Source organism: Camelus bactrianus, chromosome 1 (genome assembly GCF_048773025.1).
Source record: "Camelus bactrianus isolate YW-2024 breed Bactrian camel chromosome 1, ASM4877302v1, whole genome shotgun sequence".
In the NCBI taxonomy this organism is placed as follows: Eukaryota; Metazoa; Chordata; class Mammalia; order Artiodactyla; family Camelidae; genus Camelus; species Camelus bactrianus.
This window is the reverse complement of record NC_133539.1, coordinates 3,577,355-3,645,802: the sequence shown is the minus strand read 5'-3', so window position 1 is coordinate 3,645,802 and position 68,448 is coordinate 3,577,355. Positions and strand designations below refer to the sequence as shown.

Here is a 68,448-nt window from a genome sequence, read left to right as displayed (position 1 = left end):
TTCTTTGTTAGTGCAATTGAGGGTTTTTTTAAAGTAGTTTATTGAAAAATTTAATTTATATAGCATAGTGCTTTGGGCTTCAGAGTCCAAGATAGGCTCAAATCCTGGCTCTGTCAATTAGAACCTGGAGACTTAGGGGCAATTCCATAGCCCCTCTAAGCCTCCATGTTTATCAGTAAACAGGCTCAAATAAAGACACGTATGTAAATAGCTCAGCTTTGCCTCTGGAACCCAAATGCTCCGTGAACATCACCCTTACCAGGTCTTAGACCTTAATATTCTAGGCTGAAATTGCATGCTTTTTGACTGTTTTTCTAGTGGACTACATTTTTCATATTAACTTATAAAAAGCTTTTCTGTATGTGAAGGAGCTCAACACTTTGCCCATATTTATGCTGTATTTTTGCGACATTAACCATTCATTTTTGCTCACATTGCTCATCCCAGGAGATTTTTATCTTAGACAAACATGCTGATGTCTTCATTTATGATTCCTTCCATTAATTTTAAGCCAACCATTCCTTTCCAGAACTGAGGTCAATTAAACATTTTTCTCTCCAACTTAAAAAAAAAAAACCATTTTGATACTTTTGTTTATCTCTTACATCCACAGACAATTTTGGTTCACATTGTCAGAGGGGATCTCATCTACCCCTTTTACAACATCATTTGGAGAATAATTCTTTGTGGATTTAAAAGCAGAAGGTGACATGATTTGATTTTTTTTGTTTTTACAGTCCTTAAAAAATTTTTTTTTGATATGTTTTTAAATAGCTTATTGGCTCCAGTGTGGTAGGAAAGACAAGGGCAGTAGCCAAAACAGCCAGTGTGTGTTTAGTGCTCTCTGTGTACAGAGCTCACTCAGAACCTCCCAGTGAGTAAACCGGGATGGAAGCTTGAAGATCTGAGCCCGGGATGGAGCCGGGATGAAGGAGGGGTCAGAGCTGAGGGGATCAGTTCATCCAAAGCAAAGGTCCAGATAGAGATGGTGGGGCCCACCTGGACAGGAGCAAGGAGAGGACAGGAGTGGAGGGGAGAGGGCGGATTGGCGATGTATTTAAGAGACAAGTCTGGGATTTGACAACCAACCACCTATTGGGGTCCCATAGGGCTGGGGGAGGGAGGGACGGAGCCCCATCTCTGCGCGCAGCAAGCCAGGCCCTCGGAGAAGACTGCGCATTTCCACAGAAGCACCCCTTCCTCCCGCCTCCCCGAGCCCCTGTGCTGGGGCTGTGCAGCAAGAACCGTGTGGTCTGCATTCTGTCCACGGGGCTCAGACTCGGTTGGCCTCGATGTCCGCCAGGAAGAGCCCTCCTTTCTCTTTCATCAAAACCCCTCCGACCTCTCCCTTCCTCTTCTCTCCAGGGGAAGCCTCGCTCTGGCCTTGGACTCCTGCAGAGGGAGGGGTGGCACGCCTGGTCCTACCGGGGCCTTCCCTTCACTTCCCAGGTAGCCCGGGTTCCCCAAGCACGAAGGCCCCTGTCTGGGCTTCCTTCGAGGTGGCCTGAGGGGGACCTAGAGCTCCTGTAGCCGACCAGCCCCTCGAGCAGGGGTGAGCCATGGCCAGGCCAGTCATGCACGGGTGTGACCTCAGGCCGCACCCTGAAGCCTCTCAGCAGACAGTGAGTCCACGGTTCTGAGACTTGCAGCAGCTCTTGGGCTGAGGACGAACCTCCAAGACGTGGCACAGTCGTGACCGCTGTCACCCCACCTTTCAGCCAGAGCCGGGTCTCAGGACCCAAAGGCAAATCAGAAATCTCCCACATTCGGGGGGGCCGTGGGGAGGGTACAGCTCAGCTGTAGAGCGCATGCCTAGCAGGAATGCGGTCCTGGGTTCACCCCCCAGTGCCTCCTCTATAAACAAATAAACCTAATTACCTGCCCCCCGAAGAAAAGAAGTCGCCCATATTTCAACTTCTCCAAACACAGAGCAACTTCGGAGTCACACAGAGCCCATGCAAGGTCACCTCTCTACCTCGAAATGCCCACGTGAACAAATGTCTCCTCAGTCCTCTGTGTCCTCTTCTCTCAATGGAGCCACTGACGCCCCGGGCTTGGGGTGATGGGGGCAGATGGGCTGAGATAACTAACGCACCTGTGGGACTGAGTCAATGCTGGACCCATAGGCCAGGCCAGGAAACACCAGTTTTTTTTAAAAACAAAACAAAACGAAACAAAAAAGCAGGTTCTTTCCTAGCTTTCCAAGTTACCAATTTGCAAGGTATGTTGTGTCCTCCAGGGCGAATTTAGCTGGAAACTCATTTGAGGGTGGGGCTGTGTGACCTAGCCAGCCAGCCCTTTTTTTACTCCATGGCTCCCCGGCCGCTTGACTTTTCCCACAAATTCTTGCGTGTTTAGAATTCCTCATCTGCAAAAGGATCGGAATGACCATCTTACTTGCTTAACCAGGGGGCCGAGGGGAGAGGCTGAGGTTTCCATGCGTTGGTTGGTACGTGGCCTGAGCATGATGATGCTACAAGCGTGATGGTGGTTCTCTCCTTTTCCGCCTCTGTTGGAAGGGACAGGGACGGGTTCTCCAAACCACACAGATCGGCCTCTGACTCCCATCCTCTGACGCCCTGGGAACCCAGGAGCTGTCCTGTTAGGCGGTCTTAGCGGATTGCTTGCCTGTAATTGTTCTTGAACTTCAAGTATGTCACCCGACCTGCATTTCCTGCTGGAGGAGACACCTGTTCCATGACATCAGTTCACTTATCTGTCAACAAAGCCACGCATACCTGCCCTCCACCGCCCTCTTTCCGGGCCACCTCCCCTTCCACCCTCCCCTGCCTCCAAGCCCGGCTGCCTTTGTTTGTGCTGGGAGCGTGACGGCAAGGAGAGAACCATCAAAAATGAACACAGGCTGTGTGAAAAAAATCAGGCCAGCACATCCGTGAGGCTGAGTCAGCCCCAGAGGCCAAGATGAGAGGCCCTGAAGATTCAGAGATCTCATTGTCTTTGGGCTTGACATCTAAGCCTTCTGTCCCCGGGGAAGCCGTCTTCAGAGGCAGGAGAAGGATCTTCTGCAAGTCAGAGCACGCAGTCCTCCAGGTTTTCTGCTGCGGGGTATGTGAGCCAAGCCTGTGTCCGCAGCTTGAGGTCAAGCGCCCCCTCCCCCCAGCCCCCGCTGCCACGGGCCTTGCCCTGAGGACCACTGGCTGCATCCTGGGTTCTCTCAGGGGAGATGGTCTGTCTTCCTGCCTCCTCTCCAGAAGGTCAGTGATTCTAATGCCCCCTTCCTTATGTGCATCTTCAATTCACCCACTCTCTGCACAGCAGAAGGCCCCACGGCATACCATCTCAAGGTCAATTTCTGGAAAAGTGATGTAGTAACCATGAGCTTGAGGGAGGCATTTCGGCTCCAAGAACCTCAGTGCCTTCCTCTGTAAAATGGGACGATGCCTTCCCGTAGGTTATCACCGGGGTCACATGAGAGAGCGGAGCAGGGACACTTGTCAAGCTGGCAGAGCTGGGTGGCTGCAGGGGCTGGCTTCAGTTCCCTAAAGACATTGCAGCAAACAGGACCTGTCATTTCGCTCAAGAAGGTGTGGCGACCCGTCTGGCAGGTCCCCAGGGAGCTGACCATGTTTGCCTTGGATGACAGAGCTGGTCTGCAGCCCTGCTGGCACCACACCCCAGGTGCTCCGGGAAGCACCTGGCCTTTTCCAGTGTGCTTCTGCTATTTTATCCACCAAGCTGTGCTGGGCAGAGGCGGCACCGGACGGGGACGCAACCCCAAGCACCTGCACTGTAGGAAGAGCCCCCAGCATATCCGGGGCTGCCAGCTGGGGCTGACTCCACCCTGGGCCCTCACCTGTCTCAGCACCATCTCAATGTCTTTCATGTGCTAACTCATTCCCTTCTCATATCTCCCTCTGGGGTCTGAACTATCTCCACAAATATCTACTGCAAAGGGAAGAGAGCCAGCAGCAAACAAAGCGTCTCCACATCCCTGCCCGTGAGCCTTCCATCCTAGCTGGGGAGGCAGACCACACAGAAAGCAGGAGACGAGAGATGCAGAACATGCTGGAAGGGGCAAGGCCTGGCCGTGTGCAGCAGAGACTTGTCGGAGCTTAGACAACGAGCCTCAGGCATTGTTACCCCACTCTACAGATGAGGAGGCCGAGGGTCAGACGGACAGAGGGACTTGGTCAAGGTTACGTGACTTAGTCCTTGTCCTCTGATGTCAGAGCCCCTCCCCTAAACAAAGCATCACAAGCTTTTCCCTAAAATGGCCTGGAGAGCAAGTGCACGGGGCTCCGCAGGCCACGTGCAGACTTTGTCACTTGTTCTTTTGCTTTTTTTTTTTTTTTTCACAACTCTTAAAAAACGTGAAAACTATCCTGGCTCTTAGGCAGCACAAAAACAGGTGCAGGACGTGGCTTCCTGACCGTGGCTCTAAGCCACTAGCATTTCCGCCTTTCCTAATCAAGTTAAAATTTCTCAAAAGCCCACGTGACCTGAGGTGGATGGGATCACTCCCATTTTACAGATGAGGAAATTGAGGCTCAGGAAAGTGAAGTGATTTGGCTGTGATTATGGAGAGTCAGCATTCCCACCCCAGTCAGTCTGGGCTGGCAGGACCCGGGCCCTTTTTCCATTCTTCCCGACGTGTCTTACTTTTGACACTGCATATTTAAACCCCTGCTACAGAATGCAACATTCACGAGTCCTCAGAAACTTAAGCATGGAATTACCGTGTGACCTAGCAACTCTGCTTTTGGGCATGTCCTCAGAAGAACTGAAAACAGGAACTCACACAGCACGCCTCGTGTTCACAGCAGCGTCACTCACACTAGCCAAAGGTGGAAGCCCCTCAGGTGCCCACAGGTGGATAAATGAAAAAGCAAAACTCGGTCCAGCCACGCAATGCAACGGCACTCAGCCATTCTGACACCTGCTACAACGTGGACAAGCCTTGAGGGCATGATGCTCAAAAGCTAGGCATAAGAGGACAAATGCTGTATGATTCCACTTACATGAGGTCCCTAGAGGAGCTGGATTCACACAAACCGAAAGTAGAATGCTGGGTTTCAGGGGCTGGGACAGAGGGATGCGAAGTGAAAGTTTAATGGGGCAGAATTTCAGGTTGGAAAGATAAAAAGGTTCTGGAAACGAACGGTGGTGGTGGTTGCACAACAATGTGAACAGACTTAAAGCCCCTGACACTTAAAAATGGTTAAAATTGTACATTTTATGTTATATGTACTTTCCCAGAGTTAAACCAAGAAAGCAGTTACAGCAGGAATGATGCACCAAACAGTGACCCCCCCACCCCTCCCACCCCCGCCGAGTGAATGTCCAGCCACGTGTCTTCAGGAGCAGAGAGCACGTGGGTGGGAGGTGACAGAGGTGGAGCTCAGCGGGGCTCCCTCCGGGCACAACCCTAAGTGTGGGAGGGGGAGGAGGGCAGAGTAGGCCCGTGGTGTCACCTGGCTGCCCCCTCGCTGCCCAGCCCAGGCCCTCCAGTTCCAAGTTCTAAGCTTTCAGTCGACCTGACCCCACGGCCGAAGCCCCTTGTCCTGGGAGCTGTGGGTGGCCCACGTCCTGCCAACTGCCCGGCTCCCCACAGGCCCCCCCAGAAAGCCCTGGTGGAGCCTGGCTGACAGTGTCAACCTGTTTGTCTTCACTGTCCCCGGGAAGCCCGTTGTCACAGTCCAGGGAGGAGCTGCCCGGCCCCGGAATAGCCCCTGCGGGAGGTGAGTCACGCAGGTGTGCTAGTCAGCTCGCACGCTGACCCGGCCCGCACGCAGGGGCGCCCCGGGAGGCCGCCGCTTGTGGGACAACTGCATTCAGTGAGTAACTGCAGTCACCGTGCACGGAGCTCCTATTATAGGCCGTGCACTCGGCCTGAGAATTCTGCTTGTGTGTTTCATTTAACTCCCACCGTCACCCCGTGAGGAAACCCCACCACCCCCACTTTCCAGAATAGAAAGCTGAGCTTTCAAAAGGTCAGGTGGCTCGCCCAGCATCAGTCCTTCTGTCAGGAAGCCCCTCCCGGTCTCTAGCGCATCGGCTTGACCTCTGGAGGGTGCGTGGACTTTGGAAGGAGACAAAAGCTGTTTGGAACCGAAGGAAGTGGGTGAACCTGCGAGATGGTCTCTCTGCGAGTTAAGACAAAGGTGGAGCTCTTTGGCAGTGAGCGCGGTGGGCGCCTGTGTAGGGCTCGAGCTGGTTCTGGAAGCAAAGCTCCGATGCAGAGCCTCCAGGCCTTCTCTGGAGAATGGCGGTGACAGCTGGCCCAGTGCGAACCCCCACCCCAAACAGCGACTCTGGAAGAACCCGTCTGCACTGGGTGACTTAAGTCAGGTGCTTGGCGGCCTGTTCCACCCCCGGGTGAGCCCCGCAGAGGTCACTGCCCCCAAGGAGAGAGCCATCCACAGGAGGGCTGGGCCGCCGAGTGAGGGCTGGGTGGATGGTGCCGATGGGAAAGCAGATGGAAAGAACGTTTTCAAGAAGTCTGGTGACAAGGGAAGAGGGATAATGATAGGAGTGTAGCTTCCAGGGTCAGCATGTTGAAGAAGGGGTTTTTCAGGGTCCTGAGCAGCCGTGACGGTGGAGCCAGCCACGAGGGTGTAGAATTGTGCCCCCTTAAAATATACGTCTGGCTCCTAACCCCCAGAACCCAGGACTGTGACGTTATTTGGAAGTGGGGTCTTTGCAGATGTCATCAAGTTAAGATGAGGTCACACTGGATTCGGATGGGCCCTCAGCCCAGCATGACTGGTGTTCTTATAGGGAAAAAGAAACTTGGACACAGACAGAGGGAGGGCCACGTGATGAGACACAAGAGGAGGACAGCACGTGAAGACGGAGGCAGAGCCCGCAGTGAGCGGTCTACACACCAAGGAAGATCACCAGCGCCCAAAGCCGGGGGGCAGGCCTGGAAGGACCCTCCTCAGGAGCCACGCGGTGAAACCAGCCCTACAGACACCTTGATTTCTAACTTCTGGCCTCCAGCCCTGTGAAAACACACACTTCTTCTGTGTAAACCACCCAGTTTGTGTAATTTGTTACGACAGCCACAGGAGCCTAATACACAAGTTAGAGAGCTCAGCTCTGATTTCTCGGCATTGGACACAAAATCAGATGTGACTCTCTCAGATGTGACCTTGTCAGAGAGGCCTGCCACCCCTCCCCTCCACGCTCTCCCCTGGGGCAGCAGGGACCCGAGGAATCTCCCCGGGGGCCCGGCTGCAGGAGACTCCCTCACCCACACCCAAAGGAGGCTCGTTGGAGTGTCAGGACAGGACTGGAAACCGCGGTCTGGCTGGAGAAGCTCCCGAGCTCCCTTTGCTGCTTACACACCAGCATCTGGGTTCCACTGGGAAGGAAAACAAAAAGACTCTGACGAGGACAGCAGGGGAAGGAGAGGACTTAGGTGCACAGTTCCCATCTTCCCTGCCGTGTTGCCAGTTCGGCGTGTCGGAAGCCCTCCTTTGCTAATGGGCGGCTGGCTGCACAGCAGTAAATCCGCCTGCACTAACCCGTAAACCTGCCAGACGCAGGGGTGGCTCGGGGCTTGGTCACGGCTGCCTGTGCTCAGACTCCAGCCGGCTCGGCGGCCAGGGCCCCTGGAGGAGCCGCCGGAGACTCTCCGGCGACCGAGGGTGCCTGTCTTGAGGCGCACACCTCTGGGTTTGGGTTACTAAAACCAGCGCAGACAGAGTGTCTGGGTGTGCTTGTTCTGATTGTTTCCTGAGAGGAGAGTCTGTCATTTTTATTAAGATTATTATTTCTTCCTTTTTAATTAATTTTATAACATTGCTTAAAAGGCAAATAGTGTTGCAAGGCTCGCACCACACCCCTTCCCGCCTTCAATCCCCTTCCCCTTGAGTTAATTTCAAGTCTCTGGTTTTTTTTACCTTTACCTCCACATTTTTAATGAACATGATTACTATATTGTTTCTTGTTTTCCAGTTTTAGCTCACGGACACCGCCACCCACCCCGCACACTCTCAGCTTCTCCCATCCTACCCACCACCTTCACAGTTTTCTTATATCACAACCAAAACAACGTTTGGCCAATACAATGTTCAGGGTTGGCATTATTATGACTCCACAAATGTCACAACTAAGCCACTTAGGGCATTAGGATTACGTTTTCTTTTCTTGTGCAACTTTGGTTTTTCCTGGAGTTAACTATTGTGTCATTTCTTCATATACTTAATTTTCTATATACTAGTAACCATTTACTCCCCAGAGTTATCGAGCAATGCTGAAAAACTCCTCTCAGCAAAGTCACACGCATCAGGTAACCATTCTTTTTTTCATTTTGTCTTGATGTTTGCTTTTCCAGGGGAGCTGTCCTTTCTGGAGCTCTCTGCCCTCCCGTTTGTGTCTGGACTGGCTGACCCCTTGGCTTGTGGCACAGCTGCCCTCCTGAGAGCTCCCTTCAACTTTAGTGAGACTCTCTGCATTTTTTCTGTGCTACATAGTGTGTCCTATGTCCCACATGTTTCTCTTCCTGGGTTTACTTTCTTGTTCAGATGAAGCACACCCTCCAGTAGCTTTCTGAGAAAGGATGCATGTGAGGGACAATTTTTAAATCTTACAGATCTTATATATTTTCAAACACCTTTATTCTACCTTTTGACTGATGGTTTGTATAAAGAATCCTAGATAAAAACTTTCTTCTTAGGATTTTGAAGGCATTGCTCCATTATTTTCTGCTTTACAAGATTACTCTTGAGAAATACTGATCTTCGAATTCATCCCACTGTTTTTCTTACACAAATATTTAGGATTTTTAAATCCCCTATGTTTTGGAATTTCAAGATGATGTGCCTTTTTTTCATGTTTTGTTTGGCATCTCGATTCACTCGTTCAACCGGGAAGTCACGTCTTACAGTTCCAGTAAAATTTTTTTGTATTATTTGTTAGATAACTTTCTCTTCTTCCTGCTCTTCCCCGAGTCACCAAGTCCGAGGCTGTCTGGTGTAACTTCTCTGCAGTGTACACATCCTCACTTCTCTTCGGCGGGGGCAAGAGAGTGTCTGCCTCAGTGGGATGAGGGGAGAGACCCTAGGGTCTAAGGGTTTCTTCTGACTTCGTCCACCGTTTCACCGCTACCCTGTTCAACCAACCCCTCACTCCAGCCTTCAGAGATCTTTGGTGCCTCCAGTCCTTCAGCCGTTCTGGGGTTTTGAAATGTGAGTTGCTTGCGTAGGTTGGGGGTCATTTTGGCAAGAGATTTTGATTCACTTTTCACTGGTCTGTGGTGCCAATACCTCACGTACAGCTTGCATTTGGCTGCACGTAGCAGACCCCCGTTCAATGGCACAACCAAACAGCACTTCAGTTTTCTCACCAAGAGCAAGCAACCCCAGGCTGGTACGGCAGCCCCACGGCGCTATCGCCATCCCGGCGTCCTCCTGTCCTTCTCTTCTGCCATCCTCACCATGCAGCTTTCATCCTCGTGGTTCCCTCATGGTCACGAGAGCATCGCTCCTCTCCAGCATCACGTCTACATTCCAAGGAGGGATGAAAGAAAAGACGATGGAGAAGCAGTGGCTCCAAGGTCAGGAAGGAGACGCCCCAGGATCTCCAGCAGACTTCCTCTTCCCCAGGGTCACACGGACCTCCCCAGGGCCAGGGGCTCCGGGAAACGAGTTCATTGGGAGCATGCCTGCTCCAGCCAAAACTGGGGCTCTGTCAGCCAAAAAGAAGGGTGAAGGGACACTTTCATGGACACCTGCTGCTGCCCCCACTCCCCTTGTTCTTGTGAGCTGGCCCCTTACGTTTGCCGTGCCGGTGTTCTACAAGCTTTTCTAAAGGAGCTGATAAATGTGTCTATTCCATCTACCATGCTTAACGTGAAGTCACACAAGGAGCTCCCACAGGAGATCAAGGGCCACTCCCCGAGCTAGCTTTTTTCCTTATGAATCAGGGTACTTCATTTTTGAGTTGAGCAGGGAGAGAAAACTGAGCCACTTTGGGTTTTCTTCCCCTCTGCACCCTGCAAGGGAGGGAGCCACGTGCGAGTTCTTGTCCCAGCCTTGCTGCTGCTGAGCACCTTCAGGCTCAGCGCACACCCTCTCTGGTGCACACTTTCCTCTTCATCTTTAACATGAAGAGATTGGGTCAGGAAAGCATTTCCCATGAAATAGCCCAGCAGGGGAAAAAAAAGTGTTCAAACAAGATGAATGAATAGCAAAGAAGCTCAGAAGCCCTCGTAAAGACATCTGGTCATTAATTATTAGAGGAATGCAAATTACCTCCGATAATTACTGGGCTACAACTACACATCCACTAGAAAGGCTGTAACAACAGTCAGCAAGAGACGACACCCAACCCCGAGGGCTGATAAGCCTGCGGAACAAATGAAGTCTGCATGAACCACTGGTAAGAATGCATAGTGCCATTTGCAGCCACATAGATGGACCTAGAGATGATCCTATAAGTGAAGCAAGTCAGACAGAGAAAGACAAACAGCGTATGTTATCACTTAAATGTGGAATCTAAAAAAAAAAAAAAAAAAGACACAAATGAAATTATTTACAAAACAGAAACAGACTCACAGACATAGGAAACAAACTATGGTTACCAAAGGGGAGAGGGTGGGGGAGGGGTAAATTAGGAGTTTGGGATTAATATATACACACTACTATCTATCAGATAAACAATAAGGACTGACTGTGTGGCACTGGGAACTACATTCAATATTTTATAATAACCTATTATGAAAAAAAATATATATATAACTGAATCACTTTGCCGTACACCAGAAATTAACACAACATTGTAAATCAACTATACTTCAGTTAAAAAAAAAAAGAATTCATAATGGTATAGCCACTTTAGAAAACAGTTGGCAATTTTCTTACAAAGTTAAACATAAATTTACCAAATGACCCAGCAATTCTAACCCTAGGTATATACCCGCGAAATGAAAACTAGTGTTTACATTGAAACTTGTGTGCAAATGTTTCTGCCAGCTTTATTCACAATCGCCCCAAACTGTAGACAACCCAAAGGTCCATCACCTGGTAGACGGATAAACAACCTATAGTCATTCAGCAGAGACTGAATCCATCCCTGGTTGCAGGCGCTGGGGTGGAAGGAGGAGACTGACTGCAAAGGGGTGGGGGGCTGGGGGGTGGACATGTTCCACTCTGGGTTCCCTTAGTGGTAACACAGTGTGTACATTTTTCAAAACTCGTAGAACTACTCCCTAAGAAGGAGTTTTGCTCTGTGTCAGTTGCACCCTAATAAACCTGACTTTTAGTTGAAGTCAGATACACCTGGGAAGGGCTGCAGCCACACCCCTGTTTATCACATTCCCTGAGCAGCTGAGCAGTCAAGGCCCTGAAAAGTCCTGCAGTGCATTCAACCAAGAGGATTCATCCTCCACGCCTTTTGCCAAATGACATCCTCGGCGATGTCTAGCTAGATGATCTCAAGCCCCTTTCGCACAGACAGCCTGTGGTCCTAGGGAGCTTGGGCCGTGCCCTCCCTGGAGGCGACTCGTCCCGCTTGGTGTTTACGTCTCTTTGCGGAAGGCGGCCTCCTCTGCCGCTTCCACGACTGACTCAGGTCCCCTCCAGCCCAGGAAGTGAGAAAGGAGGGCAAGGCCCACGTGGGTCCACACCCGCTGCGAAAGGGAAGGGATGCCAAGATCCCCCCTGGGGACGGTACGGCCCCACCCTCAGAGCCTGATGCCAGCCAGCAGACCACCCCACCCTCAGGAAGGTGAACACTGGTGGGCCACTTACTCGAGGGCTAAGACTGTGTCCACTTCACAAGACCCTTGAAGGATGTGTGGCGTGGTCCTCATGTGCGGTGAGGGGTGGCAAAGCCAGGGCTTCAGCCTGCTTCCTTCAGCCCCTCGCCCTGACCGTCAGGCCTCCTGGGGGTCAGAGCCCAGGACCAGACAGGACAGAAGCATCCTTCCCAAGGTGTGGGCCACCCGCCGTGTGGGATCAGAGCAGGGCAGGGTCCAAACCCCCTTGTTCACTTGCCAGTTCATCAGCCTCCAGGGGGCTCCCAAGCACAGCTAGGGAGGCGACCCCGCCCACGCAGGGGGCGCTCACGGAGAACTCAGGCTGCGAAGGAAGGTGTGAGCACATGCGGGCATCTCCCTTCCCCGCCTTCCTTGGATGGCTTCCAGGGGAGGCCCTGCCTCCCACCCAAAGCAGGGGCTGCCCCCGGGGCCTCCTGCTGGCCAGCCAGCTGCTAAAAATTGCCCTAACCTGCAGCCAGAATCAATAAATACCATCATATTTTCCACTCCGGGCATCAGCACAGGCTGTGACTTCCACAGTCTCCCCCAGGCAGCCAGCCCCATGCAGAGGGAAGCTTTCAAAACCGGGTGGTAAGCCCTGGACCGCCCACCACAGCTCCGAATGGCTTCCGTGGGCAGGTGGGGCAGGACCACGGTTGCAACTAAGTCCTGGGAGAGGAGATAAGCTGATCCTTGTTTCCAAATGCCGTGACACTTACATTCATACAGTTTTTATTTCTGAGAAAACTAAATCAGGGATGATATGGAGAAAACAGGTCTATGAATTTGGTCGGCACAGGGGTTCTTTATATTGCAAGACAAGCTTTTAGCCAGTAAACCTTTTGAGTTTCGAAAATATCCTGTTTCTCAAAGTCCTGAGTGACCCGCAACAACTTCGTAGACAGAACAGACAGAACGGACAGCCAGGCGTGACAGCTCCCTCGTTCAAGGGGGTATTTGGCAGGCTTATGTCCCCACGCTTGCTGAGTTCACTCCCTGCGCTGTTTTCCAGGGCTGCCTCAGTACAGGGCCACAGACTGGGGCCTAAACAACAGAAACGTATTCTCTCACAGTTCTGGAGACCAGAACTCCAAAGTCAAGGGCCACGCTCTCTCTGAAGGCTCTAGAAAACAAACTATGGACCCAGGACCTCGGTGTGCTAAGCACGTGCTCTACTGCGGAGGGGCCTGCTTGCCTCCTCCAGCTTCTGGTGTTCGCCAGCATCCTTGGTGTCGTCGGCTTGGGGCCGCATCACCCAGCCACGTGGCCGCCTTCTCCCGGTGTCTCCACGTGGTCGTCCTCTGCATGGGTCTGTCTCTGCCCAAACTTCCCCTTTTTATAAGGACGCCAATCCTGTCGGGTCAGGGCCTCACATTAACGATCTCATTTTCGTTTGGTCACCTCTGTAAAGACCCCGTACCTCAGTAAGGCCACATTCTGAGGTACGGGGTGTGGTACAGAACCCTGACACATAAATGGGGGCACAATTGGGGGCACATAATCCAACCCCTAGCACAGCCCGTTTCCTGCTGGAGGAGCAGAGGGAGGAGAGGGAGGAGGGGGAAGTGGGAAGACGCTGCGGGGAGGAGGGGAGGCCCCGCCTGCTCCAGGCACGCTGGCCCCGTTTTTGTGGTTTGTAGCAATAAAATAGGCTGGGCAGACAAAACAAAGACATTAAAATGCAAAGCCAGGGCACAAAATCCAGGCGGAGCCAAAGCTGAAGTGGTGAGACTGTTAAGACAGGGAAGGGCCGACACCTTTTTTATGGTTTGTCTGGAAAGCGATGGGGGTCCCACCTGCATCCAGTCTGGGTCAAGTTCCAGGTGGGACAGCAGGTCACTGACCCTGAAGTAGCACCTGGCTCCCTGGGCACAGGCCTGGGGAGACCCTGCAGGTGGAAAGCAGGTGACCTTCCCCAGGGACGGGCAGTGTCCATTCAAGGTTAGAGGTAGCGAGTCCCTGGCTCTGAGTGCGCCGTTTACCGTTTGTGATGGCACCGGTGGGTTCAGCTGTGCCCACGTTTTATGGTCCAAGAGGCTGCCGGTGACTCTGGAGAAAACGTGTACTGGCAAGGCCCGGTGGGGCCCGGCTGTCCTTCCAGAACTTTCTATTTAAGACTTTTATGTATTTATATTTATATATATTATGGGATGGGAGGTAATTAGGTTTATTTATCTTTAACGGAGGTCCTGGGGATTGAACCCAGGACCTTGGTGTGCTAAGCACGTGCTCTACCGCGGAGCTCCACCCTTCCTAATGTATTTTCATCCTTCCTGAACTGATGTAACTCAGAAATCATGGCTATGCTTTGAATGATATTTGTTCAGGAGCTGCCTTGAGTTGGCGGAGGTCTCAGCCTGCTGGACACTTGGCCACGTTAGAAATGGGTGGCATCTGAGTGTCAAAGCCACATCGTCTACTCCCAAAACTGAGCTCTGTGGGATCACGGCTGACCCAGCCTCGCAGACGATCCGCCACTCTGGTCAACTATCTCCTCCGTTTTCAGCAGTTCCAGGCTCCTCATTGGCATCCTGTGTCCTCCAGAAGGAGCCCGTGCAGGCTGGCCAGGAGCAGTGGCCCATGCCTGGTCCCCCGTGCAGGGCGTGGAGGAGGACTACGTGCAGGTGTTCAGTTAGGCAGGGGCCCCAGGGAGCCTGAGCAGGGGGTCGAGGAGGGAACAGGAGACAGAAAGCCAATTCAAGACATGGGGGAGAGGGTCCTGGAAAGTGTGGTCCCCCAGGGCCTCTGAGAAGAAAGGGGGCCTCGGAGTTGTCAGGGGAGGCTGGACAGGGGGCAGCCCTGCCCATCCATCCCTGTTTCCCACCGTGAGGGGGGGACTCCCACGCCTCCCGGGGACTCCTGGACGCCAGGTGGGCTTCAAGAGGGGAAGCGGGGGCAGAAAGTGAGCGGGGGGCTGCACCGAAGGGAGGTGGGTCCCCCAGACCCAGCTGCACCTGGGAGCCGGGGCAGAGCACAGGAGGCACCGGGCGCACCCATCACCCACGACAGCTCTTCCCCGCACACGTACGCAACTCACCTTTCAAGTGGCCCGCAAAGCAGCAGCCCCCAACAACTGTGTGGAGAGGCGGCCTGGGGTCTGGGGTGCAGGGCGGGGGTCAGCGAAAATAGTAAACAATCGTAATAAGAATAGAGAAGAGTTTTATTTGAGCCAAACTGAGGACCAGCCCGGAAGCCTGCTTCCCAGCCTCCTCCGAGAAACTGCTCCGGAGAAGCAGGGCTCCCAGCACAGCTTTGCGTCTTGTCAGAACAAAGCACATTCGGCAAGTCAGGGATGTGTCCCTTCAAGGTTTCAACACACACACACACACACACACACGTCAGCACAGACACACACACACACGTCAGCACAGACACACACACACACACACGTCAGCACAGACACACACACACACACGTCAGCACAGACACACACACACACACACGTCAGCACAGACACACACATGTCAGCACAGACACACACACACACACACGTCAGCACACACACACACGTCAGCACAGACACACACACACACACGTCAGCACAGACACACACACACACAGATCAGCACAGACACACACACACACACACAGATCAGCACAGACACACACACACACACAAAGAGATCAGCACAGACACACACACACACACACAGATCAGCACAGACACACACACACACACACACGTCAGCACAGACACACACACACGTCAGCACAGACACACACACACACACACACGTCAGCACACACACACACACATCAGCACAGACACACACACACAGATCAGCACAGACACACACACAGATCAGCACAGACACACACACACACACAGATCAGCACACACACACACACACACAGATCAGCACAGACACACACACACACACACACACACACACACACAGCGAGTCAGTGTGGCCACCTGGGAAGGGGGTCTTACCAGCAAAGGAGGACCAGCTCAGGCTTCCTCAGAAGAGCGGCATTTCATCTTTATTTTTAACATGGGCCTTCTTTACTTCTGGTCAATGTGGCTTTTCCTTTAATAATTAAAGAAGATGGACAGTGCATGTTCGATGGGCCATAAACAGGCTGTTTCAGTCAACATCAAATTCATGTGAACTCCTGTATAAGCCAGGATGCCTTCCCTATGTCTCAGCATGTGAACATTCCTTTTATCAGGGCTCAGAGGGGCTGGAGGCAGCCAGGAGCGGGGCTGGCCGGCCCTCTGCAGCGGGGCCTGTGTCCCGGGCACCAGCCTCAGCCCGCAGGGGAGGCCGTGGGGAGCAGGGGGGTTACACTCAGGGGTGAAAACCTGGGCAGAAATACACTAACTTCTTCACAGAGCTCATCTCTGGTTAGTGGGCTCACAGGCGGTGTTTCTTTCCTAGTTCATACTTTTCTGTGTTTTCTAATTTGTTTCAACCAACATCGATTTCACAGAAAATACTTTAATGATTCCAGTAACAATTGCTCTCTCCCCCTCGGCGCCTGAGTCCAAAAGGGCACCTTCTGCAGGCAGCGGGGAGGGGAGGGGTGGACGGCGGCAGCCCTGGGTCCTGGGCCGTGTGAATAATTAACCTCTTGACGGAGCCTCGGAGGGTCTGCTCCGGCTGCTGGGCTCCCAGGCCTGTGCGCTGCCTGGGTCCTAGGAACGGTCTTCGGGCCGGGAAGGATCTGGAGCCACCACCGGCCACCCTGGCCCTGGTTCTGTCCGCACACCCACCTCCCAGGGTGTCCGGCCCCCTCCCAACCCGAGGGGCTGCTCCCTGTCACAGAATCAAGTTCCTCCAGGACAGCTGGAAACCTGGCACCCGACTGTTTCCATTGCCAGGGGCCCCCACAGCCAGAACTGAGTCTTGGCATCTGAGGCTCATCTCCTCCAGGACCTCCCACAGGGACGGGGGACCCACCCCCTCCCCCTCGGGAGTTGCTGTCCCTGGAGCCTGAGCTCCTGGCTGACCCCGTGTGGGAGGCAGCCTAGAAGGTGGAGTCTGTCTGGCGAGCAGGTGCGTGCCAGGGGCGAGAGCCAAGCCTCTGATGTTTTGCACCCTCCCCTCCAGGGGTCCCCGGAGAGGAAGGTCCCTGTGTCTCCTTCACAAACCAGGCAGTTTGGCCCCCGGGCCCGTGGGGCTGGGGGGAGAGGAGGCCCCCTGGCATCCTTGCACCAGGGCTCTCTGAGGAAAAAGGTCCAGAGAAGCTAACAGACTTCCAGGGTCATGGAGCTGCAGGGTTCACACAAGCCCCTGTCCTCCACTGTGGTCACTCCCTGTCCCCTCCTCCATCCCCTGTCCCCTTCTCCCTCCCGTCCCCTCTCTGCCTGCCCTGTCCCCTTCCACCCTATAGTGACCTGTCCCCTCTCCTGGGCAGACAGATCAAGTCAGTCTCAGTGCTGTGTGAGTTCCTGAGCCGGGGAGAGACATCAGGCTGGAGCCGGGGTCTGGGACATCTGGTGGGAGGGGGCGAGAGGTGACAGGGTTGATGTGAGGTGGGGGAGAAGGAGGGAGGGGGAGCAGGAGGAGGGGAGGGGGAGGGGGCGAGGATGGGGGGACCCCAGCAGCTCGTAAGTTAACTCAGAAGTGCCTGTGTCCCTTCAAAGGATGCTGCAACAGGGAAGAACAGATCTGACTCCATATTAGACCTTTGTGTTCTATTGCTTTTGCTTAAGAATGTGGCCTAGAGCCTGAAATATGTAGCCCATTCTCAAGGCTCTGACCTTCAACGGTAGAACACTTTTCCATTCATACAGAGATAAAAAGTTGCAGAACAGAGAATGACATTTGTCATGTAAGTTCACGGGAACATTGTGACCAGACCTACATGGACAACTGCAAACCAAAGCATTATCATGTCCCCGCCAGTCTGGTGGGCACCAACGAGTTTGCAACCACCAGCCACACCCCTTCCCCATTTCAGTATAAAAGGAGCCTGAATTCTAACTCAGGGAAGATGGTTCTCCAGGACATTAGTCCCCCATCTTCTCAGTCTGCTGCCTTTCCAAATAAAGTCATTATTCCTTGCCCCAATGCGTCGTCTCCTGATTTACTAGCCTGTCGGGCAGCAAGAAGACAGAGTCTGGACCTGATAACAGCACGATTTCTGGTGAGAGCAGCTGTGATGGGAACAGTGATTGAGAAAAGCAGTTTGAGAGCCAGTTCCCGGGCAGGCACTTTTGTGTGAGAGGACTGTGTGGGTGGCAGCCCTGCCACGTGCCCCCATAACTCAAGCAAAGGCTGCCGCCCACGAGGAAATGAGGAAGGCCCAGGGTGAGCACAACCAGCCGAGGCATGTGTGTGCGGCGGGGACACAGCCACCGTCAGTTGCAGAAGCATGCCCCCTGGCAGAGTGTTCACATCATCCCAAAAGGAAAACGGAGACCACAAGGCAGTGTGTGGATTACAAACCCTTTCTTTTTGGAAATGTAAAGGATATGTACCCATCTGCTAAGAAGAGCGTCTGCAAGGTTGTTAACAAAATGTGACGTTGTCCTCTCTGGGCACTTCCGCAGACTGGCTGCAGGAAACGCAGGGCTCAGCAGCCCCAAACTCAAGCCCCCAGGATGGAGAGGGGCCCATCTAGGGGGCTGTGTTCATGAGGAAGAGCAGGTGTCCTGAAGCTCTTGCTAGGTCCTGACCACTGACTCTGGTGGGCACCTCTTTCCAGAATGTTCCAGGAAAAGTGCAGGGGCAGGATCTCAGAGCCCACTCCTCCCTCATTCCCCAGGGCCTGGGGGGCAGCCTCGCTCGTGTGTCTACTCTTGCGAAGGGCTCAGTCCTGCCTCACGGGAACTGCGCGGACCAAATGTGGGTGTAGAAGCATGTGTGTGTGAGAGTCAATGTGTAGTGTATGTACACGTGTGTGAGTGTGTGCATGTGTGTGAGTTGGAGGGGTGGAAAGGGACATAGGTCATCAGCTGCAGAGACTGGACATTTCAGGTCCAGACACCCTGCCCCCTGCTTCATTTGTTTTTATGTGCTTGAATGTCCGGCAGTGGCTGGGTGACTCTGTCTGGCCAATGATCAGGAAGGTGAAGTCACGGAGGGCTTCTGGATGAGGTGATAAAAGAGCTGTGAGAATAGCCCTTTGCCACCTGCCCCTCCCTGCACTGGGTGTTGTCCTAGGAGGATGTGATGCCTGGAGCCCCTGCAGCCATCTTGCCACTGTGGGGAAAGCCAAGAAAACCTCACCAACTCAGTGCCCTCCCAACACAGTTTATAAGACAACAGAAAGCATTGCTTTAGCTTCTGAGAGTTAGAAATTCTACTATTCATGGCCAAAAGCATCCTAACCACAGCACTGTCAATGACAAGAGCCATTCTACTGACGGTTAAATAAAGGACCAGGAGGCCAGCTTCATCGTTTTGGGTAGAAGTTGGCTGAGACCTGGCCTGACACCTTCATACCAAGGTGCTATAAATGAAAACTTTGCCCCTTGACCTGCCCGCAGCTCCCAGTTCCCACAGGGCCATTCTATTTGTGAACTGATTCCCGGTTCCTATGGAGACGGGACACCTGCAGTGGAGGCGGACCTTCCAGTGGGGTTGAAAGTTCAGCCCTGGGGGTGGGGTGTGGGAAGGAGCATTCATCTGGCCCTTCCCTCTAATGGCCTGTTTGTTATTGTTTGCACACCTTGGTCTCCTCACTAACTCTTTCCCCAAGGGTGGGGCCACGGCCCTGCCCGGGGCCACTTTCCTTGTCTTCACACTCCCTTTCCTTCTGACTCCTGGGTGACCCTCTGCAGGGGCCGGGCAGCCTCCAGGGCAGAGATGGACGCTGGCTCAGCACCCCTGGGATGAGCGAGGAGGGGTCAAGGGGAAGCCTGCCCCCGATTTCGCCCTCGCAGGAGTGGACCTGGGCAGCAGGGCTGGAGGTGTAAAGGTTCTCCTTCTGGAACTCTCCGACCTTAAAGGCCTACCTCTAAGCCACTCAGCAGGTGCGCGGGCACGCGGAAACACTCGGGAGGCACGCACTGAATACGCCGTCCACCCTGCTGCTCCGCACGCAGGAGAAGCCCTCAGAGCATCTTATGGGCCAACGATCAGGTCTCGACTTGGCCTCATCTAATCACTTGTTCTTTCTCTCCTCCTTTTCCTCCTCGCTGCCCCAACCTTCCACCATGTCCTCCGTCCATCTGCCCAGCACCTGCCACAGGGGACAAGACCCTTCTCTTGATGGCAGGGCAGGGGAGGGTACCGCCTGTTACGAGATTCTTTGGTAATTTGGGGAGAGGTGTCTGGAGACATCGTCACTGGTTCCTTCAGAGCAGACGCACAGGGAAGTACAGAATCAAGCCCGTCAGGCCCTGAGGCTAACAGTGAGGAAGGGCCTCCTCCTACGGGGTCTGGGGGGGCCCGTCACACCTGGACGCGGGGCTGGGAGGCTTCCTGGAGAAAGTTGCCCTGACTGGGTGGAGGAGGAGGAGGGCGGGGCAGCCAGCCTGGCAGGAAGGCCCAGGAGGAGGGGAACAGATGTGCAAGTGGGGCCACTGGACCCTCAGGGGCTGGCAGTGACGTCCAGGGTGGTGACCAGATACGGGGCCAGAAACAGGCCAGAGGGAGCGGCCTTCCCGGGGGTCAGATGGGCCAACAAAGGGTCTGCGGGGGCTTCAGGCCTGGGAGTGAGAGTCACAGTCCTTTAGAGGCTGCTGATTGCTGACAGAGGGCGAGATGGAAGGAGGCCTGGAGCCCCTGAGCCTCTCAGAGGGACACTCCCGGCTGGCGTCCTGAATTAACCCCATGAGCTAATTCGCGCCAAGAGCAAGGAAGAGGCCAAAGTCCCTGCCGCTGGGCAGGAAACAGGTGCCCTTGGCCGAGGGAGGAGCTGAATGCTCATGGCCAGCCTGGCCGCGCCCTTCATACGGTCCGCCAGGAACCTAGGGGGCTCCGGCCAACGCCCTCGTGTGGCCCGCACTCTCCTGACTCCCTCCTTGAGCTCTCCCGGGGTCTGACTCCACTCCCGGGGGCTTTGTCCCTGTCCCAGTGCTCTTGGGGGGCTGGCATCCTCTGCAGACGGGGCCATGTCTCCTGGGACTCTGTCACCTTGCACCTCCCCTAAAGTCCTTGGCTCCAGAATGGTGGCCAAAGAAAAAAACAAGCAACTTACCAAGAAACAAGCAACTTACCAAGAAACAAGCAACTCACCAAGAAACAAGCAACTTACCAAGAAACAAGCAACTCACCAAGAAACAAGCAACTCACCAAGAAACAAGCAACTCACCAAGAAACAAGCAACTCACCAAGAAACAAGCAACTTACCAAGAAAGAAACAAGCAACTTACCAAGAAACAAGCAACTTACTTACCAAGAAACAAGCAACTTACCAAGAAACAAGCAACTTACCAAGAAACAAGCAACTCACCAAGAAACAAGCAACTTACCAAGAAACAAGCAACTCACCAAGAAACAAGCAACTCACCAAGAAACAAGCAACTTACCAAGAAACAAGCAACTCACCAAGAAACAAGCAACTTACCAAGAAAGAAACAAGCAACTTACCAAGAAACAAGCAACTTACTTACCAAGAAACAAGCAACTTACTTACCAAGAAACAAGCAACTTACCAAGAAACAAGCAACTTACCAAGAAACAAGCAACTCACCAAGAAACAAGCAACTCACCAAGAAACAAGCAACTCACCAAGAAACAAGCAACTCACCAAGAAACAAGCAACTCACCAAGAAACAAGCAACTTACCAAGAAACAAGCAACTCACCAAGAAACAAGCAACTCACCAAGAAACAAGCAACTTACCAAGAAAGAAACAAGCAACTTACCAAGAAACAAGCAACTTACTTACCAAGAAACAAGCAACTTACCAAGAAACAAGCAACTTACCAAGAAACAAGCAACTTACCAAGAAACAAGCAACTCACCAAGAAACAAGCAACTTACCAAGAAACAAGCAACTCACCAAGAAACAAGCAACTCACCAAGAAACAAGCAACTCACCAAGAAACAAGCAACTTACCAAGAAAGAAACAAGCAACTTACCAAGAAACAAGCAACTTACTTACCAAGAAACAAGCAACTTACCAAGAAACAAGCAACTCACCAAGAAACAAGCAACTTACCAAGAAACAAGCAACTCACCAAGAAACAAGCAACTCACCAAGAAACAAGCAACTTACCAAGAAACAAGCAACTCACCAAGAAACAAGCAACTCACCAAGAAACAAGCAACTTACCAAGAAAGAAACAAGCAACTTACCAAGAAACAAGCAACTTACTTACCAAGAAACAAGCAACTTACTTACCAAGAAACAAGCAACTTACCAAGAAACAAGCAACTTACCAAGAAACAAGCAACTCACCAAGAAACAAGCAACTCACCAAGAAACAAGCAACTTACCAAGAAAGAAACAAGCAACTTACCAAGAAACAAGCAACTCACCAAGAAACAAGCAACTTACCAAGAAAGAAACAAGCAACTTACCAAGAAACAAGCAACTCACCAAGAAACAAGCAACTTACCAAGAAACAAGCAACTTACCAAGAAACAAGCAACTTACCAAGAAACAAGCAACTCACCAAGAAACAAGCAACTTACCAAGAAAGAAACAAGCAACTTACCAAGAAACAAGCAACTCACCAAGAAACAAGCAACTCACCAAGAAACAAGCAACTTACCAAGAAACAAGCAACTTACCAAGAAACAAGCAACTTACCAAGAAACAAGCAACTTACCAAGAAACAAGCAACTTACCAAGAAACAAGCAACTCACCAAGAAACAAGCAACTCACCAAGAAACAAGCAACTCACCAAGAAACAAGCAACTTACCAAGAAACAAGCAACTTACCAAGAAACAAGCAACTTACCAAGAAACAAGCAACTCACCAAGAAACAAGCAACTTACCAAGAAACAAGCAACTCACCAAGAAACAAGCAACTCACCAAGAAACAAGCAACTTACCAAGAAAGAAACAAGCAACTTACCAAGAAACAAGCAACTTACTTACCAAGAAACAAGCAACTTACTTACCAAGAAACAAGCAACTTACCAAGAAACAAGCAACTTACCAAGAAACAAGCAACTCACCAAGAAACAAGCAACTCACCAAGAAACAAGCAACTTACCAAGAAAGAAACAAGCAACTTACCAAGAAACAAGCAACTCACCAAGAAACAAGCAACTTACCAAGAAAGAAACAAGCAACTTACCAAGAAACAAGCAACTCACCAAGAAACAAGCAACTTACCAAGAAACAAGCAACTTACCAAGAAACAAGCAACTTACCAAGAAACAAGCAACTCACCAAGAAACAAGCAACTTACCAAGAAAGAAACAAGCAACTTACCAAGAAACAAGCAACTCACCAAGAAACAAGCAACTCACCAAGAAACAAGCAACTCACCAAGAAACAAGCAACTTACCAAGAAACAAGCAACTCACCAAGAAACAAGCAACTCACCAAGAAACAAGCAACTCACCAAGAAACAAGCAACTCACCAAGAAACAAGCAACTTACCAAGAAACAAGCAACTTACCAAGAAACAAGCAACTCACCAAGAAACAAGCAACTCACCAAGAAACAAGCAACTCACCAAGAAACAAGCAACTCACCAAGAAACAAGCAACTTACCAAGAAAGAAACAAGCAACTTACCAAGAAACAAGCAACTTACCAAGAAACAAGCAACTCACCAAGAAACAAGCAACTCACCAAGAAACAAGCAACTCACCAAGAAACAAGCAACTTACCAAGAAACAAGCAACTCACCAAGAAACAAGCAACTCACCAAGAAACAAGCAACTTACCAAGAAAGAAACAAGCAACTCACCAAGAAACAAGCAACTTACCAAGAAACAAGCAACTCACCAAGAAACAAGCAACTTACCAAGAAACAAGCAACTCACCAAGAAAGAAACAAGCAACTCACCAAGAAACAAGCAACTCACCAAGAAACAAGCAACTCACCAAGAAACAAGCAACTCACCAAGAAACAAGCAACTCACCAAGAAACAAGCAACTTACCAAGAAACAAGCAACTTACCAAGAAAGAAACAAGCAACTCACCAAGAAACAAGCAACTCACCAAGAAACAAGCAACTCACCAAGAAACAAGCAACTTACCAAGAAACAAGCAACTTACCAAGAAAGAAACAAGCAACTCACCAAGAAACAAGCAACTCACCAAGAAACAAGCAACTCACCAAGAAACAAGCAACTTACCAAGAAACAAGCAACTCACCAAGAAACAAGCAACTCACCAAGAAACAAGCAACTTACCAAGAAAGAAACAAGCAACTTACCAAGAAACAAGCAACTCACCAAGAAACAAGCAACTTACCAAGAAACAAGCAACTTACCAAGAAACAAGCAACTTACCAAGAAACAAGCAACTCACCAAGAAACAAGCAACTCACCAAGAAACAAGCAACTCACCAAGAAACAAGCAACTCACCAAGAAACAAGCAACTCACCAAGAAACAAGCAACTCACCAAGAAACAAGCAACTTACCAAGAAAGAAACAAGCAACTCACCAAGAAACAAGCAACTTACCAAGAAACAAGCAACTCACCAAGAAACAAGCAACTTACCAAGAAACAAGCAACTCACCAAGAAACAAGCAACTTACCAAGAAACAAGCAACTCACCAAGAAACAAGCAACTCACCAAGAAACAAGCAACTCACCAAGAAACAAGCAACTTACCAAGAAACAAGCAACTTACCAAGAAACAAGCAACTTACCAAGAAAGAAACAAGCAACTCACCAAGAAACAAGCAACTCACCAAGAAACAAGCAACTTACCAAGAAACAAGCAACTCACCAAGAAACAAGCAACTCACCAAGAAACAAGCAACTCACCAAGAAACAAGCAACTCACCAAGAAACAAGCAACTCACCAAGAAACAAGCAACTCACCAAGAAACAAGCAACTTACCAAGAAACAAGCAACTCACCAAGAAACAAGCAACTCACCAAGAAACAAGCAACTCACCAAGAAACAAGCAACTCACCAAGAAACAAGCAACTTACTCACCAAGCTGAAGAGAATCCTGTTCCCCTTGTTTTATGTCTAGTTTTGCAAATGGCGAAGCACGGTGTCTTTGTACCGCAAGAAATGTTAATGTCTTTGCTAGTAGAGTCACGGCACCTGTGGGCTGCAGTAACACCTGTGGAATAAACGAGAGAAATCCAAATTCTGAAGTGCTTAAAAACAAAGTTTAAGGGCGAGGAGAGATAAATTAGGAGTTGGGGATTAACAGGTACACGCTACTATCATATATAAAATAGACAAACAGCAAGGATCTACTGTACAGCACAGGGAACGATATTCAGCATCTTGTAACAATCCATTACGGAAAAGAATACGAAAAGGAATATATATACACATGTATAACTGAATCACTTTGCTGTGCACCTGAAACTAACACAACATTGTAAATCAACTATATATACTTAAATAAAACCAAAAAACCCCAAAATATTAAAAATTAAAAAACAAAAAGTTTTATACTTGTCAAACAAGTATAACAATTGCTAAGGAAGGTGTTGTATAAGTGGGGTTGCCAGATGACATTCAAAGGCACCCAACTAAATGTGAATTTCAGATAAACAACCATTTTTCAGTGTAAGTAGTCATAAAGTACAAATGATAAATATTTGTAAATCGTTCGTCAATTGGTGTAAGCCCCATGCAATATTTGGGGTATATTTATGTTAGAAATGATGACTCCTTTTTTCAATAAAAATTTCAAATGAAATGTTAGTGAAGTTGAGAATTGTAAATCTTAACAAAAAATTTAATAAACTGAGCTATGGATAACTTTTTAGTGTTAGTGTGTTTCATGCAATATTTGTCATATATTTACATGAAAAAATGATCTTGGGCAGTAACTTTGCCTCCCTGGGGCCTCAGTCTTTTCATCTATGAAAGGCCAGCACTGGCACCCACCTCCCATCCCCATTTAGTCGGGACCAACAGGGTGCCCATCTCCTCCTCATCCCCTGGGAGCAGTGACACTGGCCCCGGTTTTAACCAACAAGGTCAGGACAGTCGGCCCCTGGCTGCAATGCCCTGACTCAGAAAGACCCTGAAAGCCTCCTCCAAGGGGCACTGGGAGCTCTTCCCCTGGGCTGAAAGCGGAGTAAGAGCCAGGATGTGAGCGGGGACAATGGGGAGGCCACCAGGAAGGTGGAGCCACCCCAGGAAGGCTGTGCTCAGGTAGGTCGAGGAGATAGTTTCCTGTGGCAGGTCCCAACAGGCATCGCTGGCTATGATAAATGAAGGGGAAATGTGCTCAGATAGGCAGAAGCTGTTTCCTGTGACTTGGCGTCCCCAGCGGCCATGTGCTTGTCTGTATTAACTTCTTCCCTTCTGATGTTCCATCTCCAGAGAGGAAGCCTGGCCAGGCCCCTGGTGGGGTGCCAGAACAGCCTGCACCCCTGGGGAAGCCAGCACCCTAGGTCCCCTGAGCTTGAGCCTGGCGATGCTGGGTGGCCCTTAGCACCCAGTGCTGCTGGGAAGAGGAAGGGAATGTGATGGGCTGATTTTATGTGTCAGCTTGGCCGGGCTGTGGTGCCCAGACATCTGGTCCAACATTATTCTGAATGTTACTTTGAGGGTGTTTTCAGATGAGAGTGCCATTTAAATTGGTGGACTTGGAGTAAAGCAGACTGCCCTCCATAATGTGGGTGGGTCTCGTCCAATCAGTTGATGGATTTAATAGAACAAAAGGCTGTCTTCTCCCAAATAAGAGGGCTACTGCAGCAGGTCACCCTCAGACTTGAACTGGGCCTCCAGCCACCTGGCCCGCCCTGAGGGACTGGGACTTGCCAGCTTCTATAGTCGCACATGCCAGTTCCTTACAATCAATCTCCTACTTTGTATCTCTCCACATCCTATTGTTGCTTTCTCTGGAGAGCCCTGACGGACACGGAGCATCAGGCCTGCCCCCGCCCCTGCCCGTTCACCCAGGACTGGGAGGAGCAGACAAGCATCATACACACAGCTCCCCAGGCTCGGCTGGAACTGGGAGAAGCCCTCTGGAGGGGTCAAATTTGGGCCAAACAACTCAGCAGAGCCCACAGAGCCCCCACCCGCTCCTGCGTGTGCCAGCCCCGCCCCTCCACCTCGGCTCGCCGTGGCCAGGGCGTGAAGATCGTTCCTGCCACAACCAGTCATAGCCAGGAAACTCCAGCCAGCCTCTCGCACCCACAATGCTTCACACCGCCCTGACCTCCTGTGATTTCTTGGAAGTGTCTTTGTTCTGCTGTTTGGAAGCACTCCTGCAGAAATGTGGTTCCCAGGGCCCACGGCCTGAGCTGTCCCCTTCCCAGGAAGATGTGTCCTCTGCATGGAGAGTCACCTGGGGAGGGAGCCCTGCCAGCCAGGATGGAAATGGCAGAGGGCAGGGTCGGGGTGGGGACACCGGCTCAAGTCCTCAGGTGAGCTGCTCCACTGCCCACATTGTTAGCAGGTTCTGGTGGCCGTGGGGCTTGCTTCTCTTGAGGAATCAATTTCTTTTCCATTTATTGAAGTGACGAATGCAACATTAAACGAGCCACTTCAGAGTCAGCGGTCAGGAGCATCTAGGACATTCACTATGTTGTGTGGCCATGGCGTTTCCCTCCCTCCAAAGCAAAACCTGGACCCCCTAGGCAGTTTCTCCCCAGCCCCGCCCCTCAGTCCTGACTCTCATTGGTCTGTCACTGCATTTGCCTGGATGGGACCTTTCATATCCATGAATCACTGGAATATTGATTTCAGATCAGTGGAATTTCGAAATGGAATTTCATATCAATATTGATTTCACAGCAATGGAAAATCAGCAGAACTTTCATGTCCGTCGTCTTTCCCAAAGCACAGTGACTTAGAGGCTCATCCCCGTGGTAGCAGGCACCCATGCTTCCTTCCTTTTATGTCTGGGTAATATCCGCTGTGTGTAGACACTACAGCGTGTTCATCCAGTCACCTGCTGATGGGCTTGGGGTTGCTTCCTGTGCTGATTGTGGACGTGCAGCTCTGAGCACGGGTGTGCTTACACTTACCTGAGTCCCTGTTTGCAGCTCTTTGGGTAAATGCCACCAGCAGGTCTTCAGAGCTCATGGAACTTTGGACCCTCAGCTTTTAGGCCTCACAGCTTGACCCAGGGCACATGGTCGGGAGCAGCAGGCCAGGCCTGGGACCAAGGTCTCCGGACGGGGCGCCGTGCTTTCTCCCTGCAGGGGCCGCCATGACGGTAAAGGTCTCCAGGAAGGGAATGGAAAGTGGTCCACTCGCCCGAGGAGCTGGGGCAATGCCCACTAGGCCAGGCTGCAGGCTGTGCGGTCGGAGGTGGGGCCCAGTTGCTTGCCACGGCGCAGCAAGGCCACACGAAGTAACCAGGCTGTCCACGTGCCGGGGCAGCTAGAGGGAACCCGGTTAGGGCCTCTGAGGGAGATCAAGGCTCCAGCCGCCCACAGACAGAGGCAAAGCCCAAGTCTGGGTGGAGGGAGGGAGGGAGGGCAGCAGGAGAAACAGGCTCACTGGGGAAGCCCCACCCAGTTACTCAGCGCCAGGTAAACATCGATTATTCCATTATTCCTACTCGGGGCTAAAGGGACGAGAAGGAAAGTTCCCCAGTCACGCCACCTTCCCCAGAAGCTGCCACGAGCCTTTGAGGGGTTGTTTGCCTGCAAAGGAAAATCTATGGGGTTAATTACAGTCAGTCGACCAGGTCTCATTCAGTGGACGGTTGATGGGCTGGGACATCACTCCTGGGCATCTTCTATTCTCCCTTGTGATAGCTGGGAGGTTCTCAATACCAGCTCAGACACTGGTATTTAGGAGATGCTGAAGAGTGCCTCTTTTTGTTTTGTTTTGGGTTCTTTTTAGGGGGTGGGGAACGGGAGGGGAGATACTTACGTTTATTTATTTTTTTAAGTGGAAGTACTGGGGGTCGAACCCAGGACCTTGTGCATGCTGAGCATGCGCTCTGCCACTGAGCTACACCCTCCCCCCTGCCCCCACGAGAGAGCTTGTTGAATTGATGCTGAAACTCAGGGCAGCTGCCCTGAAAGGTGGAAGCAGACCCCCTGGGTTCCTGCAGTTTGGGATTCCTCAGAGAGGTCTCCCAGGGCGACTTTTGGCTCATCCCCAAGCCCCCTGGGGCCTCCCCTCAGCAAACAAACCCGTGTAGACAGTGTTTTCAGACTCTTTCATGTGAGTTTGTGTGTTTTTTAAAAGTCAAATCGGTAAAAATCCACAGGGTGAAAAAGTAAAACACTCAAGACAAGGAAACGGCGTACAGCTGTCCCCTGCCCTCCTCGTTGCCCACCGCCCAGATGCAGTTCTCACTGCGGGGCGGCCACGTTCAAATCTCTCAGCTCTCTCTTTTGTGTTCACCCCATCACATGCTTACACTGTGGTGTCTTTGTCTTTTCTGTTTGATGTTTAATGTTCATTGCTGACTGGTAGAAGATGGAGATTTAGCTCTTTCTCAACAACTCCACCCACACCCACATCCACCCGGTGTAGTTATGTCCTCACCCACAATGAAATCAAAATTCACTGTCTATACATCACTATGACTAGGTCCATAGGATTGGACCCACCCCTTTCCTGGGTGGACCAAACATGAACACTTTCCTACCACACAGCTAGAAATGTTGCACAAAATGTGAGAATCCTTTTAAGCAACAAGCTAGATATACCAGGAAGAAAGGGAATAAAATCTCCAGGGGCCAAAAGAGAAGAGAGGAATGAGGACCAGCCTGGTGAACACAGCTGCTTCAAACTGTGAAATTGCTCTGGTCTCCATAGCTTGGGATTTGGGTCAAACATCCCAGGACATGAGATAAGGCCGGGAGCCTGTGTGAGGCAGCTTCTATAAATGAGACCCTTGAAGGAACATATCCACCTACCAGCAAAGAGAGAAGACCTCCAAGTATATTTATTTTAGCCTACACCATGAGTGGTTAAAAAAAATCAAAAAACAAAACAAAACAAAACAAAAAAACCCCAGAGAACTTGTAAAGAAGGGCCTGTCCTCTTTAGGCATGAGACTCAAATGTATGTTATCTGCATAGTCTGTGACCCACAGAGCCCTGAAATTAGCATAAAAACCACCACAGGCTGGCAGTACAGCTGAGAACCTTGCAAACACAAAATCTCTCAGGAAAACACATCCTCAGCCCGGGCACAAAAGATTCCCACAGGTAGAGCCCGCCTGAGAATGAGCTCACAATCTGAAATTGTAAAACTCGAGGACACAATCCACCAGCAGACCCAATAAACAGAAATGAGATCCCTATGAACCTCAGGTAATAGAATTACCAGATAAAAGCTTTAAATGGGCATGTTTAAAATGATTATAGGTGTAAAACAAGAAACGGAACACAGGTACTACTGGAAAAAAAAAAGGCAGATTCAGAAGGAATAAAGCAGAACTTTTAGAAATAGAAAACATAGTGAGTGAAATAAGCATTTCGATGGAGAGGTTAACTGCAGATTAGACACAGGCCACTTAGCACAAGATCAGCTCCAGTCAGCAGCTAGAAGGCACAACTTTCGTTTAGAGATCAATCATGCAGAAGGTAGCACCGGGAGATAAAAAGATGGAAATACCAACAGAAAGTTGAGAATTAAAGGAGAAAACTCACAGGAGTTCTAGATTCAAAAACCACCTTCCATGGAATGCTGTTGGCATCGTTCCCTTGTCTCCTTGCTGGTCATTTGTTGTCTAGCAGCCTGATGCCATCTGATTTAGAATCCCGCCCAACCCCCTGGAAGCTTTCAGGACCACGTCTCCATCCCCATCCCGATGGTGGCCCTTCTCTAGCTGAGCTTTGCATCTTGACTTTGGGCAGGTTTGCTTCCATCCCTGTTTCTGGAACTCCTATCATCAGGATGCTGGGCCTCTGGGAAGGATTCTGACCTTTTCTTGTAAGAGTTTCATTTCTCTCATCACATTGAAAAAATGTTCAATTTCTGTTATCTAAATGTTTACTTACACACACACACACACACACACCCCCCCCACACACGCCTGTTCTGGTTTCCATTTATTTAAAACCTTCTGTTTTGGCCTGAGGTAACTGTAAATTTTTAAGTTTTCTCCTGCTGCATATTTTGTTTTCTCTGATCGTTTTCTCTGCTTGTCGGGCTGGTTGGGGGCAGTGTCTTGCTTTATCTGTCCAGTGAGGGGCACTCTTTGTGTCTAGTGGGCTCACTATTTATCTTCCAGAGATGAATGAATGAGTAACAGGTGTCTGGAAGCCCTGTGTGCAAGGGTGGGGCTTATCAGTGAGCAGACGGCTCTGCGGGATGATGGCGGAGGGGACCCTCACCTGCCAGGGCTGTAGATCGCTTCCTGCCTGGAGGTGCTGGGTGCTGGAGGGGCCGGGAAGGCACAGTTCTCCCCTGAGAGTATGGAGAATAGACCTCATTTCCTGGCATTGAATTCCTTCCCCCATCCGCCCCCCCAGATAGGCCTGGAGGCACTGGATCCAGGCACATCTGGTTCAAATGTGTCCCATCTCTGATGCAGAGGGGGCAGGGCGGGGAGAGGTCCGGGTCTAAGGGCTCCTGGTATGTTGAGCAGTCCTCGTGTCTGTCTATGCCCTTCAGAGTCTGCTGCCTTCACCCCTGCAGACTGATATTTTTAGTGTCAGATTCAACGCATTTGGTGGGCTTTGTTCCCAGAGGCACAAGGAGAGGCAGAGAGGCAGCGAGACGCCTGCTCTCTGGGAGCTGGCTGGCTGGCTGGTCAGCAGGGCTCTCACTGCTCAGGCCTCTCCCCACAGCCGCCCAGGAAAGACCAAGGGAAAAGGAGGTCCTGGGGCCACACAGGAGGCAGTGGCCGCCCCGGAGAGCAGCCTTCTCCCAAGTGGGGCCGCCTCCCCACCGGCTCCACTCACCATCCCTGCCAGGTGCCACTTCACCTGGGGCTGGTTTTTCCAGTGGCCCAGCCGGCCCAGGCAGTGACTCAGGAAGGAAGGAAGGAAGGAGACATTCTCCTCGTTTGCTTGATGACACCTCCAGGCTCTGTGCCAATCAGCAGCATCCGACTCAGACATGTGTCATTAAAAAAAGTGCATCCTCCCGCCGCACCCTGGACCCCCACTCTCTGGGGCAGCAGCCCTCACACTCGGGGGAGCATCTTTCCGGAGCTACACACGGCTGTTCGCTCATTCTTTTCCCTGCACACAGACGCGTAGCTGTGACACGACCAGCAGGGTGCCTCTGCCCTGAGCCTGCTCGTCTCCTGTTGCATGGTCTTTTCGTCCTCGTCCGGCAGCCAGCTGAACACTTGTCTAAATGTGAGCTTCCCTCTTTCAGCGCAAACACTGTTACTGTAGACAGTGGCACTTGCCGTTGGCCAGGGAGACAACTCACTCCGTGCGTGACGCTTCCTCATCAGGGCCGACAGCAGCTGCCTGGGAGGCTCTGGAATGTTCTTCCCTCTCCCAGCCCACAGAGGCGGTCACCTGAGCAAGGGGACTGCTCCTACCATTATTCGGTGGCTCGTCCCTTTCCCTCAGGTGGGCACTGCCGGAGGTGCAACTTGGCTTAGGAGCATCACACCCCACTCTTCTCAGCAGGGAGTGGGGCTCTGGGCTTCCTCTTCTGGGCAGAGCTCAGGACTAGGGGTGAATTTTCTCCCCCTCCAGACGTGGTGCAGTGGCTTCACAGAGCCTGGGATCTGGGGTCTTCCCCCATCTCTGATGCATCTAGTGAGTGGCCCCAAGACTCTCTCTCTGATCCATCTGCTGTGGCTCACAAGCCACTGGGCACGTCTCCACGGCCAGGCTGACGATGGTCCTTCCAGGACACCCCCACCCTTTTCTCAGGGTTCTGAGAAGGGCCTGGATCAGGGACCCCTCTGTCTGATTCCCGAGAAGATGCCCACCCAACCCAGGTCCACAGGTGGTCCAGCTGCCGTGTGGGCTCTCTGTAGGGGTCCCTACATGACAACGCCTGTGGCTGTCACTCCCCAGCCCCTAGCCCACCTTTTCCAGCAGGAGCCAGAGTCCTTTAGGAAACTACCACCCCATGTTCAGGGGTGAGATGGACCAGCCCCACCCAGTCTGTCGACCAGAACATTCTCGTTCCCTGGTCTTAGGAAGGGGCGCAGCCGGGCAGAGGAGCCACCATATTACGTCTGAGGTGCCAGGAATGATACAATGTACCGCTATCTGAAGCGCCTCCAAGAGAGAAGAGGCTGCCAGCTTCCAGTGTGAGATGCCGTCAACTATTTCAAAGCCGTTAAAATGTTACAGAGGGTCTAAGTTCCTCTGAATGATGTTTAATCTGGGGTTTAGGAAAGGGGAGCTATTAAGGGAAAGAAGCTCTCTGTCTACTGGGATCTTTGAGCCGAGGTGATTTAAGCTTGGAGACGTCAGGGCCGTTTTTTTGCAAGGGGCCTCCCTGCCCAGTAATGAAACCAACATTGGGGGAAAGGTGACATTGTGTGAACGCCTGGATCTAGCCATTCCTGACACTGGCAGCACAAAGCAGCACATTTTTCTTTGCTAGTGGGGCCTAGCACCACTGCGTGGAAGACTGCCCATCCAGTGCCTCTCCTCACTCGACAGTCACCACCAGTGCCACTGTCCCCTGACCACGATGTTGGTGCATGGACGCAACAGGCCTGGAGCTCCAGCAACTGAGAAGGTCGTGCAGGTCCTCGTGTGGTGGATCCTGACCACCCGACCTCACAAGATAATTGTAAAGGAAAGGAGGAAAAGAGGGAGGAAGGAAGGGAGGATAGGGATGGGAGGAAGAGAGACAGAGGGAGGGAGGGAAGGGGGGAGAGGCGGATGCCAAGCGGGGAGGAAAGCTTGTCCAGCGCTAAGAGTCAAAGTTTTCAAGAACCTGGCACCGAAGTGTAAGCTTAGAGGCAAGGACTCTGCCCTGGATGTCAGCTTCTGCAAACGCCCGCTTCCTTCCTGCCGCCTCAACAGGGGCCTTAATCACCCTGCCCGCCATGCCCACCCTTCTGAAGTAAGTCACTAATGCCTAGCACAGGGAAATGCGTCCAGCAAACAGAGGCCCCGGAGAACTGGGATCAGGTCCTGTGACCTGGAAGGAGATGGAGACCCTTGGCTCACACACACTGGGGAGTGGAGCGGTCAAGGGGTAAACCAGTTGTCTGCTAGGGAGCCCTCAGGTGCACAGGCACGTGTGCCAGTGGCTGTCACGGGAGAGCACCAGGAGCCAGCTGGCCACCGCCTCTGTCCAGAGGGGATTTGGGAGGAACCTGCACCAGGCCTACGATGCCCTGAGATCTGTAGGACACGGAGTCGCGAAACCATGGAAACAGGAGGGATGCACCATTCACAGTCAGGTGTCCAACCTCTCTGAGTGTGGCTGCAGGTGTGTCTGTAAGGGTGACGTGGTCACAGTAATCAAGTCAGGAGGCACCTGAGCCCAGGGGACCATGTCTCTGAGGCTGGGCTTGAGACCTCTGCTGGGCGGCCCCCGCCCTGGGTATTCTGGTAACAAGGGAACATTCGGTGCCAAGCTGCCCCTGGTTCTGACCTCCTCCCCCGGCTGCAGTGAGCGGGGTTGTGTGGGCACCTGGATGTCACTGCTGGAGGGCATTGCCTTGCTCCTCCGTCTGCCCCAGCAACCCCTGGAAAAACCACTTCTCTTCCAGAACCTTCCATCTCCACAGCTCAGAGCTATTGAGAAAAGGCTGGCATGCCTCTCTGATGTTGCCCCGGGCCTATCTGGCCATGTCCTAAGGGGCCCTCAGCCCCAGAGCAACAGCAGAGCAAATGAAGTTCAAGTCTCACTTTTGTTTCCTCCCAGGAACAAAGAGGCAATTTTTCCCTAAAGCAGAATGTCTAAGAGAAAAGTTCACACAGTCCTCAAACCAGAAGATGCTCCTGAATCAAAAAGCATGGTATAAGAATCAGAGAAAAAAGGGGGGAAAGCCTGAAGTTCCTGGGAAGTGAAGAAGTAAAAATGTAATGTTCAACTCTCTCAAGACAGGAAGGAAAATGATGAAGGGATGCACTAGAAAATGAAACTTGAGCTGAATGGCAGAGGCTTAGGACATAAAAGTTCCCAGGTCTTGATTCCTGGCAAAAAAGGCTTTTTAAAAGAACCCTCATCCCACAGGCCGGGCAGCCCAGTGGGTGTGCGGCTGGGCACAGGCAGAAAGGAGGCTGCTGGCTCGGGCTGCGTGAAGGGACAGACACTGAGGGGGCAGCCGGAGCAGCGAGATTTGCTCCACACGTGGGGATGGGACATAGGGGCACATACATTGAGGACGATGGGGCCGATCGCATTGTCAGAGGATGCAGACACAATGTGGACAAGCTGGAGTAAGCCCTGGGGTGTTGGACCGTAATTGGAGGGACTAACGTGAAATCATGGTTCTCAGTAAGGCGGAGATACGTGCGTATATATACGTGTAAGTCACACACACACTTTCCCCAGGTCCGTCTCCTGAGGAACTAGAGGCATCGACACTCCAGGAACAATAAGCACATCTAATGCCCAGACCTTGGCTTCTAAACAACTTTTTTCACTAAAGGAAACTGGAGAAAAGGCTGCTTCTGAGGCTGGGGTGAAGGGAGTACAAGATGAGGCTGGACCATCTCATTGTGTCGGAAAAGAAGTGCCCAAAGAAGGATGGGGATGTGTCCAAGGGCACAAGAGCCAGTGTGAACTGGCCAATCAGGGATAATTTGAACATCAAAATAACTGATAATGAAGCAGAATCCATTGACCAAATAGGGATCCATGAGCACATACTGACAAATGAAAAATTAAAAGGTGAGCTGTACTTTGTGCACAATGCCATGTCTGTAGTGTTTCTGCCAAAAACGCTTAACCTAAATCAAATCCGGAGAATTAAGACAAACCTAAACTGAGGGCAGCTACAAAACAACTGGCTGTCTGTCCTGGAAGGTCATGAATGACAAGAGGAAGGAAGCAGGGCTGCAGCCTGAGGAGTCAGGACCACTAAACACAGCACAGTCCTGGGCTGGGGAGGGAACGGGGGAGGCCCGGCGCTGCTGTGAGTTGGCTGTTTTTAATATAAAGCACACTTTTGGGATAATCAGTAAATCCTTGAAAAGGATTTGTAGAAGAGATGATAGAATTGTATCAACATTAATTTCCTGATTTTGATGGATACACTGTGGCTACATAGGAGACACTCCTTGTTTTTAGGGAATACGCTGAAGTATCTAAGGGTCACAGGGCACACTGTCTACAACCTACTCAGATGGATGTTTGGCAGATGGATAGGGGATGGGGGTGGATGAATGGATAGATAAATGGATGAAAAACGGGATGAGAGGGATAGCTGGATCACGGGATAGAGGAATAGATGGATGGACAGATGGATGATAAACAGGGGACGGAGGGATGGATGGGTGGGGAAGGTATGAGTGGGGGAGACGGATGGGGTGGGTTGGGGGGATGGATGGATGGGTGGGTTGGGGGGATATGTAGATGAATGGGGGTAGATGGGCAGATGAATGGGGGGGTTGGGGTGGACAGATGGATGGGGTAGATGAGGGGGTGAATGGGTGCGTTGGGGGGATGGACGTTGGGTAGAACAGAAAGAAAAGGGAACGATCAGGCAAATGAGATAAAATGTAAATGAACGGGGAGTCTACGAAGGGCACACTGGAGTTCTACCCACTATTCTTACAACTTTTCTATAATTGAAAATTATTTCAAAATGTAAGTTAAATGAAAATAAGGATCATAAACACCTAAAAAGAAATTTAAAAGACGCTGTTTTGGGGGGGCTTCTTCCACCGAGACTAGATCACTTCCCTGCGGGTTCACACGTGTGGAAAGGCCCGTTCTAAGGAGGCAGGAAGCCCGGGTCCACCTGTCCACCTCCTCTGGCCCCAGATCACAGGTTAGTTCTGGGCACACGCACTGCCCTGCCGAAGGGCGGCTCCAACACCATATGTGAATGCTTCAAACTCTGGTTTCCAGAAATCAGATTATGCAAGCTCATCTATATGAAAATGTAGTCTCACCAGCTTCCAAAAAGTAGGAAGAGAACTTAGCTTTATTGACATCAAACAGAACTTTTTCCTTCCACATGTTCTACAAGTAACAGTAGCATAACATATTAAAAGCACAGGCGTATTAAAACATAGCCAGTTCTAAGCAGCCTGGATGTCTCCTGTCATAGACAAGATGTATCCTGCCCACAGACTCACGTTAACATACACGGTACATTAACATCAATCTCTGTTTCACACAGCAGGCCACGGGCGGGTCTGCCTGCGGGCTGGGTCCTGCCGCAAACTGGCTCCCACAACGAAGGAGCAGGGCTTCCATGTCCCAGGCTGTAAGGTTGCTTCCTAGAGCCGACTCGGGGGTCACATCCCAAAAGCTGAGGCCCCTGTGCAGTGTAGTGTTTGTAAAGTGGGTCAGAAACCCCCTGAGAGATCCCAGAACAGCATCGCCCAGCACAAGCCACCGCCTTACCAAAAATGAGCTGGGAAGAAAATAACAGGAGCGGCGGCTGGGGCTCTGACCAGACAACACTGCTCTGGGTCCCAGGTGGGGCGGAAGTGGATGCTCCACGATGTGTGCACACTTGACTCCTAAGAGTTCAAAGGTTTTCTGCAACAGGATCCAAACAAGGGCAGGCAGCGCTGTCGGCTACTTGTGCGCAGACGCCCCCGAGGACTGGCGGATGGACAAACTGGGACATAAAAGAGCTGGCGAGGGGACTGGTTTTGTGTTTTAAAAACCAGCTGATACTTGACACTCACTCCTCACCGACTAGACTACCCAGCGACAGGAACGTTTTGAAACAGGTCGAAAGCAACAGCTGGCCCTGCTCCCCTGTTAAAGATATTCTACGAAACAAGAATCCCACGAAAACTTTCTGAACAGGCTTCTTTGCCCGCCGCTGCAGATGGAGATACGGGACACGGCTCCTCCCGCACCCGCCTCCCCGACAGTGTGCTCTGAGCAGTCGCAGGTGGCCCCGCTCAAGAAGGGCGGACTTGTGGCTCTGTCACCGAGCGACCAGCATCAGACAGAGGGGCGTGATGAAATGCCTGTGACCCAGTCCCTCTGACACTGGGCACACTGATGGGCAGGCAGCCAGGTGCGCCCGGACCAACTTCAACTGGAGCAAGACGCCCAAGCCCATGCAGGTGCCAAGCAAGAGTCAGCAGCCACCTGCCACTCGACGGTCCACTCGGTCGTGTCCCCCAGGCTACCCGTGCAGCATCGCTCTGTCCCTGCAGCAGAACATGATGCTGGGACAGGAAACCCACAGGGGCCCCATCTCCGGGGGCAGCAGGCTAGGTCTTGCTTCGCCGGAGGAGCGTGGCGGCGGGGCTGTGGCCGCCCTGGAACTTGAGGCTCTGCAGGTTGACGTGGGCCCCGTGCCGGAGCAGCGTCTCCACCGTCTTGGTGTGCCGGCCCTGGGCAGCCAGGTGCAGCGCGCTGAGCCCCTGCTCATCGGACAGGTCGAGCACGTCGGCACTGGCCAGCTCCTCCACCACCTCCGAGTGCCCACTGGCGGCGGCCAGGTGCAGCGCCGTCTGGTTGCGGGGCCCCCGGGCCAGCACGTCGGCCTTCTCCTCCACCAGGAGCTTGACGGTCGCCAGGTGCCCGTTGCGGGATGCCAGGTGCAGGGCGGTGCAGCCCTCCGCGGTCACAGCCTCCTTGTGGGCGCCCCGGTGCAGGAGCAGCCTGGCGGTGCTCGTGTGGCCCGTCTCCGCCGCCACGTGCAGGGGCGTCTGTGCCAGCAGGTTGCAGACATTGACGTCTGAGCGCAGGTCGATGAGGATGCGGGCCACGCGGTAGTGCCCGCGCTGGGCGGCCAGGTGCAGGGGCGTCCTCCCGTCCAGTGTCTGGGCGTTGACGCTCACGCCCGGCTGCTTGGCCAGCAGCTTGACGATGGGCAGGTGGCCCTGCCAGGCGGCGTAGTGCAGCGGTGCCCAGGCATCCTTCCCCGGCAGGCCCACATCCACGCCACGGCGCAGCAGGATGCGCACGATGCTTTCCTGGCCGTGCTGGCAGGCCACGTGCATGGGCGTCCGGCCCTCGCAGTCTGCCTCGTGGACGGAGGCGTTCCTCTCCAGCAGCAGCCGTGTGCTACCCTCGTCCCCGTTCTGGGCCGCGAAGTGCAGGGCTGTCCACTGGTCCTCGTCTGCGGCGTTGACACTGATCTTCCGGGCCAGCAGGAGCTCCACGACACCCCGCGCCCTCCTCTCCACGGCCACGTGCAGCGGGGTGGAGCCCTTCCCGTTGGTCAGGTTCGGGTTGGCGTTGTTGAGCAGGAGCCATTTGACACAGTCCTCCTGCCCGGCCTCCACGGCCAGGTGCAGCAGGCTGGCGCCGCCATCCAGGACCAGGTCGACGTCCTGAGGCTGCAAGATCTTCATCAGCCTGCTGGTGTCCCCGTTCATGATGGCGTCCACAAGCTTCTTCTTCTGGATGTCAGTGGTGCCAAGATCTGCAGGGAGAGCAGAGGCGCGAGTCAGGTCTCGAGGCCTGGCTGCTGTCCTGACGTGGCCCACGCTGCCCCGTGGTCTACTGAAATTGCTCGACTGTTGTGTTGGCCACTCTGATTTAATTTAAGATCTACTGGGGAGATCCTGGGCAGGCCAATCAAAGTCCCCAAGGTGCTCTTTTGTCAATTTGCAAGATAAAACTCATTCTAGCCATCCCGCTGGGTTGTGATTAAAGGATGTGTAACTCAGGCCCTTGCTGCTGCTCAGAAATGGCAGTGATGGCTAACAGGGAGGGAGGGCGGGCAGGCAGGCGCACAGATTGGGCAGGAGCCCCCCACCCACCAGAGGGCTGGCAGCTCCCACCCCGGGGCACCCCTCCAGAGCCCACAGTCTGCTCCCTGCCCAACCTCCAAACAATGCCACTTGTTCCAGCAATATCACGAAGGCGTGTTTTCTGGAATAACCCTTGAAGGACTGAGCCTCCCATTTCATGATGGAAAGGTTTGATTTAACATAAAAAATCCCACAACCTTGTCTGGGTGCTAATTTGCATGAAACAAGATGCCCTTCCGTGAAACATTCTCAAGGGGCCTTGCATTAGAGGGGTCGGCGGGGGTGCACTGAGGAAATGGGAGTCACCCCATCTGGACTTGGGGTTCTCACACCGGCTGCTGAGTTGGGCTGTGACTGATCTGCTCTAAGCACGAAGACAACATGTCACTGAGGGTATCAGGCCCTGAGACGAAGTTCTACACTCTTCTCCACAGGGGAGATGGTACTTCTTTCTTTTCAACCTCCTTGCTGGTTGCTTACCGCCAGTCCAGCTGAGCCTTCCCTACCTGTGTCTTTGCAAGGTGTTCCCTCAACCTGAAGTGCCCTCTTTCATCCCAAACCCTCCACTCCAAAATCCCAGGAGGCCCATGGCATCTAGCAGAAATCCTCGTTCCAGGGGGAATCCCCTGATCCCCCAGAAAAAACAACTCCTCTTCCTCCTGGGGGCCGCGGCCTTCCCGCAACCTGCTGGCCGCCCCTGCGCGGCGGCCCTGGGGGCGCACATCCCTTTCTCTTTCTGGAAAGGAGACCTCCCTTCTCGCCCTCGCAGGGGCAGTGAAGGAGCGACAGTTCCCACACGTCAGGACCAGTGCCTGGAGCGGGGCAGGAAGAGGCACCTTCAGAAAATAAAATCCAAACTGTATAAACAGGACCAGGGAGTTACAGCCTCCAAGGATGACTCTCCCACCATCATGCAGGGCTCCAGTCATTGGGGAGCCCAGGAGTAAGAAAGTGGGCGTTCACCTAGCACTGCCTGAGAAAGGGGGGACAGGGCTGACATCAGAAGACAGAGAGGTCTCCAGGGTGTGGGGTTCGATACAGCCACTGGCTCCCTCGATGCAACCCAGATTCTTCAACCTGCAGACCTGAGGTCAGCCCCTGCACTGGGTGTTGGCACAGGTAAGACCCTCCTGCACAGCCAGGGGATGTGGCCTGTTCCCTGTACACTTAAGTGACACTTGCCTGCTGGCAAGCATCTCTGGGCTTGCACTGACACCCAAAACCAATGAGGGAAGGGATGGAGAAAACAAGGAAGAACTGTTGTCGGGTCAAGAAACTGGATGCCTGATCTTTAACAGTCACACGCCCTGCCTGGTCCTCAGCCCCATAATTAAGCTTGTTATTTCCCAGGGGAAGGGTCCTCTGCTCACCGCCCGTTGAAGGCTCCCGCTCGAAAGACAAGGACAGCGACCCCCTTGAGGAGAAGGCGGAATCGACCGAGGACACCCCCGAGAGCCTCTTGCCGCTGCTCGCCGAAGGAAGTCTGGATTCGGAGGAGCTGCGGCTGAGCTCCTCCGGGCCCTCGAGGGTCTGGGAGATGCCCGAGTCCAGCTGGGACAGCAGCTCGGAAAGGCTGCAGTCGTTGTCGAAGGGCGGGGCGGGCACGGGCGCCTGCAAGAGGAGCAGAGGCCGGGCGTGAGGCTTCTTCCGGGGCCCCAACGGGGGTGCGGAGGATGGCGGGGAAACCCGAGGGCCCCCCACCAGCCACACTGGGAATTTGACTCCTGTTACCATATGCGTGGCTCCAGGGAGCCGGAGACCCCGAGCTGTGTCCGCCCAATGGGGGAACTTCTAAGATAAGACAGTGACAAAAATGGGACGCTCTGCATCATGCTGCTGGTGAGGCCCACAGTGTCATCCAGACAAAACCTGAAAAAGCTGCCAAGTGATGAAACCTGAGTGCTGGCTGGGGCCACCCAGGACAGGTCAGCGCTGGTAGGAAATGAAAGAAATGAACTGGGTCCCCGACAACCTGCGACTCTCCCTTGAACCCTGAGAGTCTGGCTTGGGGGTTGCTTGTGGACCAGGGTTGGGGTGGGGGCCCAGCTGTGGGGCCAGCACGGAGCTCCAACCCAGTGCGTCCTAACGGGCCCTGTTAAAGGCTCTCTCCTAACAGGCTGCGGGGAAGGCAGACCTCTGGTGAGGGTTCAGAATCTGAGTGTGGCTCATGACTCTTCCCTACTTGTGCCCGCTTGTCCCCACTTCTTCCCCATCTTGGGAACTGCGGATCTGCTCCCGCTGGGTGGCATGGTGACGAGTCACACCCACTCGCTGGCCCCTCCCTTCCTCATCTGGGGCCAGGTCCCCTCCTCCCACACCTTTGCCCTCTGACCTCACGCACACGCCCCTTCGTGCTCAGAAAGCAGACACACCGTGAACGAGTAAATGATTCGCTCTCTCCCAGCCGTAAGGCCAGATGACACTTTATAAAGTTAGTTTATCAGGCTCCATTTTACAAGTTTTATTACCTGGGAGGTATTTTATTACCTGGGAGCATAATTAGAATTTCTTATCACACTTCACATGACCCACATTGCACTTACAGAGCAAAACATTCACGAGCAGTTAGGAGGCGGCCAGATCTCCAACCTCAAGGCGCAAAGACACCCAGGCCCACCCCGAGCCTGACCCAGCAGGGCCTTTGGCTCCCCTGGTTCACAGAGCATCCAGCCGGCAGCACTTAATGCCAAGCACGGGCCCCACTGCTCTTTTGAAACCACAGACAGGAGGTGGGACAGGTCGCAGTTGGGCAGGAGGCCGATCAGCAACCAGCGTGCCCTGGACCCGCCTCCTGCCCTGGGACAGGGCCCCGCAGCCGGCTCACCCAGGAAGCAAGCACGAGGCCGGCCGGCCCAGGACGGGGCTCAGAGGCAGACAGGGGAGAGCGGGCCAGACGGGCAGGAGCGCTTGCAGAGAGAAGAGACTCAAGCCCTGAAGCCGATGCTACAGAGACCAGGCCCCGTGAAGCCCCTCACCTCGCCCGCGGGCTCCGGCGCGTCTCTCACGTCTGGGTCTCGGGCCGTCTCTTTCACCTCGTCGTCGGGTTTTGCACACAGGTCCTCAGTTTCAGAAGTAATTTCTTTTGTGGAGAAAACACAAAAGGGTGTATCACCTGGACGAGGACTTCCATGAATGCTCTATTTAAACGTGCGACCTCGGCCGAGGACAGAGAGGCAGCACCAGAGGCGCCCAGTCTCCTGCCGGGTCAGCACTGCAGCCCCCCATGCTGCCAGCCCCACCTGAGCTCACAGCAAACCCCCGGGGCCTCTGCCTGGGCCGAAGCAGGGCCCCCCATCCAGCAACAACATGCAGGGTCTGGCCAGACTCCAAGGAAGAACCACTATGTTCCTGTTTCCCAAAGAAGCTTTCCTCCGGGGAGCCCCATTGGTCAGAGCCATCAGAGTGGCAGCTGGATAGCCTGGGCCGCCAGCACCTAACGCGGGGCCCCCACCTCGTCCACACTGTTTTCCCCGCGAGCTTCAAAGGCAGGGATCAATTTCAGCCACATCAGGAGCACTTTGCTAACCAAACAGTACATGTGCCCCAAGAGAAACGCAAAGAAAGCCTCAGGCCAGTGGTCACGTCATCCCTAAAAGGTGCGTTGTTGCACCTGGACCGGAAACACCAAGTACAGGCTCCTGGGGGCGGCAGGCAATGCCGGGGTGGACAGCTGGAGCTGACCACAGGCAGGTGCTGCAGGTGACCACCACCTGGTTGCCTGGCTCGCCTTGGTGCCCGTCTCCAGACAGCCTCCCCAGTCCCGGCCATCAGCTCTGTCACCTGGGGCAGCAGCAGAACAGCCAAGCAGCACTGTTCCGGGGGTCCTGGGCGCTCACCTTGGAAGCTGGGCCGCTCGCGGGGGTCCCCGTGCCAGCACCGCTGCATGAGGCGCAGGAGGCTCCGGCAGGCGCGCGGCCTGGGTCTGCAGATGGGTGGCAGCTCCGGGCGGTGGCCCTTCACCACCTTCACCATAATGTGCAGGATGTTTTTCTCATCTGCAAAGGGAAGGCGCACAAGTCAGGGCAGCTCCGCGGGGCTGGAGGCCGGATTTCTTATCTTCGGGAGGAAGCGCCAACTGTGGGAAAGTGTGGGGCGCACCACCTGCTCCGTCTTCACCGGCACCCGCCGCGGAGACACCGCATTTCCTTTCAAAGCACGGGGCTTTCTTTAATCCTTCCCCTCACGGGGCACGTCTATCCTCTGTTCCCCAGGTTCTAGAAACTGTGATGGGCCACACGGAGTCACGGCCTCGTATCACAGGGCAGACCTCTCTGGGCGTCGAACTCAGAGGAAAACCAAGCGCAAAGGAGAAAACTACCTAACGAGACAGGTGGCAAAGAAGCCTTGCCCTGCCACCCCCGCCATTTTTTTCTTAGTGTTTAAATGTATATTAATAAGTTGATGTTGCATTACTTCCCCATTTCTCAGAAAAACTCCCAAGGCATCAGGGCCGAATCAAACGCGATACACCAGCAAAAAACACACAGCACAACCAAAGGGAGGGGCACTTACAAACCGTGGCGTCACACCCCCAGCCCCCAAGTGGCCTGATCTCCCTGCAATGGTGAAAAAGTCTTCCTCAGTTCCTACCCCGAAGCGCAGGGCTCCCGCTGGGCTCCGCAGGGAGCCGGCCCCAGGGACGGTGCGAGACTCCCGGCCTCTTCAGGTCTGGGGTGTGCAGACGGGGGTCTTCCCCCCTGCAATTCACTATGTGGGCCCCACCTGTCCTCCTTTCCAACCCCTGCATGAGCATGCGTGGACCCCTCACCACAGTCATGGTTACAGAACGAGGGGCCCAAGGTGACCCTCAGTGGACAGACCTCGCTCAGCCTAAAGCCACGCCGCCCACCAAGCTGGACTGTGGCTTCTGTTCCCAACACGCCCACGGCCGGGGACTCCCAAGAGGCAGCAGACGCCAGTCAGCAGGGGTGGAAAATTGGCCCAAAGTTCACGGACGGCTGCCAAGGTTCTATTCCGATGTTCTGTTCCACTTTCCCGTTAAATCTTGTGCAATAATTACCTATACATGGTTTCCACCACAACTCAGACTTCCAACGGGTCCTCTGAATAAGTGAAAGGACCCGAGGCACCTGGCAGCGTCTGCTGGCAAACACGGGCGGGAGAGACTCACGAGCTGCTTCCTTGAGCCTTGGCCACCCCGCCTGCCAAGCTGATAAGGCACGGGAGCCTCGGCTCCCCAGGCTCCCATCCTGAGCCCGACTGCGGTGCTGAAACCCTCAGAGAGCGGCTGCAGGCTGGCCCACCGGCCACGGCGCTAGCGAGTCCAGACCACGGACCTCCGCAGAGGCGGCGGCAGGACAAACCCCGCACTGGCTCCTGCTCTGCACCAGGGCCAGCAGCCCTGGGGCCACACACTGACTCTGACTGGCATTTTCAGACATTTTTGGTCCAACCAGAAACTAGTGAGTAGCTCAGAAATGCCTGTAGAAGAAATGGAAATCTTTCTATAATGAGGAGAAAAAGTACTTAACTTTTCCAATCAACCAAGTCAAGGGACTGAAACTTGGGAGGACAGAAATCAGAACGGTGCTTGCCTGGCCGAGGGGAGGAAACTCCTCTGTCAACACCCACCCCACGATTCTGGACACCGGCCGCTCGACATGTGAGTGGGCTTCACCCAACTGACCCATCCACTTAAAAACAGTTAAGACAGTAATTTGTATATTGTACATACTGTACAATTAAAGATGAGAAAATTAAAAAAAAAATTCCTGGACACAGACAAAATCACGTTACGTGTATTATATCGCACACACAGAACAGAGCTGGCTGATACCTAACACGGTCCCTGAACAGACCCCATCAGGTCCGTGCCTTTTCCTGCATGTGAAATGCACCATGAGGGTGCTTTGCTGGCACCTAGAAAAGCCTGTGATGAGGTGGGTCCTGGCTCTCCATGCAGACCTGCTGGGTGGGGCAGAGGAGCCTGCATCCTGCAGGATGGCCCGCTGGCTCCCCGGCCGAGAGCAGCTCCCACCGTGGGGCTGTGGTGTGCAGGCACCTCTCACACAGAGAAAGGACCACAAATCACGCCCCCCACTGCTCTGGGAGAGACGGGTGCACCCTGCCACCCTCCACCCCAGACACGTCCACTCACCTGCAAACGGTTTCTTCTGCGTCAGCACACCCCAGATCACGATGGCAAAGCTGGAAGGAAACAGGCATGTCAGAGTCAGGTCCTCAAATGAAGTCAGAGGCTCCCGCACACAGCAACAAGCATGAGGAAAACCACCCCAGAGACTTCGAGAAGGTGAGGGGACACCACGATTCTTTCTGTGAACTTTTTTAAACAGGCAAATACTCATACCGTGGAACAAGGCATGGTGAAATCTCGGATGTCAAAGGACAGACAAAACCCCACCCAGAGAGCTGTCGGTCCGAGCAGCAGGAAGGGACCCTGAGAAGAAAGCCGCCCCGTCCCTGGACCACCAGCTCAGGGGGAGAATGGCCGTGTCGGCCTCATTTGCACCATCTTCTCGCAAACACTGGGCGTCAGAATGCTGACTGCAGCTCTGGGCGTCTCATGTAACCTGCCCAATAAGATGCCATCCGAGGACCGTTGATCAAAGTGCGTGGAAGAGAGCAGGGGTGGCCAGCTGGGCTTCCCAGAGCCCTTTATGGTTGCTGGAAATTAGACTTGCATGTAATATGTAAAACGACCCTGAAACTTGGGAGGACAGAAATCAGAACGGTGCTTGCCTGGCCGAGGGGAGGAAACTCCTCTTCCAGAAAGAGCTCAATCTGGAAGTTTTTATAAAAAACAAAACCAGAACTCCAAACACTGAGCTACCAGCCTGTACAGGGTTGAGAGCAGCTGTTTATGAAGAGGAGAGAATTCCCCACTGAAGGTTCACTGAAATCTGCAACTTCTAAAGTTGAAATTCTCAACTCTGAAATAAACAGAGACCTTCGTCCTTCCCACACCCCACAAGCTAAGACCAGCACCCAGTGCACCGCTTGCCAGCAGACGTACAGCTCAGGACTTAGCTATGCACACGCACAGCATTTGTGCTCAAACCAGTCGGCCAGGACTCTGGGGTGGCGGTGACACAAAGGCAGAGCTTAGGGTGACAGTCACCCAGGTGGGACAAGAACCCCGACGAGGGTCTTAACTGCGTGCTCGCACCCGCCCTCCCGCGTTTCTTCTCCACGAAGGTGGAGGGATTAAGACCTTTGCAGTTTGGGGAAGGAAGGCACCAGTGATTCATGAGTGTTCACCAGCACAGAGATCCCCGACACTAGTAAGTGAATGGCCTCTAGCTTGTCTGCGCTGTCCCAGGCAAGTGACCTTAGGAAGTGTCAGTTCTGGGCCAGAGGGGACTGGACTTGGAAGCCCGACTCCACACGCAGACAGACACACAGACCACTTAAAGCAGCCATTCTTCCAGGAGCTGAGCTACAAAGTCCATGTTTCCTGAAAACACCGAAGCTTTCGCAGCGCAGGAGCTGCCCACCTGGTGGCGGGCCTGGCTCTAACCGCACCAACAATTAACGTTCTCCACGCGAGGCCCGATGCGCCTACAGCAGAGGACTTTCTCTTGTCAACCTGGGGCAGCCTGTACCCACCAGCCAACAGCCCTTTTGCTCGGACTGCACCTCGTATCTGACGGCAGTAGGAGCCTCGGGGAGACCAGCGGGCAGAGCAGGAGGCACGGGGTGCAGAGCACCTGCCGGGCCCGGGGCCGCCCGCCCGGCACACACCTGTACACATCATGCTTGGTGTCGAAGAGCCGGCTCTTCTCCCGGATACGCTCTGGAGGGAGGTAGGCGATGGTGCCGAACAGCCCGTCCATGCTGAGGTCATGCGAGTGGGACAGCCCGTTGCACTTGGCCAGCCCGAAGTCGGAAATCTGTAACACAGCAGTGAGAACGAGGCTCGTCATGTGTGGCTGCCCGAGCGAGGCACCCCGGGTGGCCGCTTTCGGACGTTTTATCAATGTGTCCCCTCCGCAGTGCTGGGCGGTGCAGTCCCCTAACCTGGCTGCACAGGCTCGTTCAGGAAGCAACTCCTGAGAGCCAGCACCTGCGCCCCCGGGCAGGCAGGGAGGCACAGCCGGCTTCAGAAGAACCAAGTCTGAGCCATTAAGAGCGTGATGAACAGGGGGAAAGGTTACACTTTAAAGGAGTTCACCGGGAGAGGGAACTCATGAATTACAACCTTACATCTGTCTGTCGGGCATTACGTCTGCCCTGGCGGCTGGCTGCCCGAGTCACACAAAGGCAGGAAGCAAGCCTTGGAGTTTTCAGGTGTTCAGACAAACCAGTTGTGCAGTCCCGCAGCTGGGGAGAAGGCAGGTGGCAGCATGTTCTTTAAAGGGAAATGTGCCTTCAGAAGCCCTTTAAAGTGAGCAAAACACACTGACAACCTCGGTGGGTCCTTCTGTCCTCCACCTGGAACATCATGCAAACAGACACTTGCTGGCTCCGAACCCACAGCAGCCAAACAACAGGTCTGACACATCTCTTCCATGGCACCTGCACCCCCCAGCTCGGGCCCCCCACACCTCCGCCTCCTTGTCTCCTTAGGCCAAGGTGTTCTGAAGGCTCAGGGAAACCCACGATGGGGACGTCAGGCTGTCACAGCCCCCAACCCCCCAGCTCCCCACCTCCGGGGGTAAACCAGAGCCCTTGGAGGCAGTGAGGCCATGTGTGGGATTAGGCCACACTCATGGGCATTAAGGGGCTCAGGATCCACGTGGAAAACGGCCTCTTTATAAATTTTCCTGCAAGGCTTGTGGATCTTTCTAAGCCTTCTAATTAACTCTGGGATCCTCCTAGGACACACCTCTGGAGTGATCGGAAATGCGGCTGAGTCAGGCCTTTAATTCCAGGCACACCTGCCTACCAGGTGAGCCCAAGGCCTGGCATCATCACCACCAAACACGGAGAATCTATGACTAGGGGTTCGGTCCTTCAAGAGGTGTCTGACCACATCTGTGGGGGGCGGGGTGGCAGGGAAGAAAGCCTGCCAGACAGGACCTGGACCCCATTTCGCAGCCAGCATGAGAGTGGGCCCACGAGACTGAGGCAGCCTGGCCGCTTCTGGGCCCCCGGCAGCTGTCTTTTCTCAGGTCTTTGAGAAGCTTTCCATTCCAGGAAGGGAAGTGCCAGTTCTCCAAACAAGCCCATCACCCTGACCCTGCGGCTCGGGGACGGGGACAGAGCAACATGAGATAATGCTTGAAACAGGCTGATGAGCGGGAAAGTTTCAGAACCAAACTCCTGGCAGCATGACCCGTTTAAATTCACAAATGAGGATAGCCTGGGACGCAGGGATCTTGGCACTGCTGCAGACTCCCCTCTCTGGAGTGGCAGCCTTTTTTTTTTTATTTCTCTCATTTTCACATACAGCCAGCTGCTTCAGGATACACTTGGTGAAAAGAAAATGAGCATAAATTCTATGCAAAAGCTCTGGCATCAAAATGCAAGCTCAGAAATCAGGGCTCTCTGATGGCCACCAACCCTCCGGCCTACAGGGTTTCTCCACCTGCCCTTCCTCACCCGTCCTGCCCAGAGGGCCTGCCTTGTGTGCCCCGGGGTTCTGGACAGTGGGACACTGTGGGACACTGTGGCAGTCCCTGTGAACAGCGCACGCCTATAATTTACAAACAAGTTCTCTAAACAGAGCATCTGCCCTGGTGCCCAGAGCCAGAGCTCACAGGGGCCCCAAGACACGGCCCTTCCTTCCCGCTCCAGGCCCAGCCGGATGACACCAATTAAGGGCCCGGGCAGGGCAGGGCCGCCTTGGCGAGAAAGGCCATTCTGGACCACTGAGAACAGGACCCCTGGTGTTCTTTGGAGAACAGTCTGGTGCGGCCGAACTGGGCCACAAAAGCAGCTTGAGATTTTAAATCCAGTTACTTCATTATCAATTCAAAAAGGGTTTACTACTGATACAAAAATTAATATTTTAACAGTGACATTTCGTATACTTAATATCAAACATTAATTTCATATTAAGTGCTTTTAATATATTTTGCAAATAGGTGGTTGCTGTGAAATTTTCAGTTCCAATCATCCTACCTAAGAACAAAAACGTCATCTTGAGGGACCAGGGGAAAGGGTCGTGGAGTGACAACTTTTTATCTTATTTCAAGATTCCAGATTATAAGTTTTATTGCTTCAAATAACTGCTAACTAAAAACTGCCCAGAAACTCAAAGATTCCCACCGGCCTCTGCAGCCAATGAGTGGCTCCTGAGGATCAAACACGTCATGGAAACACATTTTCTGTTTGAGGGGGATGTGCGTGTGACTGACTCGTCACGGAAAAGTGCACTTCCAGCCTCTCAGGGCTCTCAGGAACCTGGGGCCAGTGCCGGGTGCCACCCCCTCAAAGCTACAGTGTCACCCCCTCCCCGTCAGTGGAGACTGTTCCTGGCTACCCCAGGTCCTTTAAGGAATCTTCACCCACTTCCTGAAACTGCCACAAAGCGTCAGGCCTGCCACGCCGGGTGCCAACACGCGGAGGAAGGAGAAAGCACTCAAGCCGAGGGACCTCAAGAGCCCGCGCAGAGGCGGCCCCCGCAGGGAGCAGCCTAGTGCCCGGCAAGCAGCACGCGCCTCCCTGCTGTGCGCCAGCCCTGGGCGAGGGTCCCCGTCCTGGTGTGGGCGACAGGACCGTGACAGGCCACAAAATACCCCCGGCCCCAGCCCTCACCGAGCACTGCCACGTGCCAGGCATGGAGGCCCCCAGCACCAAGGCCACCCCCCTGCCCACCAGGGCCACCCTCCTGCCCACCAGGGCCACGGCAGGGCTGTGCTCCAGGGAAGGATGCTGGAAGGAAGAGGCACTGCGGTCCTCTGAGGGACAGACTCGTGCTCCAGACATCCCACGTGACTGTCAGGAGAGTGGCAGGGACAGTGGAAAGGGAATGAGTTGAAATAAAAGCCCAGCCAGGCCAACGACAGTCGGTGACTCTGAAAAGACAGCTCAGAGAGATGGGACTATGGACACACCTGTCCGAGCACCTGGTGCGATCAGCAGCAGCCTCTGAGACAGGTGCGTTCCAGTGCAACGGTGGAGCCAGCACCCCACCAGAAGGAGACAGGATTCTGGGCATGCTAGAACTCGGGCGGACCGGGAACCACCAATTTGACGCTTTTTTCTTAATTCCCTGCTTCACTTTAGTGGACGGCACTCCCAGCTCCTGGGTAAAATCTTATTAGTGAGCGACACCTCCTGAAGGACACCTTGTAATTAGTGTCCGACGTGAAACCTGACTTCCCCACCGGCCAGAGCGCTGTGCCTGGCAAAGTCAGGGTGCAGGAAACAGCCATGTGCGTGCTGTCGTCCCAGCTCCCCCTCCACGGGGGAGGATGCTGAGGGGCAGGGCCAGACGGAGTTCAGGTCCCCCTCCTCCTGAGGCCCACAGGGGGGCCTGCAGTGCTGTGCAGCCTAGAACAGCACAGCCCATCCCACGCCGTGAGCCAGAGTGGACCTGGGCCACGGTGAGCGGGCCCTTCCCATCTATTCGCTGTCCTGAGGGATGGGCGACCTCGGCCGGTGGACCAGCCTAGAACCCGGGCCTCCCAAGCATGTGAACATCACCACGTAGGAAAATCCACGGCACATGCTGCCCACGACAAGGACACGACAGCCTCCAAGGGAGAGACATCTTCAAAGAAACACGAACCTGGTAACGTTAACAAGGGCCAACTCCGGGAGCCGGTCCCTGGGTTTTGGTTACAATATCCCTCATACTTTTCTACTTTATAAACTTATCCAACAGGAAGAACAGAGTTCACAGGCTCTGCATGAAGAGAACAGAAGGACCCCTTCAGAGTCTCTCTCCATGACACCCTGCAGCCTGTTTCAGAGCACCCCGATATTCCTGCCACCCCGACCCCAGGAACCACGGTGGGGAAACACAGCCCCGACCCGGTGCCACACAGAGACAGCCCACGCAGTCTGCTTTCTAACCTGATTCCATAGGATAGCCACTAAGGCTAGAATCCACACACCCACAACCTCCTTTTCCAGGGCACCCAGCACCGAGAGTCCTGCTGCAGGACTTGGGGGAGCAACCCATGTTCCTAAGAGTCCATTTGCCAGCTACCCACTTTGTGGTGTCTATACCAACCTTGGCAAGGCTGGGGGTTCCCGGAGTCCTCATGCAGAGGCCTCTGCTTCCAGCTCTTTCCCACAAGCAGACCTGCGCCCTCTTCCACCCTCGCGCTGACCTTGAGTTTCCACCACCTCCCCTGTACCTGCCGCCCGCCCTCAGAGCATCCCCACCCAGTCCCGGTACGCGCCTACCTTGACGTGGTAGTGGGCGTCCAGCAGGATGTTTGCAGGCTTGAGGTCCAGGTGGAGGAGGGGCGGGGACATGCAGTGCAGAAAGTTCATGCCCACCGCGGTCTCGTGGATGATACGGAAGCGCAGGTCCCACGGCAGCGGCTCCGAGGCCAGCAGCTTCTCCAGGGAGCCCGTCTCCATGTACTCCATGACCAGGCCCACGGGCTCGCGGCAAATGCCGTACACCGGCAGGATGTAGCGAAACTTGGCCATCTCCATCTTCTTGGCTTCTTCCAAAAGTTCCATGCGCTCCCTGGAAAAGGTAAAGGTGTCAGGAACCTGCAGTGGTCACCCAGCCACTGACACGAGGCGCCGTGGCTAAGAGACAACCAGCTGCACTCGGCTGAGAAAGTTACTAAAATGCAGGTACAGGTACGTACAAGTGCAGGTGAGCGCGAACACACACGGAGCTCAATTTAACATCGCGTAGTTAAATCCTGGGCCTTCCCACGTCTTCAGTCCCACAGCCATTCAAACACACGTAGGCATCGCGGGGTTATTATAAGTGAGGAGGAGAGAGATTCCAATTATTATCTGAAAAGCCTCAGGGAGCACTGAGCCCGTGCGGGCTCCGGCCTCAGATGAGGGGGCTGACGCCAGCAAGCCCTTCTCTTGGGATGAGGGAAGAGAAGACAGGTTTGTCTAAAAGCTGTAACGAAGTTTCCATCCAGAGAACGCCGCCGCCTTCTCTGCAAAGCCCATCCCAGCCCAGGCCTTCCTGACTCCAAGCCCGCACGGGAATGAACGGAGCCCTGGTCTAAAGCAGGGTCTGCAGGGCGCTGCCCAAAGCCTCCTTTGTTAAAAAGCCAAATTAACTGGTAGTAAAATAGACGTAACACACCATTTACCATCTTAATCATTCGTAAGTGCAGTTCACAGGCTGCACATCCCCATACTCACAATGTTGCGCAACCATCATCTCTCTACACCCAAAGCTTTCTCATCATCCCCAGGAAAGCTCCGCACCCGCCCAGCGGTACCACCCCCCGCCCCTCCTAACCTCTTTTCCACTTTCCGCCTCTATGGATTTGCCTGCCTGGGAGACCTCAGGCAAGGGGAATCGTGCACCTTTGTCCTTTACTAACTGGCTTATTTCACTCATCATTATGTTTTCAAGGTCCACCCGTTTTGGAGCACAGATCAAAACCTGACTTTCCTCTTAAAAAGATTTTTGGTGGGGGGAGGAAATTCAGTTTATTTATTTAATGGAGGTCCTGAGGATTGAACCCAGGACCGCGTGCATGCTAAGTAAGCACTACCACTGAGCTCTCCCTTTCCCCCTAAACCTCACTCTTTCTATGGCTGAATCATACTCCATTGTTTGAACACACCACGTTGTGTTTACCCACTCACCTGCGGGTGGCACTTGGGCTGTTTCCACTTCTGGCTACTGTGACTAATGCTGTTGTACATCTGGACACTCAGGTGCTCAAACATGTGTTCAAGCCCCTGCTTTCAGTTCTTTGGGAGACACTCCTAGGGGCAGAGCGGCCTTGTCCTGTGGAACCTCATGTGTCTTGGAAAGAAACTGACCAGAAGGCAGTCTCGCCCACCCACGTCCGGATGGGCTGGGCTTCTGCTCTCGAGGCCGAGATGTGCAGCTGTAACAGAGCCTGCAGCCTGCAGGGCCTGAGGGATTTCCTGTCTGCCCTTCACAGAAAGTGTGCCAACCCCGGTCTGAGGCCACTTCCCGGTGCAGCCCATCGCTTCACGGACTAGAACCCAGGGCCTCGGTCAGTGTCATCATGACCGGTCAAAGTCTGAGTGCATTTAGGAAAAGAAGCCGAATCCCACAGGACAGGGCCTGACCTGCGCTCAAGCACCAGAGAGAGCACGCGGGAGCTGGCTGAAATGCAGATTCCCGGCCCGGCTCCTGGAGAACGGGCTCTGGGTGGGTGCTGCGAACCTGCTTTCTTGTAAGCTCCTAAAGAACAGTCTAGAACCACACAGCTGTTGGAGCTGTGAATTGAGGCAGGCAGCAGCTGGAGCGGCCTCAGGGACCCCCAAAATGCAGATTCCCACACAAGCCATCCAGCCCATAACCCACCAAGGGGCCCAAGGCTCTTCCAGAACTTGGGTGCACCTGCCCGCCCCACCTGCACTTGCATCAATCTGAAACTACCAAGAAAACAAGCCTGTTTCTTATGGATCTGAACTCCTGGGACCACAACATGCTCCAAGGCTGCCCTTGAAGCTACAAAAGCATCTCCTCGGGAGGAGGTCGGCAGCAAGGGGAGCCGCACCACACTGTGCACCAAAGTCCACGGCAGACGGCACCCACCTCTGTCTGCGAGGGCTCTCGCTGGGAAAACCCCCACAGGGCCACCTCGGCCTGCCCGCCCGGCCCCTGCACCTGGGCCGGGAGCCCCAGGGGAGCCCTTGTTGAGGTGGGTGTCTCACGAGAACATCCCTGGGTATAGACTAGTGGTTCTCACCTAGGGGCAGCTTGGCCCCGAGGGGACATGGGGCGCTGCCTGGAGACACTGTGGTTGTCACACCTGGGGGCTGCTCACCGCATCCACTGGGTAGAGGCCAGGAGTGCTGCTCGACCCCCAGCACAGCAGTGCACAGGACAGTCCCCAAGGCAAGGAACTAAACGGCCCCCTATGCCAAGAGTGCCAACCGCGACATCCCCTGGTACAGAGCTAACGCATTCTCAGCCCAATTTAAAACCAACCACAACAGACTGGAACCGCCCACTTAAGTGCTCCCAGCATTTATTTTCATTTTGATCTGCATCTGATTAAAATTCACTTATTGACAGTTATTTACTGAGCATCCGCTAGACGTCAGAACCAATGAGAAAAGAGACCCCTTCCCCACTTCCGTGACGTTTACCTTCTAGGGCAGAAGACGGAAAATTACACACAAAAGTGTAGTTGAAGATCTGAGTACTTTTAAGCAGAGGCGGGGCCAGGGGAAGTTTAATGAAGGGTCCCTAACTCAAGTGGGCCAAGGGCAGCAGACAGGGCTCACGAGGAGGTCAGAGCCCCACTCCCGCACGGGAGCCCAGGCCAGGGGCCACTCACGGCCATGATGCACTCAGGGTGGTCCCCAGGGCCCTGTTGCCCGAGGTGGGGAGGGAGGAAGCCGGACACAGGGCACAACTGTGGGGGCAGAACCATGAAGGCTGGTGATCGACTGGGCTGAGAAGAGAGGGGTAGCAAAGGTGAGCCCAGATCTCTACTGGGAGTCCCGGGGCAGGGAGGCGGGGGGGGGGGTTCCCATTTATGGAAGCAGCAGGAGGGATTGTGGGGTGGGGGACAAGAGTGGTTCTAAACAGGCTCAAGGAGCAAAAGAATCCCACTGGGGTCGGGAACGAGTGAGACAGGTCTCAGGAGTGAATCCTGACATTACTGAAAATAAAGCTGAGCTGAGCATACTTGCTTTCTTAGCACTCAGTGGAAAGTAAGATGCTCACAAGAGCCCCTGGGGTTCCCCGGGCCTAAGGGCTGCTCCCACCCTCCTGCGGAAGCTGCGGGCTCAGGGGCCTGGCCCAAGCCGGCCAGCCCCTCCCCTGTGGCCACAGGGCTTGCTGGGCTCCAGGACCATAGGGAGGCAGACCCCGACCTGCCCCCCGGTCTTGAAGGACATCTGAAAGAAGAGAGGACAGGATGCGGAGGTCAAGCATCATAAAGGCAGTCACTCAAGAAGCAGAGAGAGCGTGGCACCTTCGGGCCCACCTCCCTCCTCCTCCTCCTGGAAGACCTCCGGCCATCCACACTGACTGCACTCCAATGCTCATCCGCAGGCTGTTGCTCATCCCCAGGCTGCTGTGGGGAGATCAGCACTGCTGCTGCTTCTGGTTTCTATTTTAAGAATCAGTTTTGTAGCTAATGCTCTATTCTTAGAAACAATGATCAGTACACACATGTAAACTAAAAAAAATGTGCAGTATATTGTATATATGTATTTACATGCAATATAATGTGTGTGTGCAGTCAAACTGTAATAATTCTAGCTAATAAAACTGAAAAAGGAAAAAAAAGAATCAGTTTTGTGATCTGTCTGTTCCTTTCATTTAACGAGCTGGCGTGCCACCACTTCCCACCAGTGTAAGTCCAGTGCACAGCACCACTGTGGCACTGGCCTGCATCCTGCAGGACGGACAGAGACCACTTCCACCGGAAGCCAGTGGGAGGCGCCCTCCCAGCCCACAGGCTTAGAGGCCCTGAGCTGTCAGGGCATTCTGAGAGCAAGGCCCCCACGCCAACCTGCCTGAGCGGTGAGGAGGTGTGCAATTACACTAAGGCCGAGGTCAATTACACTGAGGCCATGAGGCCAAAGGTCTTAGCAAGTGAGGCTCTGAGCCTCTTGGCAAATAAAGTGTTTGCTTCCATTTGCCCAAAGCGAGTAATACGTAAAACCCAGGTGACTTCTGCTGGCTGAGCTCATCGGCGGCTCTGAAGAGCCGCTGGCAGCACATCAGTCCTCCCTCCGCCAGCCCCGCCAGCCCCGCCAGCAGAGTTCAGCTAGTTCACTGCTCTCTCCCCTGCCCCAGGCCCTTTCCACCAAAAAGAAATCCCATTTACCTCAGTTAAAAAAAAAAAAAAGTCAGCCCATGCCGTCTTTGGAACAAAGGCCAGGCAGGCTTAGCACCACTGACCACACATCCCAGGACATTTCGTGGAGGAGAACCAGCTATCCTGGAAAACAAGTCTTGTTTCCAGGGATAAATCACCTTCTCCACAACAGCTCAGTCAGAAACGCCTTAGAGCAGAGGACACCGCCAGTGACTGCACCCCTCTGGGGCGAGGAAGGGGATCCCGGGGACACAGAGGGAGTCGCTTCGCACCGGCCTGGGGAGCAGGTTGGCTGGGCCCCCTAAAAGCCAGTACTGGTTGTGTTCAGAAAAGGTGGCACAAAAATGTTCATCCCGTTTACATTCCAGTAACTGCTGGGCTGAAATCCAAGCCACCCCATCCTCTGGGCCTTTCTTCAACTGCCCCTGTGACACCCTGCTGGGACCCCTGCCCTCATCCCCCATCCCCCACCCCCACACACATAGTGGCACCTGCAATTCAATTAAGCCTGGAAAGGGCCCTCTCCGGGAGCTGCCGGAAGAAAGCTGGATAGTCCTTGCACACATAAAACCACTGCTTTTTCATCAATGGCATCATTTTTCATCAAGTATGTTATTAAATATACTTTCCCTGGAAGCAGTGTTTCTGGTTCACGCTGACAACAACACAAACGGAGCTGGAGATCAGTTACTGTGATGACCATTACTACTTTAGGACCTGGAGAGATTTTCAAACCAGCCCCAGAGCCCAGGTGTGGGCGGGGGCTGGGGAGCGCAGGGATCCCCAGGCGCCCAGTCTCGTCATGGTCGGCGGCATCATCATCAAACCCCACTCTGTATGGTTGGGAGTGAAGCTCCAGGCAACCCGAGTCCACTGACATCGGTCCTAACTAAACAGCCTCAAAATGGTGACGTGCTAAAAGCGTTCCTACGACTGGGCACAATTCAGCAGGGCTGGCACCATCGCTCCTGTAATCACTGCAAACACATCTCCTTTCTCCCCTTTGGGGAAGGGTTGCTAAGTCTGTTTCCCAGCAGGAATGGGGAAAGCACCCCCACCCCACCCACCTTGGTCCTAGATGCCAAATCTCTGGGCATTAATGGGATCGAGTCGGGGTTCAGCTTGTTGAAGATACTTTCTCAAAAGCACTGACATCAGTTCAGTTTTTCTTCTCATTATTCACAGCTGGCCAAAGTGTATTTTCCCCAGCCCAGGGAGGGTATCTGGGTAGGAAGAAATATGAGACATAAAACCAGGCTGATTATTTCTAAAAGACACTTTCTGGAGAAGTCACAGGGTTCTCCTCTGAGCTCGGTCAGAAATTCCAAAGACCAAAGACACCCAACGGGAGAAGGCAGCTTCCTGGAGGCATGTCCCTCGGAAGGGTCAGAAAACGGCCCTGGGGGAGTGGAGCAGCAGGAAACTGGGGGAAGAAGGGAAAGGACCAGGAGCGGGCAAGGGCGCCTGCTAACAGAGAGCTCCTCAGAAGGAGAAACCTGGGAACCACCTTTGGGAAGAGGCAGCAGGAAAAATGGTTTAATCATTTGTTAGCTGATGCCTCTCGGCCAGGCCCTCTGACTGAGCACCAATCCAGTCCTGTTCCCAGGGAGCCTGCAAGGGGTTCCCACACTGCTATTTTTAAAACCGACAAGAACCGGGCTTGTCCATCGTCAGCTCTGTCCCTGCACACCCGGGGTTTGCTCAGGCTCGCCCCGACTAGCTGCTGCGATCACGCAGCAGCTGCCGGCGCGCAGGCATTCTGGGCTTCCTCTCCGGCAGGAGTGGGTGCTGGAGGAACGGGGCCTCTGGGGCTTAGTTCTCTCCTAAATGGAAATGCTCCCCCCTCACTAGACCCTGCCTAAGCTCTCATGATCCCCTAAAGAGGGTCAGCCAGGGCAGCCACACATCTCCCCAAAGCCACCAGACGTGCCCATAAGGGAGTGGGAATGCAAACCAATAGGGCGTCATTTGTGACCTCCCTGAAGTGCCCATGGAAGCCACTTGGAAGCCGTTTCTCTGCCCCCTGGGAACCTCAAGGAGTCTCTGGGAACTGGCAGCCCCGTAATTTTCCACGTGGCCTGGGGCACCTGCCACTCCAAGGAGCCCGAGGTTGGGGGTAGGGATCAGGCCCTGCTGTGGCCAAGGAGGGGCATGAAGACGGGGGCCAGTGAAGCAGCGAGGGGCCAGAAGGCCCCAGTCTGGCCAGAGGGAAAAGCAGCTGGTGAAAATGAGTCTGAGCCACACCTGCACCTGTGCTGGGTCCCCAGGTAACCAGTGGTGGAGACCCTGGGAGAGGAAAGGCCAGGCCCTCATGGCGGGGGTGAGACAAGACTTGGCAGGGAGGGCTACAGGGCTGGGGGCTGCACCCAGGAGCCCCAGGAAAATCCTCTTCCCCACTCCAGGAAGCATCCTGCAGATAGAAGGGTGAGGGTGGCAGGCAGCTCATCAAAGGGCACTGAGACCACCCTGCCCAACCTGGCAGGACGGGTGGCACCACCACCACGTCGGGGTGGAGATGCGACCCACAAGACCCAACGCAACCAGCTCCTCCCGCACCACAGCGGGACTGTCACAGATGCCTAGTGAGCACCTCAGACCAAAGGCAGTCAATCAGTAACCTAGAAGAGTTTTCTTTACAAAGAGCAGGGGTCTGACCATCCTCTCAGGCAGAGAAATCGGCCTGGCTGCTCACGCAGAACTCCAGCCGGCTCTACCCGGCCCGGCAAAGTGCCAGAGGTGAACATCTTCCTGTTGGGCGATGCTGACCTGGACCCAGCTGCCCAGCACATGCCACCACCTGCCTGTTTCGGGCAGGGCAAGAAGGCCTTCCAGGTAAAGGACAAAACACTTTTCAACCAGGCTATGCAAGATCCTAAGTGGCCCGCCTCAAGTGGAGAAATCCTCCCTCCAACTGGGCCACCCAAGAAACAAGGGTCTGGACGCTGAGAACAACAGATTCCGGGGATGGAGGCTCATGAGTCAGCCTGGGGACACGCTTGTTTACTACGCTCTTCCAACACAAGACATTGGTGTGCAAAGCTCCGCTGACGACTAAATCGGCCAGAAGACTCCATCAGACAAGCGAGCGTCCCCAAGAGCATAAAAACATGCACACGGCGGCGGCAGGAGTGCTGCCTTTCAGGATCTAACCACTGGCTGGCTTTCAAAGTGGTTTGGATTTCATCAAAATAACCACAGCGCCCCTCCTGGCCTGAGAACTTCCCAGAATCCGAAGCACAGAGAGGGGAGTAAGAGCTTATTTCACAAGCATCTCACCTTTGAGTTAGTGAAATCTCTACGACATGGGTCACCACTCTACTGAAGTTCCCAAGAAACACTGGGTTTGCAGCTTAGAGCAAAAAGCCACCAATAGGCCAGGATGGAAACGCAAAGCCGCTGAGGGCAGGGGGCTTCCTCCCAACCATGACTGCACCCTCGTCCGGGGATGAGCGTCAACGCCGTCCTACCAGGGGAAAGCTGGGCTTTGGAGGCCGGATCAGAAGCCAGGTCTCTGAGACAGCAAAGGTTGTGCAGTATTTAAAAGGAGTCTACTTGTGTTGGGGGCTGACTGTATAAGGGGTGGGAGTGAGGGTCTCCATACAGAACATAAACACCACATAACTTCCAAGTACGATGCAAATTTCACCAAAGGATAAGTAATTTAAATGTGCTCAATTGAAGCTTATATATCAGTTTTTAAAATGCAGTCGTAAATGGTGAACATCCCCCATTCCCAAAAAAAGAGCTGTTTCTCAAGACCGTCCTTCTACCCTACCCCTAAAATTATGCACAGACCACAGCCCAAGGTCCGAATTTAACTGGGGCAGCTCTTGTTCTTTCCAACTGTCTTCACTAACTTGCGGAGGTTAACTTCATTAACTTAACTTCATTAAGAGCACCCCACTTGTGGAGGGACAGGCAGGTGGCAATCCAGCTTTTGTACGGGGAATCTGGGGTCCAGGAGGCGCTGTGGCTTGGCCACAAAGCGGGTTAGTGCCAGGCCCCTCCCCAGAGGGTCGGACGAAATTAAGTCAGCGAAAAGGAGAACGGGCAGCGAGGAAGCGCTGGGCTCTGGAACAGGGACCCGGGGCCGCCTGCCAGATCCCACTGCACCGCCAGACCCCACTGCACCGCCAGGCCCAAGCCAGAGAGCGCCGAGGCTTAAGAGCCCCGGCGCCCAGTGATAATTACCGCCTTACACCAATTTGTGCTCCAAAGTAAATTACTAAGTAAGTCGAACGGAGTCTAACTAACTCACAAAGCCCAGATCCCCACATGGCAATTTTTCTAAGCCCGGCGCTGACCGCAGCACCCGGGTGCCTCCTGGGCTTGCCGGACGCTCCTCCGAGGGGCGCGGGTCCCAGGCGCTAGGTGAGCCCGCGACCCTGAAATCCCGCGGCTCACCGGAAGCCAGGTAACAATACCGGGCACTTTACAACGTCTTAGGCAAACGCACCCCCACCGCCCCCGAGGTCACCCGTAGGAGCCGCAGCCCGGGGCCCCGGCGTGAGCAATGAGCCCCCGAGCTCGCCAAACCACCCCCCGCGTCCCTCCGGCCCGGCAAGCGGAGCAAACGCCCCGGGGGCTCGCGGCCTCGCCCGGCGCTTGCTCTCCCTCCGAGGCTGCTCTGGAGGTGACTCAGCTGGAGAGGATGAGCACCCCGACCCCGGCCCGCCGCTGCGAGGCCGGGCCCCGCCGCCCGCCCCAGCGCCACCGCCCCTGCCCCTGCCCGGGCCGCTGACCTGTCGTCGACGTGCAGGCTCGGCGAGCACTTGATGGCGAGCCACGTCTTCCAGTGGACGTGGCGCACCTTGTACACCTGCCCGAAGCCGCCCGAGCCCACCTTCTCCCAGCTCGCGAACTCGCCCGCGTCGAAGGTGCGCAGCAGCCCCAAGGCCCACGGGCTCCGGCTCTCGCCCTCCATCGCGCGCGTCTAGCCGACGCCCCGCGCCGCCGCGGCCGCCCAGGTGCCCAGGTGCGCGCCCCGCCCGCTGACGTCACGTCCGCCGTGCGCCCCGCCCCCGCCAGCCCCGCCCCTACCCCGGGCCCGGGCTCGGGGCAGACTCACCCAGGGACGCGCGGACTCACCGCGCTTACGCCCAGCATGGGAAGGACCCGGCGCCGCGCGCGGCCGCTGGCCTGCGTGTGTGCGAATGTGTGTGCGTGTACAGGTCATTGTAGAATCATATGCAGTTGTAAACAATAATTCCCTCTGCCAAGTTTTTCCCCAGTGCTATCACTTTGGAAAACTTTGCAAACAAGAAAAATGTAAATACTGACTTTGGTACAATCCACCAACCTTATTCAGGTTTCCCCAATTTTATTTGTCCTTGTTGGTGAGTAATAAGTTCTATAAAATGTTATCACCTGTGTAGGTTCGTGTATCCCCCACTACAGTCAATATAGGGGACGTTCCAAGGCCCAAGAAGCCCTCTCATGGCCCTTTTATAACTGAACTCCCAAGCCCTGGCCATCACTAATCGTTCCTCTATTTCTAAAAATTGTGTTATTTCAAAATAGGTTATGTTAGTACATAGGAATCATACAGAGTGGCAGCTCATGGCTTTTTGCATTCGGCGTAACTCCTGGAGATTCATGTCTGGCTCTTTTTCACCGAAGTTTCCACTTTGAAAGTAAGATTTATTTTAAAATTACCCCAACAGCAAATCTAAAGCGTAGGGGGTCTTCCAACCTTTCCTAGAGAACCGTGTCTTTTTACAGGTAGAACAGATCACTTGAAAAGGAAAGATGTTTTTTCCACCTGTAGGGGAAAATAATCCCAGCTGGAATGCATTTGGACAGATACCTGGGTCAGAGGTCAAGAAGTGTAATTACAAACTTTCACACCTGAAAAACACTCATTAGTGTATGACTGTGCAGTGAAGGAAGACTTATTCTTGACCAAATGAGATAAATAATGGGGGCAGGATGGGGGAGACAAGAGGGAGCATTTTAATAACATTAACTGTTTTTTTGTGTTAGTTACCTGAAAAGGAGAGGTTGATCTAAACCATCATCTATATAAGCCAGCAGCCACACTAGAAGCTCAGACTTGGCTTCTAAAGACCTTACCTTCCACTGGGCACATAATCTTATTTTACAGCCAGTGACCGAGCCCCACTTTCTCCTGGGACTTCTCTTTGGCAAGTGCTCACACACTGGATCACACAGGACAGTGCGTGTTCCAGCGCCTCCTGGGAAAATCAGGCAGTCACATCCTTTATGATATAATGTTGAAATCAAAATTGATCTCCTTGCAACTGGAGTGGGAAATAGTTATTTCAAGTTGGTTTGTCACAAATGGAACTATTTAAACTAACATTTAAAAAAATAAGTGGAATCCAAAATATATAAAGATAACCTGAAATACATAAACATAGTCATTATTTTGGAGGGGAAAAAATGAATTGAGTAGAAAATGAGTCATGTGTCCTGCTTCTGGCACCTTTCTCTAGACACCCTGCATATTCTAGAGTCTCACTGCAGGAAGTTCAGCGGCATTGGTGACTAACAGTCCACACCAGTCTAGTAATAAATCACACCAATTTCATTTATTTAATCACCTGCTTGCTTCACTCAACAAATATTTATGGAGTGTCTGCTGCAGGCTCAGCGTTGGGCTCCTGGGCCACGGAACCAGAGCCCACAGGGGCCTTGACAATCAGCCCCCAGCTGCGAGGATAGGGGCCAAAGATCCTGGCCAGGGCTGGGTGGACGGGCCCAGCTGCTCCTCCAACTTCACTGGGGTCCTCATCTCGGCCACTCAACCCATTCTGAGGGTCAGGTTTTCAATCTGTAAAAGGAAAACAAAGTCCCTAGCAGAAATCTTAAAGTCAGGTGGGTTAGAGACCCTCTGGGATTGATAATAGGAGAGTAATTGTTATTTATGTTAATGGTCATTGGTCATTGGCAGGAAAGATTGACATTTCCAAGTATATAAGTAACTTATATTGAGGAGGGTATGGCTTAGTGGTAGAGTAAATGTTTAGTGGTAGAGGGCATGTTTAGCATGTACAAGGTCCTGGGTTCAATCCCCAGTACCTCCAATAAAAATTAAATTAGTAAACCTAATTACCCCCCCCAAAAAAAACAAATAAACAAACAAAAGTAACTTACAGCTAGAAACAGACTCACAGAAATAGAGAAAAACCTAATGGTTACCTGTGGGGAGAAGAGCAATATAGGGGCAGAGAATTAAGAGGTACAAACTATTATGTATAAAACTATCTACAAGAACATGCCACACAGGGGATATAACCGATATTTTATAATAACTATAAATGGAGTAGAACCTTTAAAAATTGTGAATCACTATATTGTGCACCTGTAACTTATATAATATTCTACATCAACTATACTTCACCAAAATAAATTACTGATAAAAAAAGTTACTGTTTCAATATTTTCGGGGAGGAGGTAATTAGATTATTTATTTAGTTATAACGGAGGTACTGGGGATTGAACCTAGGTCCTTGTGCATGCTAAGCAAGAGCTCTACCACTGAGCTGTGCCCTCCCACAAGTTTCAATATTTTTTAAAATGTTACTGAAGTATAGATGATTTCCAATGTTGTGTTAATTTCAGTTGCACAGCATGGTGGTTCAGTTATACATATATATACATACATATATATATAATTTATCATTATAGGTTATTACAAGCTATTGACCATAGTTCCCTGTGCTAAACAGGAGGACCTTGTTGTATATCTATTTTATATATAGTAGTGGGTATCTGAAAAGCCCAAACTCCTAATTTATCCCTCCCTGACTCCACCCTGTTCCCCACCCCATAACCATAAGTTTGTTTTCTATGTTTTAATATTTTAATGATTATTTTAGCATTGTTTATTTTACAATGTGAGGAGATAAACCTTTGGGGTTACTCCATGGCCATCCAAGAAACCACGAAGACAGTTTAGATGTAGAAGATATCTTACCATTTTTGACAGAGAAAACTTGGTACTACATTAAGTTATGAGACTAAAGAGTCTAAAGAAAATATTTAGTCTTATTTTGTTATACGAATATGTAACATAAAAATGTAGCAAGTAACAGCGACAAACTATGTGAAAAGATGTAAAATGAACACCAAAAATCAGTTTGTTTAAATGATTTACCTTATTTAAAAAGGCACAAAATATAAAGGTCGTCATTTTTAAACTGTAGGTGTTTGAGCACTTGTAAGTTGTTTTTTATAAATCCTAACATACCATTTTCTGTATGCGATTAAGCATACAAAATTGAAATTTAAAGCTTTTCCTGTTAGCTTTAAAATACAATAAATCTTAACAGAATGTTACATAAGAAAATGCATACTGGATTGTTTTCCATCTTAATGAGCTGTTGCACATTTCTTAGTAAACAAAGAAATTTCATCTATACTTTTGTAAACAATCGTAGTCTCCGAAATGATTGAACCCACTACGTATCAATAATTTTTATAGCAATGAAAACTTTTAATCAAAGCATAAAGTCACTTTGAATATATTTTAGGTAAAAATAACAGTGGACCGATTTCAAGAAAAATATTGGGTGGGTAATAGTGCAAGGCACGCATCTCGCGCTGGAGAAGTGGTCGTGAGGACCATCGCGACCACGACGGTGGGGGCCGGGGTGCGGGCCGGGGTGCGGGGAGCGCGAGAAGCTCCGTGCGCGCAGACCGTGGGCGCCGGCGCGGGCGCAGCGCCAGGCACACGGCACAGGCCTCAGGAAGAAAGTACTTTTGTAAGCGGAGCCCGGAGGGCTTGACGCTCAGATAGGAGCGGACCCGCCGCGAAGCTGGGGTGAGCAGGGGAGGGGCAGCGAGGAGAGAAGAGCAGGCCCCCAGGGCTTCTCCTGGTCGTTCTCCCTAAGAATTCCTAAATCTGCTTCCTCCCACCTCGGCCCTCGCCAGCGCATCGCAACAGGCGGCCCCTCCGGTCCGGGGCCTCCAGCGGTGCCCGGCTGCGAGGTGATGTCCCCTTCCCCGCGTGGTCACCTAGCCCTGGGCGCGCTGACCCTGCGAGCCGGAGGAGGGCAGGGAGCTGCCTCTGCGTCCCCCGGGGGGACAGGCCGACCCCAGAGGTCAAGGACGAGGCAGATGCGAGGACTCTCCTGGGGCAGGGTCCCAGCGCCGCGACCGCGGGAGAGTTTGCGGGTCCCTGAAGAGGGGGCTCCCGCCGACGTGGGACCTCAAGGAGACAGTGCGCGCGCAGGGCAGGCAGGTACCAGGTGATGGAGAAACGGTGCCGGTTGTTACTACTTCTAGGGTGTGTGTCTGCTCCGTGAGGTTTAAACTCATCTTTGTCCTCCTCAGGGTCGCCGGAGCAGCGCGCCCCGTGACACAGTTCTCCTAGGGGAACGGCTTAGGTCCTGCAGCCAATATGGGACAGACCGAGCTCCCGGGGCCCAGAACGAAGCCAGCGCCTCTAAAGTCCTCGGGCTGGACGGGCTCACGGGGAGGGGGCAGTGGAGCCCTGGCCGCTGGGCGGTGTCCTTCCCTCCCTGCCCCCTCCTCTCCCTCTCCTCGGCCCCTCTTCCCTCCCCCGTCCCCGGCCCTCCCTTTCCCCTCCTCGCCCCTCCCGGCGGCTCCTCCCAGCCCTGCCCTCTTTCTGCCTGGCAGGCTCCTCCCCAGGATGGAGGCCTTACTCTCCTGGAACTGCCACTCCTGCTGCAACTTGCAAGGCTATTTTTGAGAATTCCCTGCATGATTTTAAGGTTCGCTGCTGCGATTCTGCCTCCATTAATTCTGCAAAAGTGATCTGGGAGAACAGGACACCAGGAGCAAGATTCCAGGCAAGGATTTCTACAGCCGCCCCAGGAGTTTGGGCGAGAAAGGAAGGAGGGGGGACTGACTCCCAATTTCTGGCTTTTCTCAACAAGTATGTCCTTTTTACACAATCTCCCTTTTGAGAGATGCCTTCTGTGACCCTAGCAGTCCTGTCTCTGTTCTCCCTGGGTGTCCTCTTGTAAGGCCATTTTTGGGCCCTGCCCTGGGGACGCAGCATCAAGAGGCCCTCTGGTCGAGCACTTGCTGGTTGGATTATACTCATAACATTGCTCCGCGCTTTCATCTTTAAGTGCCGGGCTCCTTAAAGCCCCGTCTAGACCCTCTCCTCCCTCCCTCTTTATCCTTAGGTGACCTCATCCAGGCCCAAGGCCTCAGTTCCTGTCTATTCAACAAAGAATCCTATGTTTATAACTCCAGGCCAGTGCTCTCCTCTGAGCTCCAGACCCCAAAATCCAGCATGGCCCCCACCCTGGAACGTCTCTAAGGCACCTCAACACATGTGAGATGAGCCTGTGATTTTCATCCCCCAAATTCATCCTTTCAGAGTCCCCATCTCTGTGAATAAACTGCCTTCTGTTCTGAAGACCAGGAACCAAGAAGTATGTGCAGAACCTCATTCACCTTCCATCCCACAAGACCCAGTTGGTTGCCAACAGCCCCATCTTAGGCCTGGATAAGAGGCCTGCTCCAAAGGCCCCTGTCTGAACTTCCTTGGGCCTGCCCATCTACACAGGGCCAGGAGGTACCCACCCTCCTACGTCAAGCTCTGGGCACCTGCCACCCTGGAATTCCCAGCCCAAATGCCCCCAAACTCACCTTTCAACCCCTGCATGGGTCCATCCTCCAGAGCGCGGCCCCCTGCTGATGTGAATCCCCCAAGGCCGAGGCATGGCTACGGGAAGCTGTTTGCAGGGGATAGGGTGGGGCTTAGGGTGGGGCTGGGGGTGGGCCTGGGAGGCCTCTGTCTGTGTGCCACGAAGCTGGAGTGGGACAAAAGGAGGGGCTGGACTCCGGCCCTCCAAGGTGTTGTGAAGGTGTGTTTGTCAAAGCAGAAGGACAGAGCACATTGTATTTAACATTTTCTTAGCTTAATTTGTAATTTCCAACAATTTAGACAATTAGCACATAGATTTCAACCTGTGCCTTCCCCTGGCAGAAATGTTGGCATAGTCTGATCACCAAGACACTAGCTCGTCCCTCCTGAGAACCTCTTAAGGGAACTCCTCTGCCCACGCCAGCTCCGGGGCCCGAGTCCCACAGCCGTTTGGCTATTTCCGAGCAGAGTCCTCACAGCCCCTCTCCGGTCTTCAAGCCATAGCTGATGGTTTGAAATCATAAATCCAACCTACTGCTTTAGGACAGAAACGGGCCTCCCCTTCCAGCACCACCCTCTGGTCTCCACCACTGCTCTTGGTCTTGGGCGGCCCCTCCCCCACCCCACTTCTCCCAGCTCCTCTAACTGAGGCTCCCCAGGGCCTTTGCACAAACTGTCCTGTCTGTCTGGAAAGTTCAGCTGATGCCTGGTTTACTCCCACTCAACCCATCTCTCGGTCTTCACCCAAGTCCCAGACATGGTCACATACCTCTTTTACGAGCTCACGGGGCATGTGGCTAAGCGTCTCATCACGTTTATTGGGGGGCTGCTGATGAATTCCTGGCTCTTCCACTCTGGGCCTTGTGGGGGCAGTGTGGCCTGTCTCCTCCCCCCCCCCCCCCCCCCCCCCGGCAGAAGCCCGTGTCTGACTCCGTCCCGCCCACCTGTCCAGGTTCATTGCTGACACCACCCCCTCCTTGTCCCTGTCATGGGCCTTTTTGTTCTTCTGTCACCCCGGCACCTCCTTCCACAGACCCTCTGCATGTGTAGCTCCCAGTCCTGGGATGCTTTGGCCCTAATCCTCAGTCAGCCTCACCTGCCTTCATCGCTTTCTGTTCTGTGTCACCAAGGCCTTCCAGTCTATATCAGCACTGCCCCACTCCAGCTGACGTCACCCCCACGGAGCCACACGGGAGGCTGGGGGCTTTGTTATCCCTGCTGACACTCACCCTTGGTGAGTTCAGTTATTCAGGAATGAGTCCTGCTTGGGCTGTCCCCAGAGCCCCCCAGTGCCTGGGCAGTACAGTGCAAGCTCCCTGAGTCAGAAGCCCCCAAACCCCCCCTCCCCACCACGCGCACCTTTAGTGTCTCAGCGCTCTTTCTCCGGCGTGCTTAGACAAGAGGTGCCCAGCAGTTCTGTTTATTAAGTTGGTTGGGATCAAACAACTCAAAAAGCCTTTATGGGATAATGGTCTGGCAGGCCATCAAGATGTTAAGCATAGAATTACCATATGACCTAGCAATTTCTCTCGTGGGTATAGACCTGAAAGAATTGAAAACAGTAATTCAAACAAGAACTTGTACTCAAGTGTT

The 68,448-nt window shown here is 53.3% G+C and overlaps 1 protein-coding gene and 1 long non-coding RNA gene across 3 annotated transcripts; one reads left to right on the top strand and one right to left on the bottom strand.

Annotated features, from left to right (window-relative positions):
• Positions 1-36,664: 36,664 nt before the first annotated feature.
• RIPK4 (receptor interacting serine/threonine kinase 4) lies at positions 36,665-61,251 on the bottom strand. Its single transcript, XM_074350952.1, has 8 exons — positions 61,013-61,251; positions 51,709-52,000; positions 47,152-47,300; positions 45,548-45,597; positions 43,266-43,424; positions 42,405-42,508; positions 40,800-41,040; positions 36,665-39,098 (listed from the first exon to the last, which is right to left on the bottom strand). Exons 1-8 carry the CDS (start codon positions 61,192-61,194, stop codon positions 37,939-37,941), a joined length of 2,337 nt encoding a protein of 778 aa, XP_074207053.1. The 5' UTR covers positions 61,195-61,251; the 3' UTR covers positions 36,665-37,938.
• A 3,547-nt stretch (positions 61,252-64,798) lies between these two features.
• On the top strand, positions 64,799-66,938 carry LOC141573875 (uncharacterized). Of its 2 annotated transcripts, none has more exons than XR_012500340.1 (3): positions 64,799-65,475; positions 65,568-66,046; positions 66,389-66,938. It is a non-coding gene; the product is annotated as an uncharacterized LOC141573875 (long non-coding RNA). The 2 variants fall into 2 exon arrangements; XR_012500290.1 differs by having other exon boundaries at positions 64,799-65,482.
• Positions 66,939-68,448: the final 1,510 nt, after the last annotated feature.

Bases quoted from the DNA above. Each gene is read 5' to 3' on its own strand.
- RIPK4 (XM_074350952.1), bottom strand. From the start codon at position 61,194: ATGGAGGGCGAGAGCCGGAGCCCGTGGGCCTTGGGGCTGCTGCGCACC. The intron at 47,301-51,708 runs GTAGGCGCGTAC...GCTGTGTTACAG, and splicing joins ACGCCCACTACCACGTCAAG to ATTTCCGACTTCGGGCTGGC. The intron at 42,509-43,265 runs GTGAGCGCCCAG...TCTCCACAAAAG, and splicing joins CGAGCGGCCCAGCTTCCAAG to AAATTACTTCTGAAACTGAG.